The sequence below is a fragment of the Nerophis ophidion genome, unplaced genomic scaffold (assembly GCF_033978795.1).
Source record: "Nerophis ophidion isolate RoL-2023_Sa unplaced genomic scaffold, RoL_Noph_v1.0 HiC_scaffold_94, whole genome shotgun sequence".
Lineage (NCBI taxonomy): Eukaryota > Metazoa > Chordata > Actinopteri > Syngnathiformes > Syngnathidae > Nerophis > Nerophis ophidion.
The window spans coordinates 260,441-332,529 of record NW_026907016.1 but is presented as its reverse complement, the minus strand read 5'-3'; the positions used below and the strand labels follow the sequence as shown (position 1 = coordinate 332,529).

General features: G+C 40.3%; 4 protein-coding genes and 1 non-coding gene across 8 annotated transcripts in view; 1 reads left to right on the top strand and 4 right to left on the bottom strand.

Moving 5' to 3' along the window:
* Nucleotides 1–13,198: 13,198 nt before the first annotated feature.
* Nucleotides 13,199–22,288, bottom strand: LOC133547393 (zinc finger protein 239-like). Its single transcript, XM_061893078.1, has 3 exons — nucleotides 21,876–22,288; nucleotides 20,559–20,825; nucleotides 13,199–15,094 (listed from the first exon to the last, which is right to left on the bottom strand). The coding sequence occupies exons 1-3, from the start codon at nucleotides 21,976–21,978 to the stop codon at nucleotides 13,671–13,673; spliced, it is 1,794 nt and encodes a 597-aa protein (XP_061749062.1). The 5' UTR covers nucleotides 21,979–22,288; the 3' UTR covers nucleotides 13,199–13,670.
* Nucleotides 22,289–27,306: 5,018 nt separating this feature from the next.
* LOC133547398 (zinc finger protein 177-like) lies at nucleotides 27,307–36,250 on the bottom strand. Of its 2 annotated transcripts, none has more exons than XM_061893084.1 (2): nucleotides 36,186–36,239; nucleotides 27,307–30,326 (listed from the first exon to the last, which is right to left on the bottom strand). In XM_061893084.1, the coding sequence occupies exons 1-2, from the start codon at nucleotides 36,202–36,204 to the stop codon at nucleotides 29,518–29,520; spliced, it is 828 nt and encodes a 275-aa protein (XP_061749068.1). In that variant the 5' UTR covers nucleotides 36,205–36,239; the 3' UTR covers nucleotides 27,307–29,517. The 2 variants fall into 2 exon arrangements, with proteins under 2 accessions (XP_061749068.1, XP_061749066.1); XM_061893082.1 differs by having other exon boundaries at nucleotides 27,308–30,326; nucleotides 35,745–36,250.
* A 3,585-nt stretch (nucleotides 36,251–39,835) lies between these two features.
* trnak-uuu (transfer RNA lysine (anticodon UUU)) lies at nucleotides 39,836–39,908 on the bottom strand. Its single transcript has one exon. It is a non-coding gene; the product is annotated as a tRNA-Lys (tRNA).
* A 6,747-nt stretch (nucleotides 39,909–46,655) lies between these two features.
* LOC133547391 (gastrula zinc finger protein XlCGF57.1-like) lies at nucleotides 46,656–61,853 on the bottom strand. Of its 3 annotated transcripts, none has more exons than XM_061893074.1 (3): nucleotides 61,337–61,853; nucleotides 52,497–52,715; nucleotides 46,656–48,690 (listed from the first exon to the last, which is right to left on the bottom strand). In XM_061893074.1, the coding sequence occupies exons 1-3, from the start codon at nucleotides 61,509–61,511 to the stop codon at nucleotides 47,123–47,125; spliced, it is 1,962 nt and encodes a 653-aa protein (XP_061749058.1). In that variant the 5' UTR covers nucleotides 61,512–61,853; the 3' UTR covers nucleotides 46,656–47,122. The 3 variants fall into 3 exon arrangements, with proteins under 3 accessions (XP_061749058.1, XP_061749060.1, XP_061749059.1); XM_061893076.1 differs by lacking the exon at nucleotides 61,337–61,853 and adding an exon at nucleotides 54,253–54,400; XM_061893075.1 differs by lacking the exon at nucleotides 52,497–52,715.
* Nucleotides 61,854–68,511: 6,658 nt separating this feature from the next.
* LOC133547392 (gastrula zinc finger protein XlCGF57.1-like) overlaps nucleotides 68,512–72,089 on the top strand; it is a 15,767-nt gene continuing 12,189 nt past the window's right edge. The window contains exons 1-2 of the mRNA XM_061893077.1: nucleotides 68,512–68,925; nucleotides 70,305–70,571. Coding sequence (XP_061749061.1) covers nucleotides 68,823–68,925; nucleotides 70,305–70,571 — 370 coding nt within the window. The 5' untranslated portion in view covers nucleotides 68,512–68,822. The remainder of the gene's footprint in view (nucleotides 68,926–70,304; nucleotides 70,572–72,089) is intronic.

Genomic DNA, 72,089 nt, shown 5'->3' with positions numbered 1-72,089 from the left:
GTTTGTTTACTTTGGACTGTAAGTGTGTTGGATGCACCCTCACGTCACACTGAGCCCCGCTTTACTACTCTCACTTTCAACTCATACATGTTTGTTTACTTTGGACTGTAAGTGTGTTGGATGCACCCTCACGTCACACTGAGCCCCGCTTTACTACTCTCACTTTCAACTCATACATGTTTGTTTACTTTGGACTGTAAGTGTGTTGGATGCACCCTCACGTCACACTGAGCCCCGCTTTACTACTCTCACTTTCAACTCATACATGTTTGTTTACTTTGGACTGTAAGTGTGTTGGATGCACCCTCACGTCACACTGAGCCCCGCTTTACTACTCTCACTTTCAACTCATACATGTTTGTTTACTTTGGACTGTAAGTGTGTTGGATGCACCCTCACGTCACACTGAGCCCCGCTTTACTACTCTCACTTTCAACTCATACATGTTTGTTTACTTTGGACTGTAAGTGTGTTGGATGCACCCTCACGTCACACTGAGCCCCGCTTTACTACTCTCACTTTCAACTCATACATGTTTGTTTACTTTGGACTGTAAGTGTGTTGGATGCACCCTCACGTCACACTGAGCCCCGCTTTACTACTCTCACTTTCAACTCATACATGTTTGTTTACTTTGGACTGTAAGTGTGTTGGATGCACCCTCACGTCACACTGAGCCCCGCTTTACTACTCTCACTTTCAACTCATACATGTTTGTTTACTTTGGACTGTAAGTGTGTTGGATGCACCCTCACGTCACACTGAGCCCCGCTTTACTACTCTCACTTTCAACTCATACATGTTTGTTTACTTTGGACTGTAAGTGTGTTGGATGCACCCTCACGTCACACTGAGCCCAGCTTTACTACTCTCACTTTCAACTCATACATGTTTGTTTACTTTGGACTGTAAGTGTGTTGGATGCACCCTCACGTCACACTGAGCCCCGCTTTACTACTCTCACTTTCAACTCATACATGTTTGTTTACTTTGGACTGTAAGTGTGTTGGATGCACCCTCACGTCACACTGAGCCCCGCTTTACTACTCTCACTTTCAACTCATACATGTTTGTTTACTTTGGACTGTAAGTGTGTTGGATGCACCCTCACGTCACACTGAGCCCCGCTTTACTACTCTCACTTTCAACTCATACATGTTTGTTTACTTTGGACTGTAAGTGTGTTGGATGCACCCTCACGTCACACTGAGCCCCGCTTTACTACTCTCACTTTCAACTCATACATGTTTGTTTACTTTGGACTGTAAGTGTGTTGGATGCACCCTCACGTCACACTGAGCCCCGCTTTACTACTCTCACTTTCAACTCATACATGTTTGTTTACTTTGGACTGTAAGTGTGTTGGATGCACCCTCACGTCACACTGAGCCCCGCTTTACTACTCTCACTTTCAACTCATACATGTTTGTTTACTTTGGACTGTAAGTGTGTTGGATGCACCCTCACGTCACACTGAGCCCCGCTTTACTACTCTCACTTTCAACTCATACATGTTTGTTTACTTTGGACTGTAAGTGTGTTGATGCACCCTCACGTCACACTGAGCCCCGCTTTACTACTCTCACTTTCAACTCATACATGTTTGTTTACTTTGGACTGTAAGTGTGTTGGATGCACCCTCACGTCACACTGAGCCCCGCTTTACTACTCTCACTTTCAACTCATACATGTTTGTTTACTTTGGACTGTAAGTGTGTTGGATGCACCCTCACGTCACACTGAGCCCCGCTTTACTACTCTCACTTTCAACTCATACATGTTTGTTTACTTTGGACTGTAAGTGTGTTGGATGCACCCTCACGTCACACTGAGCCCCGCTTTACTACTCTCACTTTCAACTCATACATGTTTGTTTACTTTGGACTGTAAGTGTGTTGGATGCACCCTCACGTCACACTGAGCCCCGCTTTACTACTCTCACTTTCAACTCATACATGTTTGTTTACTTTGGACTGTAAGTGTGTTGGATGCACCCTCACGTCACACTGAGCCCGCTTTACTACTCTCACTTTCAACTCATACATGTTTGTTTACTTTGGACTGTAAGTGTGTTGGATGCACCCTCACGTCACACTGAGCCCCGCTTTACTACTCTCACTTTCAACTCATACATGTTTGTTTACTTTGGACTGTAAGTGTGTTGGATGCACCCTCACGTCACACTGAGCCCCGCTTTACTACTCTCACTTTCAACTCATACATGTTTGTTTACTTTGGACTGTAAGTGTGTTGGATGCACCCTCACGTCACACTGAGCCCAGCTTTACTACTCTCACTTTCAACTCATACATGTTTGTTTACTTTGGACTGTAAGTGTGTTGGATGCACCCTCACGTCACACTGAGCCCCGCTTTACTACTCTCACTTTCAACTCATACATGTTTGTTTACTTTGGACTGTAAGTGTGTTGGATGCACCCTCACGTCACACTGAGCCCCGCTTTACTACTCTCACTTTCAACTCATACATGTTTGTTTACTTTGGACTGTAAGTGTGTTGGATGCACCCTCACGTCACACTGAGCCCCGCTTTACTACTCTCACTTTCAACTCATACATGTTTGTTTACTTTGGACTGTAAGTGTGTTGGATGCACCCTCACGTCACACTGAGCCCCGCTTTACTACTCTCACTTTCAACTCATACATGTTTGTTTACTTTGGACTGTAAGTGTGTTGGATGCACCCTCACGTCACACTGAGCCCAGCTTTACTACTCTCACTTTCAACTCATACATGTTTGTTTACTTTGGACTGTAAGTGTGTTGGATGCACCCTCACGTCACACTGAGCCCCGCTTTACTACTCTCACTTTCAACTCATACATGTTTGTTTACTTTGGACTGTAAGTGTGTTGGATGCACCCTCACGTCACACTGAGCCCCGCTTTACTACTCTCACTTTCAACTCATACATGTTTGTTTACTTTGGACTGTAAGTGTGTTGGATGCACCCTCACGTCACACTGAGCCCCGCTTTACTACTCTCACTTTCAACTCATACATGTTTGTTTACTTTGGACTGTAAGTGTGTTGGATGCACCCTCACGTCACACTGAGCCCGCTTTACTACTCTCACTTTCAACTCATACATGTTTGTTTACTTTGGACTGTAAGTGTGTTGGATGCACCCTCACGTCACACTGAGCCCCGCTTTACTACTCTCACTTTCAACTCATACATGTTTGTTTACTTTGGACTGTAAGTGTGTTGGATGCACCCTCACGTCACACTGAGCCCCGCTTTACTACTCTCACTTTCAACTCATACATGTTTGTTTACTTTGGACTGTAAGTGTGTTGGATGCACCCTCACGTCACACTGAGCCCCGCTTTACTACTCTCACTTTCAACTCATACATGTTTGTTTACTTTGGACTGTAAGTGTGTTGGATGCACCCTCACGTCACACTGAGCCCAGCTTTACTACTCTCACTTTCAACTCATACATGTTTGTTTACTTTGGACTGTAAGTGTGTTGGATGCACCCTCACGTCACACTGAGCCCAGCTTTACTACTCTCACTTTCAACTCATACATGTTTGTTTACTTTGGACTGTAAGTGTGTTGGATGCACCCTCACGTCACACTGAGCCCCGCTTTACTACTCTCACTTTCAACTCATACATGTTTGTTTACTTTGGACTGTAAGTGTGTTGGATGCACCCTCACGTCACACTGAGCCCCGCTTTACTACTCTCACTTTCAACTCATACATGTTTGTTTACTTTGGACTGTAAGTGTGTTGGATGCACCCTCACGTCACACTGAGCCCCGCTTTACTACTCTCACTTTCAACTCATACATGTTTGTTTACTTTGGACTGTAAGTGTGTTGGATGCACCCTCACGTCACACTGAGCCCCGCTTTACTACTCTCACTTTCAACTCATACATGTTTGTTTACTTTGGACTGTAAGTGTGTTGGATGCACCCTCACGTCACACTGAGCCCCGCTTTACTACTCTCACTTTCAACTCATACATGTTTGTTTACTTTGGACTGTAAGTGTGTTGGATGCACCCTCACGTCACACTGAGCCCGCTTTACTACTCTCACTTTCAACTCATACATGTTTGTTTACTTTGGACTGTAAGTGTGTTGGATGCACCCTCACGTCACACTGAGCCCCGCTTTACTACTCTCACTTTCAACTCATACATGTTTGTTTACTTTGGACTGTAAGTGTGTTGGATGCACCCTCACGTCACACTGAGCCCCGCTTTACTACTCTCACTTTCAACTCATACATGTTTGTTTACTTTGGACTGTAAGTGTGTTGGATGCACCCTCACGTCACACTGAGCCCCGCTTTACTACTCTCACTTTCAACTCATACATGTTTGTTTACTTTGGACTGTAAGTGTGTTGGATGCACCCTCACGTCACACTGAGCCCCGCTTTACTACTCTCACTTTCAACTCATACATGTTTGTTTACTTTGGACTGTAAGTGTGTTGGATGCACCCTCACGTCACACTGAGCCCCGCTTTACTACTCTCACTTTCAACTCATACATGTTTGTTTACTTTGGACTGTAAGTGTGTTGGATGCACCCTCACGTCACACTGAGCCCCGCTTTACTACTCTCACTTTCAACTCATACATGTTTGTTTACTTTGGACTGTAAGTGTGTTGGATGCACCCTCACGTCACACTGAGCCCCGCTTTACTACTCTCACTTTCAACTCATACATGTTTGTTTACTTTGGACTGTAAGTGTGTTGGATGCACCCTCACGTCACACTGAGCCCCGCTTTACTACTCTCACTTTCAACTCATACATGTTTGTTTACTTTGGACTGTAAGTGTGTTGGATGCACCCTCACGTCACACTGAGCCCCGCTTTACTACTCTCACTTTCAACTCATACATGTTTGTTTACTTTGGACTGTAAGTGTGTTGGATGCACCCTCACGTCACACTGAGCCCCGCTTTACTACTCTCACTTTCAACTCATACATGTTTGTTTACTTTGGACTGTAAGTGTGTTGGATGCACCCTCACGTCACACTGAGCCCCGCTTTACTACTCTCACTTTCAACTCATACATGTTTGTTTACTTTGGACTGTAAGTGTGTTGGATGCACCCTCACGTCACACTGAGCCCCGCTTTACTACTCTCACTTTCAACTCATACATGTTTGTTTACTTTGGACTGTAAGTGTGTTGGATGCACCCTCACGTCACACTGAGCCCCGCTTTACTACTCTCACTTTCAACTCATACATGTTTGTTTACTTTGGACTGTAAGTGTGTTGGATGCACCCTCACGTCACACTGAGCCCCGCTTTACTACTCTCACTTTCAACTCATACATGTTTGTTTACTTTGGACTGTAAGTGTGTTGGATGCACCCTCACGTCACACTGAGCCCCGCTTTACTACTCTCACTTTCAACTCATACATGTTTGTTTACTTTGGACTGTAAGTGTGTTGGATGCACCCTCACGTCACACTGAGCCCCGCTTTACTACTCTCACTTTCAACTCATACATGTTTGTTTACTTTGGACTGTAAGTGTGTTGGATGCACCCTCACGTCACACTGAGCCCCGCTTTACTACTCTCACTTTCAACTCATACATGTTTGTTTACTTTGGACTGTAAGTGTGTTGGATGCACCCTCACGTCACACTGAGCCCCGCTTTACTACTCTCACTTTCAACTCATACATGTTTGTTTACTTTGGACTGTAAGTGTGTTGGATGCACCCTCACGTCACACTGAGCCCCGCTTTACTACTCTCACTTTCAACTCATACATGTTTGTTTACTTTGGACTGTAAGTGTGTTGGATGCACCCTCACGTCACACTGAGCCCCGCTTTACTACTCTCACTTTCAACTCATACATGTTTGTTTACTTTGGACTGTAAGTGTGTTGGATGCACCCTCACGTCACACTGAGCCCCGCTTTACTACTCTCACTTTCAACTCATACATGTTTGTTTACTTTGGACTGTAAGTGTGTTGGATGCACCCTCACGTCACACTGAGCCCCGCTTTACTACTCTCACTTTCAACTCATACATGTTTGTTTACTTTGGACTGTAAGTGTGTTGGATGCACCCTCACGTCACACTGAGCCCCGCTTTACTACTCTCACTTTCAACTCATACATGTTTGTTTACTTTGGACTGTAAGTGTGTTGGATGCACCCTCACGTCACACTGAGCCCCGCTTTACTACTCTCACTTTCAACTCATACATGTTTGTTTACTTTGGACTGTAAGTGTGTTGGATGCACCCTCACGTCACACTGAGCCCCGCTTTACTACTCTCACTTTCAACTCATACATGTTTGTTTACTTTGGACTGTAAGTGTGTTGGATGCACCCTCACGTCACACTGAGCCCCGCTTTACTACTCTCACTTTCAACTCATACATGTTTGTTTACTTTGGACTGTAAGTGTGTTGGATGCACCCTCACGTCACACTGAGCCCCGCTTTACTACTCTCACTTTCAACTCATACATGTTTGTTTACTTTGGACTGTAAGTGTGTTGGATGCACCCTCACGTCACACTGAGCCCCGCTTTACTACTCTCACTTTCAACTCATACATGTTTGTTTACTTTGGACTGTAAGTGTGTTGGATGCACCCTCACGTCACACTGAGCCCCGCTTTACTACTCTCACTTTCAACTCATACATGTTTGTTTACTTTGGACTGTAAGTGTGTTGGATGCACCCTCACGTCACACTGAGCCCCGCTTTACTACTCTCACTTTCAACTCATACATGTTTGTTTACTTTGGACTGTAAGTGTGTTGGATGCACCCTCACGTCACACTGAGCCCCGCTTTACTACTCTCACTTTCAACTCATACATGTTTGTTTACTTTGGACTGTAAGTGTGTTGGATGCACCCTCACGTCACACTGAGCCCCGCTTTACTACTCTCACTTTCAACTCATACATGTTTGTTTACTTTGGACTGTAAGTGTGTTGGATGCACCCTCACGTCACACTGAGCCCCGCTTTACTACTCTCACTTTCAACTCATACATGTTTGTTTACTTTGGACTGTAAGTGTGTTGGATGCACCCTCACGTCACACTGAGCCCAGCTTTACTACTCTCACTTTCAACTCATACATGTTTGTTTACTTTGGACTGTAAGTGTGTTGGATGCACCCTCACGTCACACTGAGCCCAGCTTTACTACTCTCACTTTCAACTCATACATGTTTGTTTACTTTGGACTGTAAGTGTGTTGGATGCACCCTCACGTCACACTGAGCCCCGCTTTACTACTCTCACTTTCAACTCATACATGTTTGTTTACTTTGGACTGTAAGTGTGTTGGATGCACCCTCACGTCACACTGAGCCCCGCTTTACTACTCTCACTTTCAACTCATACATGTTTGTTTACTTTGGACTGTAAGTGTGTTGGATGCACCCTCACGTCACACTGAGCCCCGCTTTACTACTCTCACTTTCAACTCATACATGTTTGTTTACTTTGGACTGTAAGTGTGTTGGATGCACCCTCACGTCACACTGAGCCCAGCTTTACTACTCTCACTTTCAACTCATACATGTTTGTTTACTTTGGACTGTAAGTGTGTTGGATGCACCCTCACGTCACACTGAGCCCCGCTTTACTACTCTCACTTTCAACTCATACATGTTTGTTTACTTTGGACTGTAAGTGTGTTGGATGCACCCTCACGTCACACTGAGCCCCGCTTTACTACTCTCACTTTCAACTCATACATGTTTGTTTACTTTGGACTGTAAGTGTGTTGGATGCACCCTCACGTCACACTGAGCCCAGCTTTACTACTCTCACTTTCAACTCATACATGTTTGTTTACTTTGGACTGTAAGTGTGTTGGATGCACCCTCACGTCACACTGAGCCCCGCTTTACTACTCTCACTTTCAACTCATACATGTTTGTTTACTTTGGACTGTAAGTGTGTTGGATGCACCCTCACGTCACACTGAGCCCCGCTTTACTACTCTCACTTTCAACTCATACATGTTTGTTTACTTTGGACTGTAAGTGTGTTGGATGCACCCTCACGTCACACTGAGCCCCGCTTTACTACTCTCACTTTCAACTCATACATGTTTGTTTACTTTGGACTGTAAGTGTGTTGGATGCACCCTCACGTCACACTGAGCCCCGCTTTACTACTCTCACTTTCAACTCATACATGTTTGTTTACTTTGGACTGTAAGTGTGTTGGATGCACCCTCACGTCACACTGAGCCCCGCTTTACTACTCTCACTTTCAACTCATACATGTTTGTTTACTTTGGACTGTAAGTGTGTTGGATGCACCCTCACGTCACACTGAGCCCAGCTTTACTACTCTCACTTTCAACTCATACATGTTTGTTTACTTTGGACTGTAAGTGTGTTGGATGCACCCTCACGTCACACTGAGCCCCGCTTTACTACTCTCACTTTCAACTCATACATGTTTGTTTACTTTGGACTGTAAGTGTGTTGGATGCACCCTCACGTCACACTGAGCCCCGCTTTACTACTCTCACTTTCAACTCATACATGTTTGTTTACTTTGGACTGTAAGTGTGTTGGATGCACCCTCACGTCACACTGAGCCCCGCTTTACTACTCTCACTTTCAACTCATACATGTTTGTTTACTTTGGACTGTAAGTGTGTTGGATGCACCCTCACGTCACACTGAGCCCCGCTTTACTACTCTCACTTTCAACTCATACATGTTTGTTTACTTTGGACTGTAAGTGTGTTGGATGCACCCTCACGTCACACTGAGCCCCGCTTTACTACTCTCACTTTCAACTCATACATGTTTGTTTACTTTGGACTGTAAGTGTGTTGGATGCACCCTCACGTCACACTGAGCCCCGCTTTACTACTCTCACTTTCAACTCATACATGTTTGTTTACTTTGGACTGTAAGTGTGTTGGATGCACCCTCACGTCACACTGAGCCCCGCTTTACTACTCTCACTTTCAACTCATACATGTTTGTTTACTTTGGACTGTAAGTGTGTTGGATGCACCCTCACGTCACACTGAGCCCCGCTTTACTACTCTCACTTTCAACTCATACATGTTTGTTTACTTTGGACTGTAAGTGTGTTGGATGCACCCTCACGTCACACTGAGCCCCGCTTTACTACTCTCACTTTCAACTCATACATGTTTGTTTACTTTGGACTGTAAGTGTGTTGGATGCACCCTCACGTCACACTGAGCCCCGCTTTACTACTCTCACTTTCAACTCATACATGTTTGTTTACTTTGGACTGTAAGTGTGTTGGATGCACCCTCACGTCACACTGAGCCCCGCTTTACTACTCTCACTTTCAACTCATACATGTTTGTTTACTTTGGACTGTAAGTGTGTTGGATGCACCCTCACGTCACACTGAGCCCCGCTTTACTACTCTCACTTTCAACTCATACATGTTTGTTTACTTTGGACTGTAAGTGTGTTGGATGCACCCTCACGTCACACTGAGCCCCGCTTTACTACTCTCACTTTCAACTCATACATGTTTGTTTACTTTGGACTGTAAGTGTGTTGGATGCACCCTCACGTCACACTGAGCCCCGCTTTACTACTCTCACTTTCAACTCATACATGTTTGTTTACTTTGGACTGTAAGTGTGTTGGATGCACCCTCACGTCACACTGAGCCCCGCTTTACTACTCTCACTTTCAACTCATACATGTTTGTTTACTTTGGACTGTAAGTGTGTTGGATGCACCCTCACGTCACACTGAGCCCCGCTTTACTACTCTCACTTTCAACTCATACATGTTTGTTTACTTTGGACTGTAAGTGTGTTGGATGCACCCTCACGTCACACTGAGCCCCGCTTTACTACTCTCACTTTCAACTCATACATGTTTGTTTACTTTGGACTGTAAGTGTGTTGGATGCACCCTCACGTCACACTGAGCCCCGCTTTACTACTCTCACTTTCAACTCATACATGTTTGTTTACTTTGGACTGTAAGTGTGTTGGATGCACCCTCACGTCACACTGAGCCCCGCTTTACTACTCTCACTTTCAACTCATACATGTTTGTTTACTTTGGACTGTAAGTGTGTTGGATGCACCCTCACGTCACACTGAGCCCCGCTTTACTACTCTCACTTTCAACTCATACATGTTTGTTTACTTTGGACTGTAAGTGTGTTGGATGCACCCTCACGTCACACTGAGCCCCGCTTTACTACTCTCACTTTCAACTCATACATGTTTGTTTACTTTGGACTGTAAGTGTGTTGGATGCACCCTCACGTCACACTGAGCCCCGCTTTACTACTCTCACTTTCAACTCATACATGTTTGTTTACTTTGGACTGTAAGTGTGTTGGATGCACCCTCACGTCACACTGAGCCCCGCTTTACTACTCTCACTTTCAACTCATACATGTTTGTTTACTTTGGACTGTAAGTGTGTTGGATGCACCCTCACGTCACACTGAGCCCCGCTTTACTACTCTCACTTTCAACTCATACATGTTTGTTTACTTTGGACTGTAAGTGTGTTGGATGCACCCTCACGTCACACTGAGCCCCGCTTTACTACTCTCACTTTCAACTCATACATGTTTGTTTACTTTTGGACTGTAAGTGTGTTGGATGCACCCTCACGTCACACTGAGCCCCGCTTTACTACTCTCACTTTCAACTCATACATGTTTGTTTACTTTGGACTGTAAGTGTGTTGGATGCACCCTCACGTCACACTGAGCCCCGCTTTACTACTCTCACTTTCAACTCATACATGTTTGTTTACTTTGGACTGTAAGTGTGTTGGATGCACCCTCACGTCACACTGAGCCCCGCTTTACTACTCTCACTTTCAACTCATAGATGTTTGTTTACTTTGGACTGTAAGTGTGTTGGATGCACCCTCACGTCACACTGAGCCCCGCTTTACTACTCTCACTTTCAACTCATACATGTTTGTTTACTTTGGACTGTAAGTGTGTTGGATGCACCCTCACGTCACACTGAGCCCCGCTTTACTACTCTCACTTTCAACTCATACATGTTTGTTTACTTTGGACTGTAAGTGTGTTGGATGCACCCTCACGTCACACTGAGCCCCGCTTTACTACTCTCACTTTCAACTCATACATGTTTGTTTACTTTGGACTGTAAGTGTGTTGGATGCGCCCTCACGTCACACTGAGCCCCGCTTTACTACTCTCACTTTCAACTCATACATGTTTGTTTACTTTGGACTGTAAGTGTGTTGGATGCACCCTCACGTCACACTGAGCCCAGCTTTACTACTCTCACTTTCAACTCATACATGTTTGTTTACTTTGGACTGTAAGTGTGTTGGATGCACCCTCACGTCACACTGAGCCCAGCTTTACTACTCTCACTTTCAACTCATACATGTTTGTTTACTTTGGACTGTAAGTGTGTTGGATGCACCCTCACGTCACACTGAGCCCCGCTTTACTACTCTCACTTTCAACTCATACATGTTTGTTTACTTTGGACTGTAAGTGTGTTGGATGCACTCTCACGTCACACTGAGCCCCGCTTTACTACTCTCACTTTCAACTCATACATGTTTGTTTACTTTTGACCGGCTTTGAGATTGATAGCAAGGTTTGCAGTATCACCAACAGTGACCCACGTGCCCTCAAGGCACTTCAGTGCTAGCAGTGGCGTAAACGTCCAAAGAGTTGGAGAGGCTGAGAAAAAGAGCACCTTGCTCATTGCAGAAAGGTCCTGTCAAGCAGCTTGTCACATTTAAAAATCTGATGTTGAGGTTATTTGCTCAGTTTACGGCCAGACTACACTGAGCATGCCGGATCTGGTCAGCTCTGAGAATGTAAGCCCGGTCAGGCCTGGTTAGTATTTGGATGGGAGAGTGAGCGGGAATACCATGTGCTTTACGCCTTTGGCAATGCACCCTTTTGCTTTTCTTACAACGCTTACAGGAACTTGCCATACTTGTCAATACAGCTACATATTGCTCGTCCAAACAAAACCTTGCTCTTCTGACAGAAAAACATGATACAACCTGCCTATCATGTGATTCTACCATGTTGGCAAAATACAAACACACAATATATTGACATATATAACACATAAAACATGGAATTAGAAGTGAACAGTACCCATCCCTACCAGCAAGTGTTGTTGTACTGGAAACTAATTTACAAACACAACTTCATCACACACAATACTCCACTATGGAATTGTTATATTAAAATGAGAAACAAATCCATCTTTGTACAGCAATGGTTTGAAAAAGGCATTTGGTCGCTGATGCACTTATTGAATGATAAAACTATTTTATTACTTGAATGTTTCATTAAGTACGACCTGCAAACAGACACAATATTTTAAACAATTATAAAGGCTTTTGTTCAAAATATTGTAATTCCTGTAAATCTTTTTTTTTTACTTCTTTACTATTTCTTCTTTACTGTATTTTCTCTGGAACAAAAAAAAAAAATAGAAAATACCCATAATTTGAAAGTTTCCATTCTTCTAAACGCCAAAGGGTTAATTTAAGAAAAAAAGCCCCGGATTGATAACTTTAAATAATTTTTAAGATGTTGTTTTGCAATTGAAGACAACACTTGTTCATTCTGTGATAGGGAAACAAAATAAACACTATATTTTATGAATGAAATGAATGAATGAAAACCCTGTGAGACGATGTACAATATCGGCTTTCCCTGACATTCCAAACTTTGATTGATATTAATATTGTTTTGGGGATGTTGAAAAAGAAAAAAAAAAAATGTCGAAAACACAATAAGGGATCTTTCTGTGTGGAGTTTGCATGTTCTCCCCGTGACTGCGTGGGTTCCCTCCGGGTACTCCGGCTTCCTCCCACCTCCAAAGACATGCACCTGGGGATAGGCCCCTCCCACCTCCAAAGACATGCACCTGGGGATAGGCCCCTCCCACCTCCAAAGACATGCACCTGGGGATAGGTTGATTGGCAACACTAAATGGTCCCTAGTGTGTGAATGTGAGTGTGAATGTTGTCTGTCTATCTGTGTTGGCCCTGCGATGAGGTGGCGACTTATCCAGGTTGTACACTGCCTTCCGCCTGATTGTAGCTGAGATAGGCACCAGCGCCCCCCGTGACCCCAAAGCGAAAAGTGGTAGAAAATGGATGGATGGATGTTTTTAATTCACAAATGTATGTTTGAAAAACAAAACCATCCTTCCACAAACAATTCAGACATTTTCTCTCACTTTTTATTGCATAAAGGTCTGGGGACATACATTTAAAATAATCACAACACAATTATCATAATACAAAAGAGAGTAATAAAGATAATAATAAAATGGATTACAGATTCCCAACAAATGATTCATAAAATCACACATTTTAAAATTGTATAAAAGACAACTGTTTAAATGATGTATAAAGTAAATAATAATATGCTTCCTGAAGTGGTCCAGAAGATGTTTCAGATGTGAACCAGTACATATGTATATCATATAAAGGTGATAATCTATGGGATTATTAACAATTACAAGTACAAATAAGTAATAATTTTATATTTCAAACTATGTAATCTATAAATGTAAAGATCATATTAAACAGATTGTTAGACAAACAACAATGTCACACATGTTATATGTGCTGATGTTGTTAGAAAGTCAAAATGAAAGTCTGGACAGTTTATTTCAAATCCTGCAGTTTCATTTGCTGCTGCTGTTCTCACCAGCACACTTGTGTTTCTTACACTGGTACTTAGAAGACAATCTTTCACCACACACACTGCAACTCAACACTTTCTCTCCTGGGTGTTTTCTCATGTGTGCTACAAGGTTTGGTCGTCGACAAAAGATTCTGTTGCAGATTGAACAGGAATGTAATTTTTTACCAGTGTGTGTTTTCATGTGTCTTTTCACATCTGTACTTCTTGTAAAACCTTTACCACAGATCGAACAGGAAAAAGCTTTTTCACCAGTGTGTGTTCTCATGTGTCTTTTCACATCCTGACTTTGTGCAAAACCTTTACCACAGGTTGAACAGAAAAAAGGCTTTTCACCAGTGTGTGTTCTCATGTGTACTTTCAATTTCTGACTTTCTGTAAAACCTTTACCACAGGTTGAACATGAAAAAGGTTTTTCACCAGTGTGTGTTCTCATGTGTACTTTCAAATGTTGACTTTCTGTAAAACCTTTACCACATATTGAACAGGTAAAAAGGTTTTCTCCAGTGTGTGTTTTCATGTGTCTTTTCAAATTCTGACTTTGTGCATAACCTTTACTACAGATTGAACAAGAGAAAGGTTTTTCTCCAGTGTGTGTTCTCATGTGTCTTTTCAGACGACAATGGTATTTAAAAGTTTTGTGACAGTGAGAACATGTGAAGTGAGTGTTGTCAGTGTGACATGTCTTATCATCTTTAGAGTCTTCATCATCAGTGTCAGGAGAGTGTGACGTTGTGTCCTCACTATCTGATAGTGGAGCTAAGAGCTTGTCTGCTTGTGATCCTCCACAGTGGTCTCCATCAGCTTCTGTTGTCATGTGTTGTGTTGAGCTGCTGCTTGGAGGCTCCCCCCCTCCCCTCTCCTCACTTTCACCTTTCACCTCATCATCTTCACTCTTCACAGGGACACCAATCACTGGGAACTCCTCCAACCATTTAGGCTGACTGATGCCCTCTTCCTCCTCTTCCTCTTTAATGTGCGGCGGCTCTTGGTCCTCCTCTTCCTCTTTAATGTGCGGCACCTCTTGGTCCTCCTCTTCCTCTTTAATGTGCGGCGCCTCTTGGTCCTCCTCTTCCTCTTTAAAGTAGGGGGTCAGTGGGTCCTCCTCTTCCTTTTTAATGTGAGCGGTCAGCAGGTTCTCTTGCTCCTTAAAGTGAGGGGTCAGTAGGTCCACCTCTTCATTTTTGATGTGTAAGATCAGTGGGTCCTCCGCTTGCCCTTTAATGTGAAGGGTCAGTTTAACATTATGGGTCTGTGGCGTCTCGCCTTCCTCTTTAATGTGGGGGGGATGTGGCTCCTCTCCTCCCTCTTTGCTGTGCTGGGAATGTGGTACCTCTTCTTTCTCGCGTATGTTGGGGGACTGTGGTTCCTTCTCCTGCTCATGGGGTAGAGGTTCTTCTTCAACGTCTGCGGGACAGGAGAAAACAAACATTCTTTAGAAAAGTCCAGCTTTGCTCAAATCAAACCAAATCAACTTTACTTATAAAGCACATTTAATATTTACCACAAAATGCTGTACAATAGGCAGGTTAAAAGATAACACAAGGGAAACTAGCAAACACACCACAACACAAACAAAGCACGATAGATAATAAATAAATAAATAAAACATAGAAACAGGTTCACAGCAGGTGCATAATGGGCTGCCATAGCAAAATGGAGATCACAGAATGTTAAAGGCCATGGAATAAAAGTGTGTTTTTAAGAGTGATTTAAAAACAGGAAGAGAGGAGGCCTGTCTAACACTCAAAGTTAAGTTGTTCCAGAGCTTGCGAGTAGCAGCGGCGAAAGCTCTGTCACCGCTTAGCTTCAGCCTTGTGTCAGGGACCGTCAACAGCAGCTGACGTTACTGGACCCCCCCCCCACCCCCCATGATCTAAGGGATCAGGAGGGGGTGGGGGGGCGTGTTCAGCAAGGCCGAAGGAGGTCGGAGATGTATGTTGGAGCGATGTTGTTTAGACATTTGAAAACAAATAGTAGTTCTACTAATTGATTCGGTAGAGCCCAGGGAGCCAGTGAAGGGACGCTAGTATGGGGGTGATGTGCTCACGCCTGTGGGTCTGTGTTAGTAGACGAGCAGCAGAGTTCTGCACGAGCTGCAGGCAGGCGAGGGAGGCCTGGCTAATGCCTACATACAGGGCGTTGCAGTCGTCAAGACGAGTCGAGATAAATCCCTACGTACAGTAGTTGTAAGTGCCGAGGGGAGGGAGAGCGACTTGGACTAAACAACATAAAATCACAGGGCCAACACTGATAAACAGACAACATTCACACTCACATTCACACACTAGGGCCAATTTAGTGTCGCCAATCAACCTATCCCCAGGTGCATTTCTTTGGAAGTAGGAGGAAGCCGGAGTACCCGGAGGGAACCCACGCATTCACGGGGAGGACATGCAAACTCCACACAAAAAGATCCCGAGCCCGGGATTGAACCCTGACTACTCAGGGCCTTCATATTGTGAGGCAGACGCACTAACCCCTCTTCCATCCTCTAAACTCTGCTGGTACTATTCCAGAAGAGAGGCTACTATTGATAATGTTAAGGACGCTTGATCCAATAGTAGCAAGTACCTCCTTAAACACGCGAGGTGGGAGGGCATCTGCAGGAGAACCAGAGGGCTTCATATGACTAACCGTGTCCTTTAGAAAGGAAAAGGACACCGGCTCAAACTGATGGAAAACAGAAGAAAAGTGCAGAGGAATAGAAAGGTCCTAGGAAAGCTGAAATAAACTGGCTCTAGTTGATACAATTTAGTCAGTGAAAAAGTGGACAGAATTTTCACAGAATTCTGAAGAAGCATCAAAACCAACAGATTTGGGAGCATCAATGACAATGCTAATGGTCTTGAACAGAACTCTGGGGTTGTTACAGTTAGAAGCTATAATCTCAGATAACATGCTCTCTTTAAAAATGGCAAAGGACACATGCAGCCTGTCTTTTTTCCATTGTTCTCTCTGCTCTCCTACATTCGCGCCTGGCCGCACGAGTGATGTCATTCAACCAGGGCTCAGGTGTGGGTTTGGCGCGGCGGAACTTGAAAGGAGGGATAGTATCCAGTGTTTGTAAACAAATAGAGTTGAACCCAGAAACCAACTCTTCAGTATTCAGACACACAGAGGCTGCAGAATTATCATCACAAAGATTCTAAAAAATGGAAGAGAAAACAGAGCAGGAGACCAAGAATTAAACATGCGAGAGCGTTGAGGCGGAGCGCACAATGTAACGGACACTGAGTGGGAATATCAAACAGGATCGGCATATGATCAGAGAACACAGCGTCGCAAACCATACGAGAGCACTAAATGGAGTTTATGCCTGCGTTCATGTGTGGAACCACACACAGACTGTACAAAGTTAAATGAGTCAGGAAGCTCCTGGAAAGCGACTCGTCTGGGCTTAGGTGTGAATATTAAAATCACCAGCAATAAGGACAAGATTATATTTAGGCAGGATTTCAGCCCAAATTTCAGAAAAGTCAGTTATAAAGTCTTTGTGGTACTTGGGTGGTCGATGGACGACAGCACACAGGACGACATCAGAAAGACCCAGTTCAAACATGCACAGTTCCAAGCTTGAAAAGGAGGATTGCAGGCGTATCAGACGACATTTAAATTCATTTTTAAAAACCACTGCTAATCCTCCTCCTTTTCGACCAGACGACCGCGGAGAATAAACGTAGGAACACTCTGGAAGCAGAAGTTCATTAAGAGGGGCGGACTCACCGGCTCTCAGCCATGTTTCCGTCACACAGAATTGGTCAAGTCTGCGGGAAGTTCAATCGTTTTGTTTGTCAAAGATTTTGCGTTCACAAGACTGAACCTGGCAGGGGCCACCACGTCCAAGGCCGCAGCTATTCCAGGTGGGGCCCGACAGACAGCCCGCAGGTGGCGGGAATCCACCCCGCGCCTCCGGGGGCGGGGACAGCAGGAGCAACGGCGGCAAGTCTCATCCTCCAAACCAACGATATAGGAACAAGCCAGGAACTGATGGGATCCAGCGAGCATGGGTGCAGGAGGAGACCGGATACCGCACCATTCCTCCTTCGGGAAGCCATGGGAAGCCGGGCCAGGAGTGCCCTAAATTTCACCAGCTGGCCGCCACGTTTACCACGGCGCCGGAGACACTGCCGCTGGGGGAGAGGAACCAGGGGGCGGGAAAGGAAGGCAGGAATCCATGCAGGTGAAAAAGCTGACTGGGACGGTGAGAAGAGTCAGCTGTGATCTGACCCACACGCCTCCTGGTCCTGGAGGGATGGGAGCTTGCAGCCAATCACCTTCTCAGCAGCACATACGATGCGCTGCAGTCGATGCTTGTCCTGGACTGTGGCGCCGGGGAACCACACAGTGATGGAGGAGGTGAGGATGGACTCGATGATGGATGAATAAAACTGCACCAGCATCTTGGTCGGCACCTTAAGTTACCTCAGCTGCCGCAGGAAGTACATCCTTTGCTGGGCCTTCTTCGTCATACACAAGCAGTGAGCTGACAGAGACGAAAATAGACGCAAACAACACAAAAACGAACAGAGCTGACAGCGAGACACAGCAGGCCAAAGCACATACTAGCGCCATCTTTGAAATACCTAAAACTCATTATTATATCAACGATCAGAGACAGAAACTCTTCATTTAACATAATGTCCTTGTTTGATGCTTCAAAACAGCTCAATTAATACATAAAAAGGAAAAGTTAAATAACAGACGGACAGGGCTTTGCTGTTTGTAACACACACACACACACAGCAAAATGCGCTAACGTTAAAAGCTAATTAGCCTTCACCTCAAGCCAGGACTGCGAGCGAGCTGAGCTGCTGTTTGTTTCTAGAACGTCAAAGGGCTCATAGTGATGTTACTAGTACAAACCCTGTTTCCATATGAGTTGGGAAATTGTGTTAGATGTAAATATAAACGGAATACAACTATTTGCAAATCCTTTTCAACCCATATTCAATTGAATGCACTACAAAGACAATATATTTGATGTTCAAAGTCATAAACTTTATTTTTTTTACAAATAATAATTAACTTAGAATATCATGGCTGCAACACGTGCCAAAGTAGTTGGGAAAGGGTATGTTCACCACTGTGTTACATCACCTTTTCTTTTAACAACACTCAATAAACATTTGGGAACTGAGGAAACTAATTTTTGAAGCTTTGAAAGTGGATAATTTTTTACCATTCTTGTTTTATGGAGAGCTTCAGTCGTTCAACAGTCCGGGGTCTCCACTGTCGTATTTTACGGTTCATAATGCGCCACACATTTTCCATGGGAGACAGGTCTGGACACTCTTTTTTTACGAAGCCACACTGTTGTAACACTTGTCTTGCTGAAATAAGCAGGAGCGTCCTTGATAACGTTGCTTGGATGACAACATATGGTGCTCCAAAACCTGTATGGACCTTTCAGCATTAATGGTGCCTTCACAGATGTGTAAGTTACCTGTGCCTTGGGCACTAATACACCCCCATACCATCACAGATGCTGCCTTTTGAACTTTGCGCCTACAACAATCCGAATGGTTATTTTCCTCTTTGCTCTGGAGGACACCACGTCCTCTGTTTCCAAATATAATTTGAAATGTAGTTACTGACAGTGGTTTTATGAAGTATTCCTGAGCCCATGTGGTGATATCCTTTACACACTGATGTCGCTTTTTGATGCAGTAACGCCTGAGGGGTCAAAAGTCCGTAATATCATCGCTTACGTGCAGTGATTTCTCCAGATTCTCTAAACGTTTTGATGATTTTACGGACCGTAGATGGCAAAATCCCTAAATTCCTTGCAGTAGGTCGTTGAGAAATGTTGTTCCAAAACTGTTCGACAATATGCATACAAATTGGTGACCCTCAGCCCATTGTTGTTTGTGAATTACTTAGCATTTCATGGAAGCTGCTTTTATACCCAACCATGGCACTGAACTGTTCCCAATTAGCCTGCACACCTGTGGGATGTTCCACATAAGTGTTTGATGAGCATTCCTCAACTTTATCAGTATTTATTGCCACCGTTCCCAACTTCTTTGCTTCTTTGTCACATGTTGCTGGCATCAAATTCTAAAGTTAATGATTTGCGAAAAAAAAAAAAAAAGGTTTATCAGTTTGAACATCAAATATGTTGTGTTTGTAGCATATTCAACTGAATATGGCTTGAAAATGATTTGTAAATCATTGTATTTCATTTATATTTACATCTAACACAATTTCCCAACTCATATGGAAACGGGGTTTGTAGTTGACTGGGAGGTGTTTACTATAATTTGGGGAGAGTCCGCTGGCTGATGCTTACCTGCTAAACACCTACCTGCTCATGACGACGGTGGAGCACTAACTCCTTGCACTGTGAATATGCACTGCTGATTGGCTGTTACTGCTCTGTCTGTAACCAATCAGATGGTTGTGTGGGTGGGACAATGCTGGGTGCTGTGTAGAGTACCGATGGAAACAGGCAGAACGAAGCGGCACAGCTTGTTAAGACTTTAGACTAATATGTTCGTGTGGAAACTCGTTCGTTACACCTCCGAACCGAACCGAAACCCCCATACCGAAACGGTTCAATACAAATACACGTATACACAAATACATCCCCAATCTTCACCACTAAACCTTTGAAATATGCTGACATATGTGCTGCTAAGGTAAATAAACAGTAGCCATATTGAATGTTTGCCTTCATTTGACCACGTGAGGTAAGGAGGACGGCCTCTAGGTCACATGGTTACACCCCAGCAATTACACTGTTGATGATTGATTTTTAAATGGTGGTGTTAAAAAGCAAGTTTATCTCCATCTTTAGTGATAAATGTGGCCCCCGGAAGAATATGTGTCACAAACATTGTATTAGATGATATGTGGATGTTGTGCTTACTTGGACTGTGATGAAGCTGTGAGGACTCAGGTGGTTTGTCTTCATGCTCTTCAGTCTTCACAGAGACAACAGTCAGTGGAAACTTGCTGACATCAGCCTCCTCCTGCCCTACAGGACACTCTCCCCCCTCTTCCTCTTTGAAATAGGGGGGCTGTGGATACTCCTTGTCCCCTTTAAAATGTGAGGGCTGTGGATACTCTAAAGTGAAACTGTCCCCCTGCAGATGAGGGAGACATTCTTCTTGGTGTCCAATCAGCTGACGGATGTCTACAGGACACAAACAAATCACATTTTAACTCCTACTTGCTATGAAATAATGTGCTGTGGCTATTGAAAATGTTATTAATCAAGTGTTCCACTGGGAACGTTTTCGATTAATCGAGTAACTGGATAAAACATAGTGTTGCTTGGTTAAAAACTAATTTAAGCAACTATAAGACACTTCACTTAATAATGAACGGTCAATTAGTCTGAGATGGTATGAGATCAAGATGTCATCTTTAGATCAGGCTTGGTTTTTCCACAATCACTGCCACGTTAAAAAGTTAAAGTACCAATGATTGTCACACACACACAAGGTGTGGGGAGATTATTCTCTGCATTTGGCCCATTACCCTTGATCAATCCTTGGGAGGTGAAGTGAGCAGTGAGCAGCAGCGGTGGCCGCGCCCAGGAATCTGTTTTATGGGGATTTAACCCCCAATTCCAAACCCAATTCCAACCCTTGATGCTGAGTGCCAAGCAGGAAAGTAATGGGTCCAATTTTTATAGTCTTTGGTATGACTCAGGTGGGGTTTGAAATCACAACCTACCCATCTCAGGGCAGACACTCTAACCACTAGAACACTGAGTAGGTGGATGTAGTAGGTGTTGTAGTAGGTTAATGGCTGCACCAATATGAAGGAACTAATAGCTTTGACACACATATATAACTTGTCAAACCTGCCAGCTAGCAGGCTAGGTTAACAGCGTCAGTAACCATGGTAACTGACTCTGACTTTGTCTTACCTCTCTTATTTTTGGAGGTAAAACTCTTAAGCTTTACATACTCAGGACTTTGCACTTAACCTGCTCTCTGGAATATTCCCCCGGTGACTGTGTGAGTTTTGTGTGAACATGTTGATACACATTGTTACAAACATCAACCTCTCATAAATATTGTGTGTCTGAAACTGTCTCGTTTTTATGAACAATGTAAAACAATCAGTGCATCATCCTCACATGACAATTAATCTTCCTGTAGACAATCTATTTAAGAATAGTGTGAATAATGAAATATAAAGTTAGTAAAGATGTGAGAGTAAGAAGTAAACAAACCTGTTCTGTGTAACACAACTTGATGTTTTTCATGTTGTCGCTCTTTCTCCTCTTTTGTTGGACTAAGTTCCTCCTCGTACTCTGCTGTGGTTCTTTGGCACATTTTCACACAATCACAACACTTTACACTCACACTTGATCTCTACTTAGTGATGTGTTTTGATCACTTCCGCCTCTCTTTGTTAGCAGCTAACAAGCTAAGCTAACTAGCAGGCTAAGCTAGCTCGAGAAGCATCAAAGTGCGCTCAGACTAATATAACCGGATGCAAACAGTTATTAACGATGTTTACTCTATTTACTAGAGTCTAATAAAGGACATATATGTGTACATGGAGGCATAGATTAAGAACATTGAACTGTGACGACTGCAATAACGTCTTCACCGTCAGACGCCATCTTGCTTTGTCCTCGCCGTGTTTGGTTCGCGCGCAGTGTTGTCAGATCTCGCGAGAGAAACAAGTAACCAGCTCTTTTCCAAATCTCGCGAGAGGAATAAGTACAACCAGCTTTCCACCCCCGGTTTACTTCTTGTGAAAATAAAAGTAAACTTGTCCATTTCAAATCAACCAAAAAAAAAAAAAAAAAACATAAAACCTATTTCCATAAAAATATTTAAATATTTGAAAATGTTTTGAAACAACAGTAGCATAAGGAAAGAAAAACAAGAAACAAAATAAATATTACACTCATGGTATTATTTTTGTCTTTGATGGTAATCGTTTTTATAATGTATTTTAGAATGTGGGAGGTTTTCATGTCCTTTTAAAATTTCCTTTGTCGTTATTTATATTATATCTAGCTATATATCTATATATCGATATATATATAGGTATATATATATATATCGATATATATATAGGTATATATATATATATATATATATATATATATATATATATATATATATATATATATATATATATATATATATATATATATATATATATATATATATATATATATATATATATATATATATATATATATATTAGGGCTGGGCAACAATTTAAAATTGTAATCAAAGTTAATCGCACTATTTCTCCGATTAATCGCGATTAACTGCATTGTATACGCAAAGCCCAATAATGAATTCAAAAGTAGTGTGTAGTGCACCTTTATTGGAATATTCTCTCACATGAACAAAAGCGCCAAAACATTTGTTGTGCAAACACAATTTAAATCAGTCCTTGTTAAACAGTAGCAGTTAAATAGCATATTTTATGAAAATCAACTCAAAAAATTTAAATACAAACATTTAAGCTTATTGCCACTGCCAGGGTATTAAAGTTATCCTGTTTGTTATGGAAAATAAATATAATCTACATACAAATCTCTGAGCCACAATCATAACATCTGAACAGGCAATTTCTGAGGTAACAGCAGAAACATTTTTTTTTATCAGAGTCTTATGTTTAAAAAAACTATATTACAGGTAGTGGGCTGTTTTAGGGAATGTTTGATCAAATTATCCGTAGTAGCAATATTAATAATGTTGTGTTTATTCTGCGTAGTGCACTTAAAATAATTATGACCATATCTAGGACTTGATATGATGGGAATTTTCCGATTGTTTGCTTGGTGCTTTGATAAACTGAACGCATCATATACATGGTACTATTTGTGATGTTATGAGCCAGGGAAAAAAAGAACTACCTTACCCAGCATGCAACAGGAGTGACGAGCATGCGCGGTAGCCCGGTATAGGTTGTGTGTCGCCATGACAGCATCTTGTATGTTGTGATATGCACGCTCTGAAAGCAAACGTTAAGAACTCAGCCAACACTCCTCGTCTGCATTATTGATAAATAGACAGACAACACAAATACTCCGCTGCTTCACAGGCCGCTGGATGTAGCCGGCAAAGTATTCCCATGCTAGCTAGCCGGTCTAGCAAGCACGCCTCATTCAGTCCAAAACGGCCCGATCTATCCACATTCAGAATTGTCTGGCGGTCGTAAGTGATCCCGGAGTGACCACGCTGTAAGCCAGCCATGAAATTTGCAGAATCGTCTGGTATTTTTGCCAAATGTTCCATCTTTACCAAGAGCCCATCGACGCCGAAGTACATCCGGGAGTTGCCATCTTGTTAAGAAAAGGCGTTAACAAAATAAAAGCATGTAAACAACATACGCAAATGTGAGATAAAATAATTGTCGGCGTTAATAGATTGATGAGTTAACGCATAATTAACCCATTAATTTGCCCACCCCTAATATATATATATATATATATATATATATATATATATATATATATATATATATATATATATATATATATATATATGTATATATATATATATATATACATATATATATATATAGTTTTTTTATATAAATAGTTGGCAGCAGAGGCTCCATGTATTACCTGAAGAAACATTTGACTTCTGACCTTTCCACATTATTTCTCTCATCTTTACTGCTGAAGTTCAGCTCACTGAGGATGTAAGCTCTGTTTTTTGTATTTTAATTATCTTTAATTATTCATAAACAGGCTAAAAACAAACCATTATTATGACTACTTCCTCATTTGTTTCACTCTCTACTAATTAAAACTATTCAGGATGTTAATTCAAACAATATTACACATCCCCAAACGTACCATTTTATTATTGTATTAATATCATACAATATTACATTGAATATTCACATGTTAATGAAAATGTTTATTTCCACTCAGGGATTAATAAAGTATTTCTGATTCTGATTCTGATAATTACATCACTCTCATAAAGCCTTCAAAGCTGAATATGTTTTTACCATAGCTCAGCTTCACAATGTTGGAATATTGACTGCGGATATTGATATTCTTCTATTGTTTACAATATTACACTTTACTCTCTTTCTTTGCTCAAATGAACAGGATGAAAGTGTCTTTAATTGTCACTACTATCTATATATAATTATGTATATAATAATCTTCCATTCTTCACCTTCATTACCGCTTGATTTAACTCTCATCTTATTTTATCCAGAGAGAACTTGACCATAAAAAGATGGCTTAACATCAATAAACTGTCACTAAACTTCAATAATCCAATCAATCCACTTTATTTATATAGCACATTTAAACAACAATAACGTTTCCAAAGTGCTGCACAGCCATGTTAAAAACAATATTATGCTCCACCAATGACTGAATAAAACAAAAATAAATACAAATAAAACCAATAAAAACAATACAAAAACAAATATGATTAAAAACTATTTTAAAGGGTAAAATCAATTAAAACTGTAAAATAATAATCAAAGTGTATAAAAAACACAGAGGACAACAGAGGACAGAGGACCACACAACTCACGTAGTGTTAAAAGCCAAAGAATAAAAGTGGGTGTTAAGACGAGACTTAAAACACTCCACTGTGGAAGCAGTTTGAACATGGAGGGGCAGAGTGTTCCAGAGCTTAGGGCCGACCACAGAGAAGGCCCTGTCTCCCCTGGTCTTAAGTCTGGTTTTGGGCACCACGAGCTGAAGCTGGCTCTCGGACCTCAGAGCGCGCGCAGGAATGTAAATTTGGATGAAGTCCGAGATATATTGAGGTGCCAGTCCATGTAAAGATTTAAAAACAAACAGCAATGTTTTAAAATCAATTCTAAAATGAACAGGGAGCCAGTGCAAACTCTGAAGAATTGGGGTTATATGCTGGCGTTTCCTGGCCCCTGTTAAAAGTCCTGCTGCCGCCTTCTGGACTAACTGCAACCGGGAGAGATTTTTTTGGCTAATGCCAGCATAAAGTGCATTGCAGTAGTCCAGGCCACTTGAAATAAAAGCATGCACGACTTCTTCAAAAAGGTTAAAAAATAAAAACGGTTTAACCTTTACTAAAAGACGAAGGTGATAAAAACACGATTTTAAAACGCACTTGACTTGTTTGTCTAGTTTAAAATCGCTGGTGACTTTGGGACACACATCATTTTGCAATGGTCCCAAGTCAGTGAGGGCCGGACCAAAAACTAAAATTTCCGTTTTTCCCTCATTCATTATTAAAAAATTCTGGGCTAACCAAGCCTTGACGTCACATAGACAGTTAAGAAGGGGTATCAGGGGGCCGTGGCCTTTTGAAATCGGCATATAAATTTGGCAGTCTTCTGCATAAAAGTGATAAAACACTCCATGTTTCTTAAAAATATCTCCAAGAGGGAGGAAATAAAGAGCGAACAGGATGGGGCCTAAAATAGATCCTTGGGGGACACCACAGTAAAGCGGGGCAGAAGAGGAGGTGGCGTCCCCCAGCCTGACAGAGAAGGACCTCTCAGACAGGTAAGATCTGAACCACTGTGACGCAGTCCCCCTGACACCCACACAGTCTCTCAGGCGGTCTAAAAGAATTGTGTGGTCAACTGTGTCAAAGGCAGCTGTAAGATCTAAAAGCACTAAAATGGCAGAGCTGCCAGAATCAGACATTAAAAGCAAGTCATTAAAAACCTTTAATAGTGCAGATTCAGTACTGTGCAAAGCTTTGTATCCAGACTGAAATGGATCTAAAGTGCTATTTTCATCTAAAAAAGGCTGCAGTTGTGCCAGAACACATTTCTACAAAATCTTTGACACAAAAGGTAATTTGGAAATGGGCCGATAATTTGACAAACTTGTCGAATCAAGACCTGGTTTTTTAATCAAAGGCTCAACAACAGCTCTTTTACAAAAGGAGGGGACACAGCCAGAAATCAAGCTGCTGTTGATGATGTTCCTAACAGACACATCAATAGTGTCCCAGATTTCTTTAAAAAAGCGAGGGGGGACTGGGTCTGTGGAACATGACGAGGGTTTTAGCTTGCCGACTATTCCTGTAAGTTCAGGCATGGACACAGGCTCAAAGTGACAGAACACAGTCGAGCACTGAGTGGCCACATTAAAACTTAATGGAAAACGAGAAAGATTTGCCAGAATAGAAGCAACCTCATCATTAAAAAAGGAGAGAAATTTTTCACAAGTTTCACTTGTCATCTCCAGTGAAGTGGCTGGATTCGGTTTAAGAACATTACTGATGTTATTAAAAAGAACAAATGGCTTACTGATGCTACTTAAAATTAAGTCTGACAAATATTTTGTTTTCTCAGCTTTAACCACACTTTGATAATTTCAACAGTTTTCTTTTAAAATTTGATAGGAGACTTCCAATTGATCCCCTTTCCACTTGTTTCCACTTAAAACTAAATATACCATATTTGGAGATTGTAAAAATGTAAAACACAAATTATGATGGATAATATTGAAATGAAAGGAATAAAGGTCATCACATTTTTAGGAGTTAATATAGATGATGAAGTAAGCTGGACACTACATGTAAGTCATATAAAGAAAACATAAAAAAATGGAGTGCAATACGAAATAGAATAAAATACATACTTATGAATATTAACTATAATTATTGTACCCAACTTTAGTTGAAGCATACATTGTTCATTGCATAAAAGTCTGGGGACATACATATAAAACAATCACAAAACAATATTCATATTACACAAGAAAGTAAAAAGGACAATTAATAGAATGGATTATAGAGACCCAACAAATGATTCATAAAGTCACACATTTTAAAAGTAAATGATCTTGTATAAAAAAACAATTGTTCAAATGATAGATAGATAGATAGATAGATAGATAGATAGATAGATAGATAGATAGATAGATAGATAGATAGATAGATAGATAGATGGATAGATAGATAGATAGTACTTTATTGATTCCTTCAGGAGAGTTCCTTCAGGAAAATTAAAAATTCCAGCAGCAGTGTACAGAGTTGAGATCAATTTAAAAAAAAAAAAAGAAAGTAAAAAGTAAATAATGGGGGTTTAAAAGGAAACAAAATAGAGAAATATTACAAAAAGAATAAAAACAATGGGAACAACAATATAACAGTAAAATAAGAATATAACAAGACAAAGTAGGCAGTAGTGACCATGTTATGAAAATGTATTGCACTGTTATTGTTTTGCATCCCCTGTCATCCTAATACCCCCCGCCCCCCGCCCCAGAGAGGAGTTGTACAGTCTAATGGCGTGTGGGACAAAGGAGTTTTTGAGTCTATTAGTCCTGCACTTGGGATGAAGCAGTCTAGAACTGAACAGGCTCCTCTGGCTGCTGATAACACTATGCAGAGGGTGACTGGCATCATCCAGGATGCTCACTAGTTTGTCCACAGTCCTCTTCTCTGCCACCCTCACCAGTGAGTCCACTTTCATTCCGATCGTAGAACCGGCCCGCCTGATCAGTTTCTCAAGTCTGGAGCTGTCCTTCTTAGATGTACTGCCCCCCCCAGCACACTACCATGTAGAACAGAACACTGGCAACAGCAGACTGGTAGTACATCCACAGGAGTTTTCTACAAATGTTGAAGGAGTGCAGTCTCCTGAGGAAGTACAGCCTGCTCTGTCCTTTCTTGTACTGGTGGTCCGTGTTAACAGTCCAGTCCAGCTTATTGTCCACCCAAACCCCGAGGTACTTGAATGAGTCCACGGTCTGTACCTCAACTCCCTCGATCACAATAGGTTGTGACCGTGGACTCGACCTCCCAAAGTCAATGACCAGCTCCTTGGTCTTTGACGGATTGAGCTGCAAGACGTTCGTGTGGCACCAGACAACAAAGTCCCTCACCAGGTTCCGAAACTCCTCCTCTCTGCCGTCCCTGATGCACCCGACGATGGCTGTGTCATCCGCGTACTTCTAGATGTGACACAGCTCTGAGTTGTAGCAGAAGTCAGCGGTGTACAGGGTGAAGAGAAGAGGGGCCAGCACCGTTCCCTGCACCAATGATGTATAAAGTAAATGATAATATGCTTCCAGAAGTGGTCCAGAAGATGTTTCAGATGTGAACCAGTAAATATGAACTAAGAGGGATTTATGTGTACTCAAAAGCAAAGGTATGAACACATGTAAAACAAATATGTACATCATATATAAGAGTTCATCTATGGAATCATCTACAATTAGAAAATAAAATATGCAACTCTTCATTATTACAAAAAACATATGAAACACTATTATGAATAAGTATAAAAGTAAATTATGGATATCTACACTTAAAATGTTTACTGTAAGTAACATATTTTATATACTATTTATTCTCACCTTTTCAGTCAAAAATCTGTTCATTTCAAAGTACACAAATGTGTATATTAACTCATGTACTTGACTGTAATAAAAGCACTAATCTGAAGTGTCTAATCTATAAATGTAGAAGCATATTAAACAGATTGTTAGACAAACAACAATGTCACACATGTTATATGTGCTGATGTTGTTAGAAAGTCAAAATGAAAGTCTTGACAGTTTATTTCAAATCCTGCAGTTTCATTTGCTGCTGCTGTTCTCACCAGCACACTTGTGTTTCTTACACTGCTACTTAGAAGACAATCTTTCACCACACACACTGCAACTCAACACTTTCTCTCCTGGGTGTCTTCTCATGTGTGCTACAAGGGTTGATCGTCAACAAAAGCTTCTGTTGCAGATTGAACAGGAATGTGATTTTTCACCAGTGTGTGTTCTCGTGTGTACTTTCGCATATGTACTTCTTGTAAAACCTTTACCACAGGTCGAACAGGAAAAAGGTTTTTCTCCAGTGTGTGTTCTCTTGTGTCTTTTCAAATTATTACTTTGTGCAAAACCTTTACCACAGATTGAACAAGAAACGTTTTTTTCACCAGTGTGTTCTCATGTGTACTTTCAAATTTTGACGTTGTGTAAAACCTTTACCACATATTGAACAAGAAAAAGGTTTTTCTCCAGTGTGTGTTCTCATGTGTCTTTTCAAATCGTGACTTTGTGCAAAACCTTTACTACAGAGTGAACAAGAAAAAGGTTTTTCTCCAGTGTGTGTTCTCATGTGTACTTTCAGACTACAATGGTATTTAAAGGTTTTGTGACAGTGAGAAGATGTGAAGTGAGTGTTGTCAGTGTGACATGTCTTATCATCTTTAGAGTCTTCATCATCAGTGTCAGGAGAGTGTGACGTTGTGTCCTCACTATCTGATAGTGGAGCTAAGAGCTTGTCTGCTTGTGATCCTCCACAGTGGTCTCCATCAGCTTCTGTTGTCATGTGTTGTGTTGAGCTGCTGCTTGGAGGCTCCCCCCCTCCCCTCTCCTCACTTTCACCTTTCACCTCATCATCTTCACTCTTCACAGGGACACCAGTCACTGGGAACTCCTCCAACCATTTAGGCTGACTGATGCCCTTTTCCTCCTCTTCCTCTTTAATCTGCGGCGGCTCTTGGTCCTCCTCTTCCTCTTTGAAGTAAGGGGTCAGTGGGTACTCCTCTTCCTGTTTAATGTGAGGGGTCAGTGGGTCCTCCTCTTTATTTTTGATGTGTAAGTTCAGTGGGTCCTCCGCTTGCCCTTTAATGTGAAGGGTCAGTTTAACACTATGGGTCTGTGGCGTCTCAACTTCCTCTTTAATGTGGGGGGACTGTGGTTCCTCTTCCTGCTCACGAAAAATATGTTCTTCGACGTCTACGGGACGGGAGAAAACAAACATTCTTGATAAAAGTCCAGCTTTGCTCAGTCACATGAGACATTGTCCTGCACCAACATATGATCTCACAATCTCATCAGTTTCCCCTCACAGCAGTCAGGGTACTTCCAGCTGACACATGAAGAAGACATTCAGGGGAATGCCTTTCCAGGCCAACAACCAATCCTCCTTATTCATATAAAAACATCTTAAAAGTCATTCCTGCAATCCTTAATGGTAGACGCCATACGTAAAAGTTTGCTGTTCTCTCTCTAAATAAGTCATACACACACAGGAAATAATGTACCACATGCCAGCCTCCACGCAGTAGTACTAGTGATGAGCTCCCCCTGCTGGTGGACAATAATTACTGTCATTTTCACATTCATCTTTAGAGACATGTCTGCTCTAAAAATAGCATGAGCATAGTCAACATCCATCCATCCATTTTCTACTGTACTGTTCGAGGTCAAGCATGTTGGCCAAAAAAGATGACATCTGTTTTGCTTTCATTTAGATAATGTCACCACAGTTAAACTGGGAAGAAGTAATCAGATTACTGACTACTCCTTCAAAAGATAACTTGTTTACCTTATTAATAATAGTAATATTGAATTAATTTAAAGTGTTTCTAGACACTCAAATTGCGTTACAGTGAGAACTGAGAAGACATCATTCATGCAGTCCACCCACTCAATGTGGTAAGCTACATTTAATTATTATAATAATATTAAGTAGATGAAGAAATTCCTGAAAGAATTGTGTTTGAATGCTCCAATGCTGAAGCTGAACTGAAAAGTTGACAGAATGTAGTATGAATGTAAGAATAGTTTAAATGTTGAAGAGTTTGAATCTCGGGAAAACTGGGATTTTTTTAAGTTCTTAAACCAACATGCTTTTTTTGTGCTGACTCAGAGGAATGTTTTGACAGTGGACCGGTTGAAATGGGTTGAACAATGTGAAAGGAGTCATTGCACTAAAGAAGGTTGGAAATAAGGTTAGAAAAAACTGGGAATTCCTGGAAATTTGTCGAATGTGGAAAACTAGTTGTTTGTATTTCCAGGATGAATTGAATGTGTTGAAGGTAGAATGGTTTGAAACATGTGGGAATTGTGGAAATTTGAAAAATGGATAGTTATTTTTAAATGGGGAAAAATGTCCCTAAAAACTGGGAATTCCAGACAATTTCTTTGAATAAGTGTTGAAAGGGAGCACACAATTCCTGAACACACTGAATATTTTGAAGTTGGAACGGTTTGAATCAGATGAAAAATGTGGGAGTTGTGGAACTTTCATTTTATTCCTTTCAATAGGAATTTCATATAAATTTTGGAGAATTTCGGGGAAAGCAGGAATTTTTTCAAAAATGCTAAAAAATGTGAATGTTCTGAATGAGTTGAAATGGTTGGTGTTAGAATTTTTCAGATCGGTTGAGAAATGTTGAAGTCGTAACATTTTTGATTGAGAAATGGTTTTATGGAATTCCTTGAATTTCGGGAAAACCGGGATTTTTCCAATTTAAAAAACACATTTGTTTTCTGTCCTGATTAAGAGAAATGATTTGGCGGTGGAACGGTTGAAGTGGGTTGAAAAATTTTATATTTTCAATTTCCAGAATTAGTGGAATATGTTGCAGGTGGAATTGTTTGAATTGGTTGAAAAATGTGGAAATGGTGGCACTTTGAAAAATGGCTAATTCATTTTGAATGGGGAAAAATGTCACGCAAAACGTGGAATTCTGGCAATTTTTGGAATTTGTCAAGGAAACCCTGTGATTACCGAATAGGCTGAACAGTTTGAAGTTGGAACGGTGTGAATCGGATGAAAAATGTTTAGTTGGGGAACTTTGAAAAATGTACCATTATTTTCAATGACAATTTCATGAAAATTTTGGAAATTTGGGAAAAGCAGAATTCTTTTAGAAAATGCTAAAATATGTTAATGTTCTGAATGAGTTGGAATTTTTCAAATCGGTCAGTAGTAACTTTTTTTTGTTGAGAAATAGTATGGTAGAATTCCTGGAATTTTGGGAAAACCAGGAATTTTTCCAGAGAAAAAAACAACTTTGTTTTTTGTCCTCTTTAAGAGGAATGATTTGCTGGTGGAACGGTTGAAGTGGGTCGAAAAATGTGGTCGACACAAAAAAGGGTGAAGAAAGGGATTGAAAAAAATGAGAATTTTGGGTATTCTTCAAAATTTTTTGAACTTGGAAAAATGATAGTTTGAATGTCCAGGTTTAGTGAAACATGTAGAAGATGGAATGATTTGAATCACTTGAAAAAAGTGGAAATGGTGGAAGTTTGAAAAACAGCCAAATTATTTTGAATGGGAAAAATGACTAAGCACTTACTTATTCATGTTTCAAGCTATGTTTAGCCTTGTTCTACAGTCCTTCAGTGATAATAATACATGTAGGAAATGTAATGTATTTGCTGCAATGGAGGATGGTTGAAGGTGTGATGGAAGAAGACACAGTTTGCTGTCGTGACAACTAATTCCTCTGCTCGGCCAACTGAACATCAAAAATACAAATCAGCGGTTAAAAATCTGGACGTTTGGGGTCTTTGTGAGTGGAAAAAATGTAATTTCACAATTTCGCGACACAAAAAGACCTGGCAATAATGTCCCATACTAAATCGGGGTTTTAAGATTTGATGGGCATGAAGGCCTAGTAGTACAAAGTTTAGTTTCTACACAGTTTGGTGAATATATGTATGTAAGTAAAAATGCCTGCGATGAGGTGGCGACTTGTCCAGGGTGTACACCACCTCTGTTGTGATCCGATTCCTGGATCACATCTTTTGTCTATATTTGAGTCTTTTGTGTTTCTTGTTTATGGTTTGATTCTTCCGATTCTTAGTTAGTGCACTTCCTAGTTTGTATTGGTCACCATAGCGACTTCATTTGTTCCAACTGCACTGGCGCCCGGCGCACACCTGTCTTTGATGACCATTTCTGTATTTATACCTGCCTTTGTTGGGTCTGAGTTCTTCACTTGCTTTATGCAACACTCACGTTTGGTTAAGTTTGTCCTGTTCTGGCTTGCTACGTTCCTCCTTAGCTTCTGTGCGCTCGACACACGCTTCTGTGGACTTTTTACTCAGTGTTAGCGTTTAGCCTAGCTCCCGGTGAGTTGCACGCGCTTTCTTTTGCCTTTGTATCAGTGTTCTTTTATTATTTTATATATTAAATCCAGCTCCTACCTGCTAACTTGCTTGTCTGGTCCCGTGCATCTTGAGTTGACATCCCCACGCATCACAATGTGTTCCGAACGTGACAACCTCCTGCCTGATTGCAGCTGAGATAGGCTCCAGCGACCCCCGGATGGAAAATAGATGGATGGATGGAAGAACAATTCATCTGTTGACTGTTGTCTTATGTCACTTTTGTTAAACTAAAATATTACTTGTTAAACCTTTGTACAAATTTAAAACGATCGCAATGCTAATTTTTGTTAGCCTATCAATGTGGTCGTCCATTGTAGGTTAGCATTAAGCTAGTGGCGCAAAAGCCAACTTTTTTCCTTTATGGTTGTATTGTTTTTTGTTTTTTTTTAGGTTTATACCAAACCGTATTGTTGATTGAACAAGATTGTTACATGTATGTGCAAGTCTTTTGCAGGCTCCTCAAACACACGGCGGAGAGAGCGTGGCGTCACTCCGGTGGGTGTACGGATGTGTCCAAGGTACGTAGACACAGAAAACTCCCCCACAATGGTAATAAACTTCCTCGTCCTCTACACGTCACAACGACTATTACTGTGAAACATGCAACCGTCCCGTCCTTGAGGCGCCCATTTGAAATAGCGACTAAACTACGAAGTTAAAGTTGGAAAATCCATAATCCACAACACATCTCATCTGCTTGTGTTGTTGTGAACGACATCATCCATGTAGGATTAATGTACAAACAGCACAGCAGTCGCAACTTGAGTCTCTCCCTCCTTTTTTTTTTTAACCAGCCTCAAATGGCCTCCACACTTCAAGCTGAGAACAGCAGCACACTTCCCCCTTCACAATAATAGGTCTGACTGCGCTAACAAAGGTTTCAAAAAAGCACCTCACACAAGCATGATGAACTTATCCATGCATTGACCCAAAGTACGGGTCAAATTTGTCCAACGATGTATTTCACCAATAAATGTGAGAGATTCTGCATTTAATTAATAAACATTGTATACATTTTTATTTGACAAAAAAAGCACACACTTAAATGGTAGTAAAAAAAAAAGTGTAAAAGGTAAAAAATGGAACTAAAAACAATTAAAACATAAAACAAAATTTTACTGTCTTTTTTTATTGCCATTGTTACTTAAATTTATGTGAACTATTTTTTTTACTTGTGGTTGATTAGTTACTAACTCATATCCGTTTTTTAAACTATATTTAACGTTGAGTTTTGGTAATGAAAACAAATACTGGTGTTTTCAAATGAATGAATAATTGTGTAATTGTGATTACAATATCAATCAAAATAATGGCGATTATTATTTTTCCCACAATGGTCCAGCCCTAACTGTACCCTTTTTAAACAAAGGGTGCACAATACAATCTATTCTCCATATTTCATTAACTCAAATTTATCTTTCATGCATCTCAAGAATATAAATATCATTCCATGATGTGCTTTTTCCATCCATCATCCATTTTCTACCTCTTGTCCCTTTTGGGATCACGGGGGGCGGAAGGTGGGCTACACCCTGGAAAATTCCATAAAAACTTGAAACAATGTTTTAAATGTTATCCTAATTAAAAAATATACCCTCCAGTTTGTGGCTATTATAATGAATATTTCTAGAGGATATGCATTTTTACAGCATGTTTTAAAGGGATAGCATTTAAGAAAAAGACTTCTGGGTATATTATATTGATCAACTCATTCTTATTTAGGGGGCTTAGTGAGCGGAATAGAGGTGATCCCATTGACTCCATTGTTAGAATTAGGATAGTTAAGATTTTGCTAACGTTTGTTTCCAACTTAGAATGCATACAAAATAAAAACATATTATTGTCTTACATAAGGATTGTGAAAGACAGGCAAAATAAATAAAAAAAATCAGATCCCCATTGATAATTTTTCTACATCCTGTGAACGGGCTGATGCTGTGGTGAACGTGAGAAAATAAATACATGTCAGGAAAATGCAAATGTCAGCAAAAATGGCTGGAAAAAGTTTTAAAACCTGGTTAAAGATTGTTGGCGGTAAACCCAGAGAGGCATGTGCATGTTGTAAAACGATGTTAGAATTAGCTTTATTATTTGAGTTAAGGGGGCCCCGTCATGGGGGCCGCCCCCGGCCCAGCTCTGACTTGTTCCACCACTGTTCATCCTGATTATATTATAAAATGTAAATGTCATTTTCTTGTAATTATTCAAATATAGTGTTAGTAAAGATGTGAGAGTAATAAGTAAACAAACCTGTTCTGTGTAACACAACTTGATGTTTCTTGAAAACAGCGTCCAGTAGTTGATTGTTCTCCTCTTTAGTTCTAGAAAGTTCCGCCTGGTATTCTGCTATCGTTCTTTCTAACACTACAAATATTTCTTCAACGGCAGCAGTTAGTCGCTGATCCACCAACGCTCTCAACATTTGTAATGTAGACATTTTCACACAATCACAACACTTTACTCTCACACTTGATCTCTACTTAGCGATGTGTTGATAACTTCTGTGTCTTCTGTTAGCAGCTAACAAGCTAAGCTAACTAGCGAGCTAAGCTAACTAACAAGCAAAGATAGCACGAGAAGCAGCACAGTGCTTCTAGCGCATCCAGACCACTTTATCCTTAAATAAAGAATCAAATATGTATTTTATACGACGTAAATATTTCAAACTGGAGAAAAAATAATAGGACTGACTTATTAGCGTCTTTCTCATTCGATGTGCTCTTTCTGATGTCTTCCGTTTACCCCGGAAGCTGGGAATGACGTCACAGCCGGGTGGACGAAGAGGTAGCTCTATATAAGATATTGCCTGCTGTCACTGTTACCATGCTTTTCTTTTACGTAATATTTATTTGAATATCAACGTGATATAAAAGAGTGTTTTGTTTCTAAAAGTAAATTCAAAGTATATCAAACAAAGCTTTATTTTGGGGTTCAGTGGCGCCCCCCTGCGACATTCATTGCAATGACAAGAGTGAAAGTGCTAGAAATTGTAGCGATATTACTGCCTGATTTATTTAAATGTACCCTTCCACGTGTTTTTATTGTTGTTCCCTTTTATATTGTGATAAAGTCCTTTATTTTCTAAACTTGAAAATGTCATACATTCTGAATTCATTACACATCAACTAAAATATTGCAAGCCTTTTATTATCTCAATATTGCTGATTATGGCATACAGCTTAAGAAAACTCAAAAGTCGTATCTCAAAAAATTTTAATATTTCCTCAGACCAAGTAAAAAAGCTGTATGCCATAATCAGCAATATTAAAATAAAAGGCTTGCTATATTTCAGTTGATGTGCAATGAATCCAGAATGTATAACATTTTCATGTTTTTAGTTGCATTACAGAAAATAAAGGACTTTATCACAATATTCTAATTCTCTGAGACAGTCCTGTATTTTTATATAAAAAAACATGAATAAAACATTCAGATGTCACAGAACGTGATGTCGCATGAGCTCTGTCATTAAAACAAATCGTAAGTCCAGGAAGTGATGTAGTCTTTGCGCATGCGTGGATTTATCGTGTCATGAATTAATTTTAATTTTTAAAAAGTGTGAAACATTAGTTCTAATGCACAAAAGTCTCTTTTTTACGTTAAATCCAAATTCTCACTTTGTGTTCATGATTTCAATTTATTAATTCATTCTTGGAAGATTGTAAAAAATAGAAAAAGCCCTTAAATGACTATATTTATTGGAATTATTTAAGTGGTTTTAAATAAGCAGGTGTAAGTTTATTTATTTATATATTTTTTTATTTTAATCTTTTTCAAATGGTCTCATATTTACTTTTATTTGAACGGGTTTTGTTTATTGGAGGATTGGATTTAATGTGATGTTTGAAAATATTGAAAAAACATTGACTCCAATTGTATTGAAAGTACCTGAAATGAGATATTCTTATTCAAACAGGGATAGTAGGTCCATTCTATGTGCCATACTTGATAATTTCGCGATATTGCCATATTTTTGCTGAAAGGATTTAGTAGAGAACATCCACAATAAAGTTCGCAACTTTCGGTGCTAACAGAAAAGCCTTGCCACTACCGGAAGTCGCATACGATGACATCACATGTTGATGGCTCCTCACATCCTCACATTGTTTTTATTGGGAGCCTCCAACAAAAAATGCTATTCGGACCGAGAAAAAGACAATTTCCCCATTAATTTGAGCGGGGATGAAAGATTTGTATTTGAGGATATTGATAGCGACGGACTAGAAAAAAAAAAACAAGTTAAAAAAAAAAAAGGCGATTGCATTGGGACGGATTCAGATGTTTTTAGACACATTTACTAGGATAATTCTAGGAAATCCCTTATCTTTCTATTGTGTTGCTAGTGTTTTAGTGAGTTTAACAGTGCTGAATAGTCAGAGGGGTGTGTCTCCACGGGTGTCTTGACACCAGTCTCTCAGAGGAGTCGACGGCAGCTTTATGGACGGCACAAGCTCAGCTGATCTCCAATAAGATGCGACTTTTTACCACAATTTTCTCACCGAAACCTGCTGGTTGACATTCGGTCGGGATCCATGTTCGCTTGAAAGCGCTCTGATCCATAGTAAAGTTTCACCTCCGGGAATTTTAAACAAGGAATCACCGTGTGTTTGTGTGGCTAAAGGCTAAAGCTTCCCAACTCCATCTTTCTACTTTGACTTCTCCAATAGTAATTGAACAAATTGCAAAAGATTCAGCAACACAAATCTCCAAAATATTGTGTAATTATGCGATTAAAGCAGACAACTTCTAGCTGTGTGTGTGTGTGTGTGTGTGCAGCGCTCATATTTCCTAACAGCCCGTGACGTCACGCGTACACGTCATCATTACGCGAGGTTTTCATGAAAAAACTCCCGGGAAATGTCGAATTGCTCATTAGTAAACTAAAAAGGCCGTATTGGCATGTGTTGCAATGTTAATATTTCATCATTGATATATAAACTATCAGACTGTGTGGTGGCTAGTAGTGGCTTTCAGTAGGCCTTTAATGTGTCTATACATTGTTTATGTATGTTTAATTGTTCAATAAAAAATAACATACATACTCAGAAGCAAAACTTCAAAAAATAGTAACAAAAATGAGCAGAAGCATTTCAATCATAAGAAGAAGTGTCTATTTTTGAACTAACACAACTATGAAGCAAATGATACAATCCCTTGTATTGTCTCATCTTGACTCCTGCCCAGCAATCTGCTCTAATGCATCTAAACGAGATCTAAATCAAATCCAGCTTACCCAAAACAGAGCTGCCAGACTAGCTCTCCATTGCTCATTTAGGACCGGCATTGAGATCATGCATCATGAATTGTGTTGGATGACAGTTGCTGAAAGACTAGCCTGTAGTTTGATTCTATTTTTAAAAAACAACATTTATAAATACCATAAACCTTAAGCTTGCTGCCAGGAATCTTAGCATCAGTTGTCACACAACTTTCCGTCATTTTTAATTTGGACAACCGTTGTTACGGCTATTCTGTTGTTCCAAAAAGTTACAAAAAAATAAAAATAAAGATTGCAGAGTTGCCTTGAGGAGGAGGTTTATGACGCACTAAATTCTTCAATAAGATACTTCCAGATTCAAAATGTTGATCATTTATTTTCTCAAACGAAACAATTTCTCCGTGGTTGACTTTCTATATAATGGAAATAACTTATTTAGTGTAAACAAACTATATCACTCCTCACTCCTTCAGCATGACGGACAGACCAAGGCAGCGCCCAGCTGTGCTGTCTTCTTAATTATAGGAGGAGGAAGTGGCTCACCAGGAGGAGTGTGAGCAGCTGAACACGATAATAATTCATCTAAACATCCAATAATCAACATCATCATTGGCATTGGATTCCATTGTCAAAACACTTAATAAATAAATATAAATAGGCTCCAAGAACTGTTATTTTGTTTAACGGTGTATCTTTCCTCATGCCAATGTTTGGTATTTAACTGACGCTTTCATCGGGCTGTTTCAAACACAAATTTGTTGTCTTAAGGGTTTGTCTTGGACTGTATAACTTGAAAGTGAGAGTAATAAAGCTGAGCTCAGTGTGATGTGAGGGTGCATCTAACACACCTACAGCAAAATATTAACTACAACTTTTTCCATACAGTTACACTGTCTAACAATTTGACTTTAAAGTATTGCGTTTAATCCTTCAAATGATCACATTAACGCTCTCCCACCTGAACTAAAGTGGATGTGAGGGAGGTTTTTGGTTTCAGTTTTTCAAATGAAATAGAGAAAAAGCAATCACTGTTAAAAACTGTTCAAATTTAATACAGGTACAAGGACTGCTACCACGGGGCAAAGGGATGTATTTTAAGAAGTGTAAAGAGGTTAACATCAGCCACTTGAACAGGGACTTGAACCCTGGACCCTCAAATTAAAAGTCTGATGCTCTGCCAACTGAGCTACCCAGGACCTTGTCAATGCTGATTTGTCCAACATCTGAGATAACATCCATATTGGCAATCTCGGGTCAATCAATCAATCAATCAATGTTTACTTATATAGCCCTAAATCACTAGTGTCTCAAAGGGCTGCACAAACCACCACGACGTCCTCGGTAGGCCCACATAAGGGCAAGGAAAACTCACACCCAGTGGGACATCGGTGACAATAATGACCCAGTGGGACGTCGGTGACAATAATGACTATGAGAACCTTAGAGAGGAGGAAAGCAATGGATGTCGAGCGGGTCTAACATGATACTGTGAAAGTTCAATCCACAATGGATCCAACACAGTCGCGAGAGTCCAGTCCAAAGCGGATCCAACACAGCAGCGAGAGTCCCGTTCACAGCGGAGCCAGCAGGAAACCATCCCAAGCGGAGGGGGATCAGCAGCGCAGAGATGTCCCCATCCGATACACAGGCAAGCAGTACATGGCCACCGGATCGGACCGGACCCCCTCCACAAGGGAGAGTGGGACATAGAAGAAAAAGAAAAGAAGCGGCAGATCAACTGGTCTAAAAAGGGAGTCTATTTAAAGGCTAGAGTATACAAATGAGTTTTAAGGTGAGACTTAAATGCTTCTACTGAGGTGGCATCTCGAACTGTTACCGGGAGGGTATTCCAGAGTACTGGAGCCCGAACGGAAAACGCTCTATAGCCCGCAGACTTTTTTTGGGGTTTGGGAATCACTAACAAGCCGGAGTCCTTTGAACGCAGATTTCTTGCCGGGACATATGGTACAATACAATCGGCAAGATAGGATGGAGCTAAACCGTGTAGTATTTTATACGTAAGTAGTAAAACCTTAAAGTCACATCTTAAGTGCACAGGAAGCCAGTGCAGGTGAGCCAGTATAGGTATATATGTATGTATATATGTATATAAAGGTATATACAGTATAGGTATATATGTATGTATATATGTATATAAAGGTATATACAGTACAGGCGGAATGTGATCAAACTTTCTTGTTCTTGTCAAAAGTCTAGCAGCCACATTTTGTACCAACTGTAATCTTTTAATGCTAGACATGGGGAGACCCGAAAATAATACGTTACAGTAATCGAGACGAGACGTAACAAACGCATGGATAATGATCTCAGCGTCTTTAGTGGACAGAATGGAGCGAATTTTAGCGATATTACGGAGATGAAAGAAGGCCGTTTTAGTAACGCTTTTAATGTGTGCCTCAAAGGAGAGAGTTGGGTCGAAGATAATACCCAGATTCTTTACCGTGTCGCCTTGTTTAATTGTTTGGTTGTCAAATGTTAGAGTTGTATTATTAAATAGAGTTCGGTGTCTAGCAGGACCGATAATCAGCATTTCCGTTTTTTTGGCGTTGAGTTGCAAAAAGTTAGCGGACATCCAATGTTTAATTTCATTAAGACACGCCTCCAGCTGACTACAATCCGGCGTGTTGGTCAGCTTTAGGGGCATGTAGAGTTGGGTGTCATCAGCATAACAGTGACAGCTAACACCGTATTTGCGTATGATGTCACCTAGCGGCAGCATGTAGATGCTGAAGAGTGCAGGGCCAAGGACCGAACCCTGGGGAACTCCACACGTTACCTTAACGTAGTCCGAGGTCACATTGTTATGGGAGACACACTGCATCCTATCAGTAAGATAAGAGTTAAACCAAGACAGGGCTAAGTCTGACATACCGATTCGTGTTTTGATACGTTCTAATAAAATATTATGATCGACGGTATCGAAAGCAGCGCTAAGATCGAGGAGCAGCAACATAGATGACGCATCAGAATCCATCGTTAGCAATAGATCATTAGTCATTTTTGCGAGGGCTGTCTCCGTGGAGTGATTTGCCCTGAAACCGGATTGAAAGGTTTCACATAGATTGTTAGACGCTAAGTGTTCATTTAACTGCTCCGCAAAAATTTTTTCAAGGATTTTTGAAATAAAGGGAAGGTGAGACACCGGTCGGTAGTTTACCATGAGGTCAGGATCGAGGTTAGGTCTTTTAAGAAGAGGATGAATAACCGCTTTTTTGAATGCTAGGGGAACAGTGCCCGAGGAGAGTGATAAGTTTATAATATTTAGCACTGATGGACCTAATAATACAAAGAGCTCCTTGATCAGTTTCCCAGGAAGAGGGTCAAGTAAGCATGTTGTCTGTTTTATTCCATTTATACGTTGTAACAATTCCTCTAATGTTATTTCCTCAAAACGAGAGAACGAGAGAAACTATTTTGGAGGGCAGTATCCGCCGTATATACCATTGTGTCAGTGTTAATAGAACCCCGTTGTAGCTGGGACGCATTGTCTTTAATCTCCTTTCTAATGACTTCAATTTTCTTACTAAAGAATTGCATAAAGTCATCAGCTGAGTGGGTGGAGCTACTGGAAGGAGTCCCTTGTTGGGTTAGCGATGCTACCGTACTAAACAAAAATTTAGGATCATTTTTATTACGGTGGATGAGATTTGAGTAATATTTAGCTTTAGCTAAGGTAAGCATGCGTTTATAAGTTATTAAACCATCACTCCATGCTTGATGGTGCACCTCAAGTTTAGTCGTGCGCCATTTGCGTTCCAGCTTTCTACATAATAATTTCTGAGCTCTAGTTTCTTCTGTAAACCACGGGGTGCGCTTTTTTGGAGCCTTTTTTAACTTTAGCGGTGCTATGTTATCAATGGTTTCGCGCAGGGTGTCGTTAAAGTTGTTAGTGAGGTTATCAATAGAGCCCACATACTTTGGGAATGGTGCCATTACCGAGGGCAGTAGGTCAGCAAGAGTTGTCGTGGCTGTATTAATGTTGCGGCTGCTATAGCAGTTATTATTATTATTAGTTTGACGAACATGCGTCTGAACCTCGAATTTTATAAGGTAATGATCGGACAATACTTTAGTATACGGGAGTATCGTAACTTTGGAGACGGTGATACCCCTGACAAGCACTAGGTCTATCGTATTACCGTTTCGATGCGTGGGTTCATTTATTATTTGTGTGAGACCACAGCTATCAATTACAGTCTGGAGCGCTACGCACGGTGGGTCCGATGGGGTATTCATATGGATATTAAAGTCCCTCATTATGATTATATTATCGGCGTGAAGGTGAAGGTGAAGGTGAATCAGTCAGCATGTTCAGTGACAAGGTGGCAATTATCCATCCATCCATTTTCTACCGCTTATTCCCTTTTGGGGTCGCGGGGGGCGTTGGCGCCTATCTCAGCTACAATCGGGCGGAAGGCGGGGTACACCCTGGACAAGTCACCACCTCATCGCATGGCCAACACAGATAGACAGACAACATTCACAATCTAGGGCCAATTTAGTGTTGCCAATCAACCTATCCTCAGGTGCATGTCTTTGGAGGTGGGAGGAAGCCGGAGTATCCGGAGGGAACCCACGCATTCACGGGGAGAACATGCAAACTCCACACAGAAAGATCCCGAGCCTGGGATTGAACCCAGGACTGCAGGACCTTCGTATTGTGAGGCAGACGCACTAACCCCTCTTCCACCGTGTAGCCCTTGCCAGAAGCATTTTACTTCAATTTTTAGTGGAGGTTAGCTGCAACAGGTAGAGCTGGTGAAGGCCCAGGCTGCAACAAATAGAAGGTCACTAGATTTTAAAGTCCAACATAAGCAGTCAGTAAAGCCCTGTTTTGGTAGTAAGCCTAATGTAAACTGTGTGTTCCTTTGGCCTAAGATGTTTACAATATACAACTTGTACTACAGTAAAATCAGGCTTCACATAGGGCTAGTGGTGCAATGGATAACGCGTCTGACTACGGATCAGAGGATTCGAGTTTACAGATGAGAAGATTCTAGTTTCAACTTCTGTCTATCTTGTTGTTATTTGTCAATTGAACTGAAACAAAAGTCAGTACCATTTCTTAGGGACTGTTTTTTTGCTTTTAAAATAAATATCTACTAACTGGAACATGCATAAGTTGTCTTTTTTATTGTGAATAGATAACTGGAAGATGTATCTGTTGGTATACTCGGGACATTCAATCAGAATAAAGTGGATGAGGAAAAAGGTGAAACAAAACAAATCTTGCCTGAGCACGGCTTCCTCTTGTTAGAGTAAAACATGTTGGGGCTTGGTCACTAGCATTCAAAGTAGTTGTGACTATTCTGTCTATGAACATGAACAGGGAAGCAAACACATTATCAGTCTGGATGGTTTGTTACAGCTGTGATGGTATAGTGGTTAGTACTCTGTGTTGTGGCTGCAGCAACCCTGGTGTGACTCCGGGTCATGGCACCATACCCTTTCATCAAGCTGTACTTTTTTGATGATGATTTTTGAAAAAAGAGGTATGTTGTTCCCTCTGGTAAGTGGTTGAACAAGATGTGAAACCAACCAGGTACTCTGGTGAAATTAAAAATATCTATTTGATGTCATTACAGTATTGTCCTTGATGCATCATTTAATATGACTGATGTGTGCTTTGTGCTGTTACTTTATCACTTGGTAAAATTGCATTATAAGCTCAGTCAATCAATCAATACTTTCTTTCTTTAGTTTATTTCGAATATGAACGTACTTACGGGCTTCACGGTGGAAGAGGGGTTAGTGCGTCTGCCTCACAATACGAAGGTCCTGAGTAGTCGGGGGTTCAATCCCGGGCTCGGGATATTTCTGTGTGGAGTTTGCATGTTCTCCCCGTGACTGTGGGGGTGTCCTCCGGGTACTCCGACTTCCTCCCACCTCCAAAGACATGCACCTGGGGATAGGCCCCTCCCACCTCCTATGACATGCACCTGGGGATAGGCCCCTCCCACTTCCAAAGACATGCACCTGGGGATAGGTTGATTGGCAACACTAAATGGTCCCTAGTGTGTGAAGTTGTCTGTCTATCTGTGTTGGCCCTGCCATGGGAAGGCGACTTGTCCAGGGTGTACACCGCCTTCTGCCCGATTGTAGCTGAGATAGGCACCAGCGCCCCCCCAAAGGGAATAAGCAGCAGAAAAATGGATGGATGGAACATACAACATAATACATCAGACAATTTCATATCATTTAACATTACATCATGTCCGAAAAGGAGTAGGAAGAAGCAAAGCTATTAAAATGAGTTGACTGAAGCTTTCTTAGCCATGTCTCTTTCTGTCATTAAACTCCCAAGTCCATTATCAATCCATGGGGCAGACTTAGTCTTGACTGAAAACTTTTTCAAATGGGCATGCTTGTCCACAACACTCATGTAAATTAACATAAATAAATCCAGTGCAGCCTCAGGGTCTCCCTCACTGCACACCTCCTTCCAATTTAAACAGCATATTTCATCAATAATACACTCATCAAATCTCTTATAAGACCTTGTAAAAATAATTTTTGCTTTAGGTTTAAGAACCCTTGTCTTTCTAGTGACTGCTATTGTATTGTGGTCAGTAAAACTTCCAGGAACCAAGACTGCTTTGCAGCATTGGTCACGGACATTTGTATAAATATGATCAATGCATGTAGCTAAAATAATACCATCACTACCTACACCTATTCTCGTGGGAGGGGCAACAATATGGGACAGATTGCTGTCATGGCGTGGTCGCATCTTTATGCGAGGACTGTTCTCCCAGGAATGCAGGACTGACGGCTCCGGACGAAGGCGTGAAGGTTGGATTAGATTTATTTAATATAAATCTCCCAACTACCAAAATACAGACAGTCCGCAGCATACAGCAAACAACAAAAAGGCAAGCGTGCCTAACAAACGTACATCTTAGACTTAGCATAGGCTATGGCATGGAACAAAAACTTACTTGGAAAAGGTGTGACGCAAACAATGAAACCAGGCCGACAAACTGGCAGAGACAGGCTTAAATAAAAGTTTCTTGATTAGAGCAGGTGCGTACCGGACACACGAGGCAGGTGAACCTAATAGGTAGCCATTGTTAACTAAAACAAACAAGGGTGCACAAATACAGGAACTAATGGAGTCCAAAACTTACAGAACATAACTAAACAACACATGATCTAGACCACAGATCATGACAATTGCAAGCATTTAAAATGGATAGTCAATTATTTGTGTTTGTACGCCCCTGTCCCAGCTAGTCAACATTCATATCACCCAGTAAATAGATTTCTCTATTCCCTGTCAAACATCTCACATAACTCCTTCAGATACAAAAGCATCAGCACTAGGAGGCCTATAGACACAGCATTTCAAATGTGCAAATTGTTAAAATACCAAGCTTCGGCAAAACAACAGTTGTTAACTCACAAACATCAAAAGCGATTAACTAAGTGGATACAATTGTGGCGAAAATAGCAAACTTTAAAGTTCAAGGCGAGCTGGAGGTTAGCGGAAGGGACTGGCTAGCTAGCCACCTGGCTAAAGACACACCAAGCTCGCTGACGGTCGGTGATATGTCTTTTAGACAAACAAATACGCCTTGATCACTTTAAAATCGTCCATAAAGTGTCCATAAAAGTATCCAGCATTGGCACCCTGATTACAATCTGATATATTTGTGACTCAAAATCGGATAAAACGCCAATTTCTGCCCTCGCCAACGGAAAAGCTCTATGAATTTATGCCAAGTAAATCTCTGTAGGATGATGTACAGAATTGGCTTTTGCCTGACATTCCAAACTTTGAATGATATTGATATTGTTTTGGAGGATGTTAAAAAAATAACAACAAAAAAAAACATTAAAATGTTTTAAAACACAATAATTGAAATTTGTGTTTTATCCACAAATGTATGTTAGTAAAAACAAAACCATCCTTCCACAAACAATTCAGCCATTTCATCTATTTTTTAATATTGCATAAAGGTCTGGGGACATACATATAAAACAATCACAACACAATCATCATATTACAAAAGACAGTAATAAAGATAATTAATACAATGGATTATAGAGACCCAACAAATGATTAATAAAACTTAACATTTCAAAATTGTATAAAAGACAACTGTTCAAATTATGTAAAAAGTAAATAATAATATGCTTCCTGAAGTGGTCCAGAAGATGTTTCAGATGTGAAGCAGTACATATGTATATAATAAATAGGGGCTAATCTATGGGATTATTACCATTAGAAATACAAATATGTAATATTTCCATATTCCAAACTATCTCATCTATAAATGTAGAAGCATATTAAAAAAGATTGTTACACAAACAATAACATGTTATATGTGATGATGTTGTTAGAAAGTCAAAATGAAAGTCTGGACAGTTTATTTCAAATCCTGCAGTTTCATTTGCTGCTGCTGTTCTCACCAGCACACTTGTGTTTCTTACACTGGTACTTAGAAGACAATCTTTCACCACACACACTGCAACTCAACACTTTCTCTCCTGGGTGTCTTCTCATGTGTGCTACAAGGCTTGATCGTTCACCAAAGCTTCTGTTGCAGATTGAACAGGAATGTGATTTTTCACCAGTGTGTGTTCTCATGTGTACTTTCACATCTTGACTTTGTGTAAAACCTTTACCACAGGTTGAACAGGAAAAAGCCTTTTCACCAGTGTGTGTTCTCATGTGTCTTTTCAAACTTTGACTTTGTGTAAAACTTTTACCACAGGTTGAACAAGAAAAAGGTTTTTCACCAGTGTGTGTTCTCATGTGTCTTTTCAAATCCTGACTTTGTGCAAAACCTTTACCACATATTGAACAAGAAAAAGTTTTTTTACCACTGTGTGTTCTCATGTGTGCTACAAGGGTTGGTTGGTCACCAAAGCTTCTGTTGCAGATTGAACAGGAATGTGATTTATCACAAGTGTGTGTTCTCTTGTGTGCTTTCAAATTCTGACTTTGTGTAAAACCTTTACCACAGGTTGAACAGGAAAAAGCTTTTTCACCAGTGTGTGTTCTCATGTGTACTTTCAAATCCTGACTTTGTGCAAAACCTTTACCACAGATTGAACAGGAAAAAGGTTTTTCTCCAGTGTGTGTTCTCCAGTGTTTTTTCAAATCCTGACTTTGTGCAAAACTTTTACCACAGATTGAACAAGAAAATGTTTTTTCTCCAGTGTGTGTTCTCATGTGGACTTTCAAATTGTGACTTTGTGTAAAACCTTTACTACAGAGTGAACAAGAAAAAGGTTTTTCTCCAGTGTGTGTTCTCATGTGTCTTTTCAGACGACAATGGTATTGAAAGGTTTTGTGACAGTGAGAACATGTGAAGTGAGTGTTGTCAGTGTGACATGTCTTATCATCTTTAGAGTCTTCATCATCAGTGTCAGGAGAGTGTGACGTTGTGTCCTCACTATCTGATAGTGGAGCTAAGAGCTTGTCTGCTTGTGATCCTCCACAGTGGTCTCCATCAGCTTCTGTTGTCATGTGTTGTGTTGAGCTGCTGCTTGGAGGCTCCCCCCCTCCCCTCTCCTCACTTTCACCTTTCACCTCATCATCTTCACTCTTCACAGGGACACCAGTCACTGGGAACTCCTCCAACCATTTAGGCTGACTGATGCCCTCTTCCTCCTCTTCCTCTTTAATGTGCGGCGGCTCTTGGTCCTCTTCTTCCTCTTTAAAGTAAGGGTTCAGTGGGTTCTCTTGCTCCTTAAAGGGAGGGGTCAGTGGATCATCCTCTTCCTTTTTGATGTGTAAGATCAGTGGGTCCTCCGCTTGCCCTTTAATGTGAAGGGTCAGTTTAACATTATGGGTCTGTGGCGTCTCGTCTTCCTCTTTAATGTGGGGGGGATGTGGCTCCTCTCCTCCCTCTTTGATGTGTTGGGAATGTGGTACCTCTTCTTCCTTGTGTATGTGGGGGTACTGTGGTTCCACCTCCTGCTCATGAGGTAGATGTTCTTCATTGAGGTCTGCGGGACAGGACAAAACAAACATTCTTCAGAAAAGTCCAGCTTTGCTCAGTCACATGAGACATTGTCCTGCACCAACATATGATCTCACAATCTCATCATTTTCCCCTCACAGCAGTCAGGGTACTTCCAGCTGACACATGAAGAAGACCTTCAGGGGAATGCCTTCCCAGGCCAACGTCCAATCCACCTTATTCATATAAAAACATCCTAAAAGTCATTCCTGCAATCCTTAATGGTAGACGCCATACGTGAAAGTGTGCTGTTCTCCCTCTGAATAAGTCATACACACACAGGAAATAATGTACCACATGCCAGCCTCCACGCAGTAGTACTAGTAAAGAGCTCCCCCTGCTGGTGGACAATAATTACTGCCATTTTCACATTTATCTTTAGAGACACGTCTGCTCTAAAAATAGCATGAGCATAGTCAACATCCATCCATCCATTGTCTACTGCTTGTCCCATTCGGGGTCACGCATGTTGGCCAAAAAAGATGACATCTGTTTTGCTTTCATTTAGATAATGTCGCCACAGTTAAACTGGGAAGAAGTAATCAGATTACTGACTACTCCTTCAAAAGATAACTTGTTTACCTTATTAATAATAGTAATATTGAATTAATTTAGTGTGTTTCTAGACACTCAAATTGCGTTAGAGTGAGAACTGAGAAGACATCATTCATGCAGTCCACACATTCAATGTGGTAAGCTACATTTAATTATTATAATAATATTAACTAGATGAAGCAATTCCTGAAAGAATTCTGTGTGAATTCTCCAATGCTGAAGTTGAACTGAAAGGTTGACAGAATGTAGTATGAATGTAAGAATAGTTTGAATGTTGAAGACTTTGAACTTCGGGAAAACCGGGATTTTTTTTAAGTTCTTAAACCAACATGCTTTTTTGTCCTGACTCAGAGGAATGTTTTGACAGTGGAACGGTTGAAATGGGTTGAACAATGTGAAAGGAGTCATCGCACTAAAGAAGGTTGGAAATAAGGTTAGAAAAAAACGGGAATTCCTGTAAATTTGTTGAATGTGGAAAACTGGTTGTTTGAATTTCCAGGATGAATTGAATGTGTTGAAGGTAGAATGGTTTGAAAGATGTGGGAATTGTGGAAATTTGAAACATGGATAATTCGTTTTGAATGGGGAAAATGTCCCTAAAAACCGGGAATTCCAGAAAATCCAGGAATTTCTTTTAATAAGTGTTGAAAGGGAGCACACAATTCCTGAACACACTGAATATTTTGAAGTTGGAACGGTTTGAATCAGATGAAAAATGTGGGAGTTCTGGAACTTTTATTTTATTCCTTTCAATGGGAATTTCATGGAAATTTTGGAGAATTTCGGGGAAAGCAGGAATTTTTTGGGACATGCTAAAAAATGTGAATGTTCTGAATGAGTTGAAATGGTTGGTGTTGGAATTTTTCAAATCGGTTTAGAAATGTTGAAGTCGTAACATTTTTAATTGAGAAATGGTTTTATGGAATTTCTTTAATTTCGGGAACACTGGAAATTTTTCCAATTCAAAAACAGCTTTGTTTTCTGTCCTGATTAAAAGGATTGATTTGACGGTGGAACGGTTAAGGTGGGTTGAAAAATGTTGTAATTTCAATTTCCAGAATTAGTGGAATATGTTGAATTGTTTGAATCGGTTGAAAAATGTGTAAATGGTGTCATTTTGAAAAAAAGCTCATTCATTTTAGAGAGGACCTCCCATTGGCTCCATTGCAAGTGGACTTTTATTTACATTTATGAGTAAGAATTAGGGCTGGGCGATATATGGAATATACTCCATATATCGAGACAACCGTAATATGTCAAGTATGTAAGGCTGGGCGATACGACTAAAAAATGTATCACGATATAACTGTTTCATATCAGTCGATATTGATAATTATTGATATAAAAAAAACCCAACTGTTTTAAATAAAGACCAGGAGAAAAAAGGCTGAAATTAAATACTTTTATTTTAAATTTAACCTTTAACCTTTCAAACGATGTCAGCATTATAAATGAAAATACTGGTCGATGTGCAAAATATTGACATTAAACAAATGCTTAATCTAACAAAATGTGCAAAGTATTGTAATTAAGAAATTAGTAGTGTACAACTCAGGCTTTGAAGCCATATTGGTAACGATATATGCAAATAAATAACAGTCAAATTAAGCAAGCAGAAACAAACATGTCTAACAGAATATTATAAACATCGGAATAAACTTGCGTCTGAACATCTGTGACAAAACAAACCTTTTACCCTCTTCAGTCATTTATGGAATAATCAAACCAACTTCAGCATATAAAAAAAATAACTCAAGCAACTACTCAACCATCGCTTCACTTTTTATTTACAATTTCCTCTCGTGCTGCCGTACTCATATTCCCATTTCGTTTCACTCCTCGTGGTCAGCTAGACGTTGTTGCTTTTTTTAATTTCCTGTTAGCATTTCCCAGAATGCCTTGCGGTTCAGGCTCAGCCGTGATAGGTCGAGAAGCCAAAGCCCTTCCTCTGCCTACACCTCCCAAAGTGCCGTGCGGTTCCAGCTGGGCCTTACTTCCTATTTTTTTTCTAACAGAACTCAATGAAATTATCGAACGTTCTATCAACCCCATTTTCTATTGATAGTGATCACATGTCTATCGCGATATATATTGTTATTGTTTTATCGCCCAGCCCTACAAGTATGTGGCAAAAGTGTTGCTACAAAAAGTAGCAGCACCGCTAATGTGTAGCATCATTTGAAAAGTCACCCGCTAAAGAATGAGGAGTCCTTGAAACTCTGCATGTCAACATCTCAGTTTGGTGCCACACCCACAAAATGCCCAAGCAACCATTTCCACATCAACCCCATATTAAAAAATTGGTCAACAACAGAAGGAGATAACGTCCCTAGGAACCTACCACATAGCGAAGGACATACACTATTTGATTTCCTATTATGCAGCACATTTTTATTTGACACTTATTGAAATAGCTTGTGTGACATCATGCACAAAAGTGCACTTTATTTGTTTTAAACTATTGTAGTGGCCTTCTGTACACAAAGTGCACTGTAATTTAGTGTTGTTTTGATGTCATCTTAGTGACATCATGCAGAAAAGTGCACTTTATTTGTTTTAAACTATTGTAGTGGCCTTCAGTACACAAAGAGCACTGTAATTTAGTGTTGTTTTGATGTCATCTTAGTGACATCATGCACAAAAGTGCACTCATAGCTTGTTTTGAAATGTCTCTGACAATCTTGCACTTTCTGTTTGGAAATGACATGAATGTTTGTGCCACTGTTTAATAACTGTTTAATAAATACACTTTTGCTAATTTGACTTAGTTGTGGTTTCCCTCTCTGCATGAAAGTTTAAAAGTAGCATATATGAATGCAGTATGAAGAAGAATGTTTGAATGTAGACACATAGAATCATCATACTGCTGTGATTATATGCATCAAGTGTTCATTCAAGGCTAAGGCAAAATATCCACATATATATGCTGTATCGTGATGTGGACTAAAAATATTGAGATATTATTAAAAGGCCATATCGCCCAGCCCAGTTAGAATGTGATTTATTTTGTGTAAATATATCAACCGTTGTGTCTTTCATAATGATTGTGAAAAATAGAAAAAAAAACCCAAAAAGTGCAGTTCACCTCTAAATTCCAGTGATTATATTCAAGACTTGAAATGTATGAGCATGAAGTGATGAAGCCTACTTGGATGAGAGGACAAAGGTCTTGTAAGACAAAGTGAAGAGTCCAGTTGTGATGGATTGAATGCCCTGAGAATAAAATGTTGTGCTTACTTGGACTGTGATGAAGCTGTGAGGACTCAGGTGGTTTGTCTTCATGCTCTTCAGTCTTCACAGAGACAACAGTCAGTGGAAACTTGCTGACATCAGCCTCCTCCTGCCCTACAGGACACTCTCCCTCCTGACTGATCCACACTTCCTCCTCTTCCTCTTTCATGTGGGGGGGCTGTGGATCCTCCTCTTCCTTTTTTATGTGAGGGGGCTGCTGGACATCTGTTGGGTAAATAAGTAAATAAGATAAAGAGAGAATAGAAATAGTTTTGAACTGACACTGTTAACACAATGACATTATTTGTGTTCTTTCCTGTGTTGTGTTAAAAGTGTGTAGCAAAACAACCAATAAAAACACAGGAAATACCTCCTTTTTTCCTAAAATTAATTCAAAAGTGGTACAGTGAGTACAAAAACAGACTTGGAAATTTAATGAGGGGCAATTTGAAAAGTTTTTATAAGTACGAGGCAGCATTGATTGAAGCACTCTTAACTTCACTGATGTAAAGTGGGTAAATATTGTTTTGTGTATACGGTCTATGACACCTAAACTTTATCTGTAAACTTAACCATATTATTTTAATGCCATAGTTATTACTATAACTAAAATATCCTGGAAATTCAAAAAATCTAATTCCAAAATCACTGCAATAACATTCATGGTATGTTTTTGTGATCATGCAAAATATTTTTTGGTGGTCATTTTGTTGGCTGGGCCAAAAGGAACTTTCACAAAAACATGTTTTACTATGTGCTGTTTTATGGAGTATCTTCATCAACAATTCCTCTTTAGGAATAGGAGACCATCTACGACAAGCTGAAGGAAAGTCAGTCACCTTAATAATTCAAGTTTTGACTACTTTAGTTATTGAAAATAATTGTTTATGTTCACTTATTGATACTTGTAAGTCAGATTTAGGAAGTGAAATTATAACTTTAATTAGATTTGTTTACAGTATAAAATGTATTTAGTGACTGTGTGGGTTTTATGTAAACATGTTGATACAGGTTTACTTCTTGGGGACTGGAACACAGATATGTCCTGAAAGGATGCACCCATTTTTAAAACCTTCACTAAGCTGTGCCACCAACATTGTCTCACTTAGCTCATTAAGCAAACTACCAGGGTGAGTGAGTCCTGTTAAACCTTCATAGACCTCCTTGTTACTTCTGACCAGTCTCAGATCACTACGAGTGGAACTACTGTATTAGGCTTAAGTGATCATTCCATCATTTTCTGTACCCATGAAGAACAGAACCGAGGCTAACGGCCACAAAACAAGAGAAGCTAGAATCCTCAAGACCTAGACTAGCAAGTCTTTCAATGACAAACTGCCGAAATAAGACTTGCCTCGGTACTTGCAAGTACACAGGTCTTTGGGTCAATTCCTATCCTCAGAAAAGTAGATAACTTCACACTCAAAGTGGGTGACAATATAATAACAAACAAAAATGAGATTACCTATCTTGGTTGCATCGTAGAGACTAATCTCTCCAGTGAAAAAATGACTACTAAGGTGGTCAAAGAATCAACCAATGAATTCTGTTCTTACTAGTGTTGTCCCGATACCAATATTATAGTACCGGGACCTATACCAAAATGTATTTCGATACTTTTCAATACTTCTCTAAATAAATGGGACCACAAAAAAGTACATTATTGGCTTTATTTTAACAAAAAATCTTAGGGTACATTAAACATATGATTCTTATTCAAAGTTTTTCCTAAATAAAATAGTAAACATACTAGACAACTCACCCCAATAGTGATGAAGTGCTTCGAGAGGATAGTCATGTCACACATCAAGAAGACCATCCCAGACACACTGGACCCTCTACAGCAGGGGTCACCAACCTTTTTGAAACCAAGAGCTACTTCTTGGGTACTGATCAATGCGAAGGGCTTCCAGTTTGATACATTCTTAAATAAATTGCCAGAAATAGCCAATTTGCTCAAATTACCTTAAATAAATAAATCTATATATATAAAAAATGGGTATTTCCATCCATCCATTTTCTACCGCTTATTCCCTTTTGGGGTTGCGGGGGGCGCTGGCGCTTATCTCAGCTACAATCGGGCGGAAGGCGGGGTGCACCCTGGACAAGTCGCCACCTCATCGCAGGGCCAACACAATTTCTGTCTGTCATTTTGTCGTAAATGTTTTTTCTTTTTACGGATTTTTTTTTTTGTAGAGAATAAATGATGAAAAAAAAACTTAATTGAACAGTTTAAAAGAGGAGAAAACACGAAAAAAATTAAAATAAAATTTTTAAAAATAGTTTATCTTTAAAATTCAAAATTCAACCGAAAAAAATGAAGAGAAAAACTAGCTAATTTGAATCTTTTTGAAAAAATTAAAAAAAATAATTTATGGAACATCATTAGTAATTTTTCCTGATTAATATTAATTTTTGAATTTTGATGACATGTTTTCAATAGGTTAAAATCCAATCTGCACTTTGTTAGAATATATAATAAATTGGACCAAGCGATATTTCTAACAAAGACAAATCATTATTTCTTCTAAATCTTCCATAACAAAAATTTTAAAAGTAATTCAAAATACTTTGAAATAAGATTTAAATTTGATTCTACAGATTTTGTAGATTTGCCAGAATAATTTCTTAGAATTTTAATCATAATAAGTTTGAAGAAATATTTCACTAATATACTTTGTCGAAAAAACAGAAGCTAAAATGAAGAATTATATTAAAATGTATTTATTATTCCTTACAATAAAAATAAAAAAATACTTGAACATTGATTTAAATTTACAGGAAAGAAACCGCCTTCCGCCCGATTGTAGCTGAGATAGGCGCCAGCGCCCCCCGCGACCCCGAAAGGGAATAAGCGGTAGAAAAATGGATGGATGGATGGAAGAGGAAGGTATTGAAAAGGTAAAAAGGTGAATGTGTTTAAAAATCCTAAAATCAATTTTAAGGTTGTATATTTTCTCAAAAAATTGTCTTTCTGAGAGTTATAAGAAGCAAAGTAAAAAAAATAAATGAATGTATTTAAACAAGTGAATACCAAGTCTTTAAAATATTTTCTTGGATTTTCAAATTCTGTTTGAGTTTTGTCTCTCTTAGAATTAAAAAGGTCAAGCAAAGCGAGACCAGCTTGCTAGTAAATAAATACAATTTAAAGAATAGAGGCAGCTCACTGGTAAGTGCTGCTATTTGAGCTATTTTTCGAAAAGGCCAGCGGGCGATTCATCTGGTCCTAACAGGCGACCTGGTGCCCGCGTTGGTGACCCCTGCTCTACAGTTTGCCTACCGGCAGAACCGGTCCACTGAGGTTGCAGTCAACCCCGTCATCCACACCACCCTCACCCACGTAGAGGGCAAGGACACCTATGCCAGGCTATTATTCATCGACTACAGCTCTGCTTTTAACACGGTCATCCCACAAAAACTCACTGCTAAACTCATCACTGTTGGTCTGACACCAACTCTCTGTGACTGGGTCCTGAACTTTCTCACAAACCGGCCCCAGTCAGTCAGAATCAGCAACCAGACATCAGGAACAAAGGTTCTAAGCATTGGGACCCCCCAAGGCTGCGTGCTGAGCCCCCTATTGTACACCCTCTTCACACACGACTGTGTGGCCTCCCAGAACAACACCACTATCATCAAGTTAGCAGATGATACTACGGTCGTCGGACTGATCACCGGGGGATCTGAGGCAGTGTACAGAAGGGAGGTAGCGGAACTGGTGGCCTGGTGTCAGGATAATAATCTCTTCTTGAACACAGACAAGACCAAGGAGATGATTATTGACCCATGGAGAAGGAGTGCACAGTACACACCTCTGTACATAGGGGGGACAAAGGTGGACAGGGTGAAAACCTGTAAATTCCCCGGGACCCACATCAGCGAGGACCTCACCTGGGGACACAACACCCAACAAACAATAAAGAAAGCCCAGCAGCGACTGTACTTCCTAAGAAGGCTGAGAAAATTTGGCATGCCACCAAAAATTCTCAGCAACTTCTATAGAAGTACGGTTGAGAGTGTCCTTACCAGCTCAATCACGGTCTGGTATGGAAACTGCACTGCTAAGGACAGGAAGGCACTCCAGCGAGTGATTAAAACTGCTCAGTACATATCAGGAGCAGCCTTCCCCTCACTACAGGACATGTAGTCTACCAGGGCCACCAGGAGAGCACACATCATCATCAAGGACAGTACACAGTCTCTTCAGCCTCCTACCATCAGGCAGACCATACAGGAGCCTGAAATCCAGGACTACCAGACTGACTAACAGTTTCTTCCCACAGGCCATCAGGCTTGTGAATGCTAACTTTTGAATGCTAGCTCCCTCCAACTCCCCGTTTTTACTTTTGTCTTTTTGAACAAAAGACAGCTACCTTGACCACCCCCTAACTGTGAACCATCACTGTAGACACGTTTCACCGTTGATCACTAAAGACACTTTAACTGCTGCTGTGACCCAAGGTCACCTCCATATTTATACTGTTGACTGTCAATCAGAATGTGCAATAATGTTATGTTACTTACTGTGCCTTGTATATACATTTTTATTTTTTATTTTTAGCTAAGTACCGTGTGACTTGTTGAAGGGTGGACTAGCAAAGTAAGATTTTCATTGTACGGCAAACTGTCTGTTTAACTGTGCATATGACAATAAACAATCTTGAATAAAAAAGTGATTTGATGTAATATTTTGATATTTACACATCGCATATTTACACACACGCATTTTACTAGAATACCCTTATGAGCATTACATATATCAATATCAAGTACCTACTGTACTGTTTACTTGTTGAAATACCCTTTTTAGAGCAAATATCTACCCAAATGGCCACTTTGTTGCTGCCAAAAATGTATTTTAAGTAATATTTTGATATTGACACATCTCATCTCTGCATATTTTACTAGAATACTCTTATGGACATTACATATATATATAAAGTACCTACTGTACTGTATACTTGTAGAAATACCTTTTACAAAGCTAAAATATACCAAAACAACCACTCTGCTGCTGCCAAAATTTGATTTCAAGTAATATTTTGATACTGACAAATCTCATCTCTGCATAGTTTACTAAAATACCCTTATGAGCATTACATGTATCAAAATCAAGTACCTACTGTACCGTTTACTTGTTGAAATACCATTTTTAGAGCAAATATCTACCCAAATGGCCACTTTACTGCTGCCAAAAATGTATTTTAAGTAATATTTTGATACTGACACATCTCATCTCTGCATATTTTACTAAATACTCTTATGGGCATGACATATATATAAATCAATTACCTACTGTATACTTGTAGAAATACCCTTTACAAAGCTAAAATATACCAAAACAACCACTTTACTGCTGCCAAAAATTGATTTCAAGTAATATTTTGATATTTACACATCTCATCTCGGCATATTGTACTGGAATACCCTTATGGGCATTACACATGTATAAACCTAGTACCTACTGTACTGTTTACTTGTTGAAATACCCCATTTAGAGCTAAAAACTACCCAATTTGCTACTTTACTGCGACCAATAATCGATTCCAGATAATATCAACAATAATAACAAAATTGTCAGAATAATTGTATATAAGTTATAAAACAACTTTGTTTTCCATTGAATTCAGGTCCCCTGCGAGAACACCAAAACTGTCTTTCATCTTATCAAACAAAAGGCTTGTAAAACTCCAGTATCTGCGATGGGATGCAACATGGAGGTGTCGGTTTCTTTGATCTATTGACAGCCACAGGAGACCTTTTCTTGACCCGAGAGCTACAAAGCGGAGAGGGAGCAGACCTGACGCAGCACAAGGCACCTTTTCTTTTAACGGTTTATGATCGAGTGCGACAGCCATTTACGACCCCCCTCCCTTTAGAAACATCTGAAGCTATGTAATCAGAAAAGCCCCAAAGGAAAGAGGACGCGTGGAACTCCCTCGTCAGAGCGTGGTGGGAAACTGTACGAAGTTGCAGCCAAGACGTTTCTCCTCATGAGCTAAATTGAATCCTGTCTGTGTTTGATTTCTTTGCTCCTTGTCTTGTTTAATAGATGTCATCGGCAAAAATGTCAAAGCATATCTCTGAAACACAATATTATACCTTCTGAAAACGATAGCAAGAATATACCTACAAATTTCAGAAAACGTCACGAGCAAACACTTTGTTTAAAAAGTTTTTACTGCCTTTTTAGCCCTTTCCTCATCGCAGCCACCCCCTCGTCTTCTCCCCCCCAGCCATGGTTGCAACCCCCTACTCCTCCACCAGACATTAGTCATCTTTGTGGACCAGGTCAGAGGTCAACTGAGGAAGCTGCATCCTAGAAACTATCTGGTGCGCACCAGAATCTATCTAGTGTGCACTATGTAATATTTAAGTACAGTCTTTTATTTTCCAATCAATTCATTTTGTAACATGAATTGATTAACGTGGACCCCGACTTAAACAAGTTGAAAAACTTATTCGGGTGTTCAATTGTACGGAATATGTACCGAACTGTGCAATCTACTAATAAAAGTATCAATCAATCATTCAATCAATTCCTACATGCAAACACAGTGTTACTGTTCAAACTGTGTGTAATGCAACAGTATTTAAAATTATTAAATATACTCGTTAAATAATGTGTCCTCCTTGTTTTTAATGAATAATTAAGGCCTACTATGCTACTGTATTTTAATGCTGTTCATGATGGTGGTACTTGGAAATCCAAGTATTTTCTGAGGTGGTACTTGGTTAAAAAAGTTTGACAACTACTGACGTAATGACATTGTAAACTAAATTGGCAGACACCTTTTTGTTTTACCTAAACGGCGTCTGCTCATACATCGCGCTTCCAACGAGATCCCGTCACCCCCCGAGTAAAAAGGTTCCACAACTGTTCACGTTTTACCATCTCATCTTATTTTTCATCATGTGAATGTTTGAAGTGGAACTAAATATGATCTCTGAGAGGGGTACACATTATTACCAAAGCAGGGCCCCCGTCCACATATACCAGCGTTTCTCAAAGTGTGGGGCGGGCCCCACCTGTGGGGAATAGAGACATGACAGGTGGGGCGCGAGGAACGGGAGGGAATTTCACGTAAAAACATTTTTTCATTATTATATTCTTGCGGCGGCAATGACCAAGAAGAGCGCGGAGTTGGAATATAATTACATCACTTTATGTACATATTTATATCATATTTACATAATATGTAACTACAAGCTCCATTCACAGACAGAGTCCCACTGCTTTTATGAGCGGTCAAGCGAGTCAAAAGCCGAAAATGTTTTTTTATTTTTTATTTGTGGCGGCCGTAATTCTTTCGTGGCGAGCCGCCACAAATAAATGAATGTGTGGGAAACCCTGACATGAATGTTACTTTATGTTCAATACATTTGAAAATGTTAAGCTTGGCATTAGTGAATTATATTTATATAGCGCTTTTCTCTAGTGACACACATAGTGAAACCCAATATCTAAGTTACATTTAAACCAGTGTGGGTGGCACTGGGAGCAGGTGGGTAAAGTGTCTTGCCCAAGGACACAAGGGCAGTGACTAGGATGGCGGAAGCGGGAATCGAACCTGCAACCCTCAAGTTGCTGGCACGGCTGCTCTACCATCCGAGCTATGCCGCCCCATTAGCGTTCTGTTGTGGCGATGGGGGCAGGTGGGGCTTGAAAACTCCCCCTTGTCCAAAGTGGGGGATGACAAAAAAAGTTTGAGAACCACTGACGTATACAATACTACTACATATCTGATGAAAAACAACATTATTTTTGTTTTTTTAATTATAAGTGTGCCAAATCACCTCTATTTGGACATTATCTAATGCAGGGGTGTCCAAAGTGCGGCCCGGGGGCCATTTGCGGCCCGCAGCTAATCGTTTACCCACCCGCCACACATTCTGCAAAAATTGCAAAATTGATAGTATTGCAAAAATTCAAAAACACATTTAAAAAAAGTGGAATGAGGTGAAATATAGTGAGAAAACGTGGCAATGTTGACACAAAGCTGCCATGCAGGCAGTTTTTTTTTTTCCTTGTGTCTTTATTTGTTTTTTTTTTCCATGTTTTATGTAGAAAAATATTGCATATGTTGTGTGGTTGCCATATAAAAAGATCAAAATTTGGACAAAAGAACATAAAATAAACAAAATAATAGTTCAAACTTAAAATCGACAGATATATCCGAAGTTTATCTTTAAATTTAAGTGTTAAAAGTAAAAAAAAAAAAATCTAATAAAAATGAATCACTTTATGAGTGGGGAACCTTTCGGATCTCAAATATATTTAGTAGGATTTTATTTAACTTTTCACTGTGATTACTCAAAAATATTAAATAATTAAAATCAATGATGTCCTGCATTATTGATCTTTGAGGGCTTGAATTGCTAAATAAAGGAACTCTCCTGAAGGAATCAATAAAGTACTAACTATCTATCTAAATACTGCATATTTCAGTTTTACGATGAAAAAACAAGTTGTCTTTGACTGAAAAGGCACAAAACCTTATTTGTTTTACTTTATATCAACCTCAAGTTGATATAGAGATTTACTGTAAGCATTAAATAAAAAAATAATAATAATAATTTGACCTTTTTTTTTAACATTTTAGTGACTGAGACCCTCTATGCTCCCCAGAAGCCCTAAGGATTAAAAAAAAAATCCATATATTTTGTTATGGTTTGAAAATGAAAAATATCAAAATGGCCCCTGCATGCTTACATTTTTCCGTGTTCGGCCCTCTGTGGAAAAAGTTTGGACACCCCTGATCTAATGGAAATGACTGCTGCAAACACGTCATGTTCATGATGAAATATAAAGTTAGTAAAGATGTGAGAGTAAGAAGTAAACAAACCTGTTCTGTGTAACACAACTTGAGGTTTCTTGAAAACAGCTTCCAATAGTTGACGTAGTCTCTCGTTCTCTTCTTTTGTCCGAGAAAGTTCCTCTTTGTACTCTGCTATCGTTCTTTCACACATTTTCACACAACAAAGTTCTTCCTCATACTTTGCTATCGTTCTTTCGCACATTTTCACACAATCACAACACTTTACTCTCACACTTGATCTTAACTAAGCGATGTGTTGATCAAATCCGCGTCTCTTTGTTAGCGGCTAACATGCTAAGCTAACTAGCATGCTAAGCTAATTGGCGCGCTCAAACAACTATCAAGCTAAGCGGGCCTAATAATCTCCAAATGTGGCTGAGACGAGTGGAGTTTATCCTGACACGGAGGATGAATAAAGTGTAGTTAGTAGCAATGTGAGGAGATGTGCCGAGGCTTAGAAGCGTGTGTGGAGAAAAGGAGGACTTTGCCGCAAAGCGCATGTCTTCCAAGCATGCGTCCGTAGGGGCGGGGCCAAAGAGTCATAGTTGTGATGTTTTGGGCTAGGGAGTATAAGAACTACACTACCCAGCATGCAACAGTAGTGACGAGCATGCGCGGTAGCCCCGTGAAGTGGTGTCGTATGTCGCCATGCAGACAGCTAGAATGTGGTTATGAGCACGCTGTGTGAGTCAACGTTGAACACGCCTCGTCTGCATTTATTACAATTAGACAGACAATACAATAAATGCATTAAAAACAGTACTAGTTAATTATTCTCATACATACATGATTTAAAGTAAAATACGGTTTATATATTTGAAATATCATTTTTGATTGATTGATTGATTGATACTTGTATTAGTAGATTGCACAGTACAGTACATATTCCGTACAATTGACCACTAAATGGTAACACCCCAATAAGTTTTCAACTTGTTTAAGTCAGGGTCCATGTTAATCAATTCATGGTACAAATATATACTATCAGCATAATACAGTCATCACACAGGTTAATCATCATAGTATATACAATTAATTATTTACATTATTTACAATCCGGGGGGTGGGATGAGGAGCTTTGGTTGATATCAGTACTTCAGTCATCAACAATTGCATCAACAGAGAAATGTGGACATTGAAACAGTGTAGGTCTTATTTAGTAGGATATGTACATCCAGCAGAGAACATAGTGAGTTCAGATAGCATAAGAACAAGTATGTACATTAGAACAGTGGTCCCCAACCACCGGGCCGCGGAATAATTTTTTATAAAAAAAAAATAATAATAATAATGTTTTTTTGTATTTTTTTTAAAAATCAACATAAAAACACAATATACACTTACAACTAGTGCACCAACCACAAAAAACTCCCTTTTTCATGACAAAAACGTCCCTTTTTCATGACAAAGAAGAAAAAAAAAAAAAAAGAAAAAAAAAAGGTTTGTCCCGGTGGGATTTCTCCATCAGTTGCTTGTCACTCCTGACAGCTCTTTCCGCAAGTCCATTCGACTTGGGAAACTCTGTTTTACTGGTGGTGTGGATGAAGTCCCGCTCCTCAGCATATTTCCTGAATTGCTCACACTTGTACTGTCTTACATTATCAGATAGCAGTGTGTGTGGTGTACCGTGCAATGAAAAATTTTATTTTCATTTTGGAAATTACAACTGTCGCTGTGATGTTTTGTAGAAGGTCAATTTCAAACCATCCAGAATAGGAATCCACTATCACCTGGTAGTGTTGTCCACGCCATTCAAAAATGTTTGTAGCAACTGTGACCACGGAAGGTCTGGAACTGGATGGAGATGAAGTGGTTCTTTTTGCTGATGTGGTTTTGTGCTGCTGCACACTGTGCAAAAAAGTAGTTCTTTAGTGATGTCTCGTGACATTGATGGCCAAAAGATGATACCTCTTGCTCTGCGTTTGGTTGCTTCAATGCCTGGGTGACCTTTGTGTACAATATTAATGTACTCTTTTGGTAGTGACGTTGGAATGACTGCTTTCTGCCCTTTCATGACAATTCCATCTTCCACAGTGAGTTCGTCTCTGTAGGGGAAGAAAACTTCAATGGCAGGCTGCAGCTGAGTCTTTCTGGCAAGCCATCCACGCTGGATGACTACACTGAGTCTGCATTACTTCAACCTCCTCCATGTGCTTCTTGAGCTCTTCCAGGCGGGCTGTAGAAATGTAGCTCACAGACATGATGTCGAAAGAACCACTATCAGATGGGCTCTCACTGTCTGTTGCATTAGGGGCTCTTGAAAGAGTGTCAGCCAAGTACATGTGCTTTCCTTTTTTGTAGATTAGGCTTATGTCATAGCTTTGCAAGCGTAGCAGCATCCGCTGAAGACGGGCCGGGGCATTGTGAATTGGTTTCTTCAAGATAGTCCCCAACGGTTGGTGGTCAGTTTCTACTGTGGTGGCCTTGCCATACACATAGTCTCTGAACTTGGTGCATGCAAACACAACAGCTAGTAGCTCCTTCTCAATTTGAGCGTATTGAGTTTCTGTTTCTGTAAGGGCGCGGGATGCAAAGGCTACTGGCCTTCCATTCTACATGAGGCAGCTCCTAGTCCAAAGCATGACGCCTCACAGGTCAGCGTGACTGGCTCTTTGACATCTTAGTAGGCCAATACTGGTGGAAAGGAGAGACATGCTTTCAGGCGGTCGAAAGCATCTTGGTGTTGCTGGAACCAGCACCATGCGGTCTCTTTGTGAGTCAGCTTCCTCAGTGGCGTTGCGATGTCACTGAGGTTTGGAATGTGCTTGCCAAAATAGTTAACCATTCCCAGGAAACGGTGAAGTGAAGTGACATCTGTGGGGACTGGCATGTCTGTGATAGCAGCAGTTTTGGAGGGGTCAACGTTCACACTTTTACTTTTGAAGATATGACAAACGTAGCATACTTGGTCAAGTCGAAATTTGCATTTCTGCGGGTTGAGTTTGAGGTTTATTTCCTTCACACGTTCAAACACCTTTTTTAGGTTGGCGTCATGCTCCGCCACATCACAGCTTCCGATGATGATGTCATCGACAATGACTGAGCATGGATATCCAGCAAAGAGCTGATCCATTGTGCGCTGGAATACTTCGCTTGCTGAGTTAATGCCGAAAGGCATGCGAAGGAATCAGTAACGTCCAAAAGGAGTACTGAATGTTGTCTTCATTGAGGACTTCTTGTCCAGGCGGATCTGCCAGAATGAATTTTTTGCATCTAGCACTGAAAACATTTGTGCTGCTACCTCCTCCACACTTCTCATGGGGTGGTGGGGCCGTTTTAGTGCTTCATTTAAAGGCCTACTGAAAGCCACTACTAGCCACCATGCAGTCTGATAGTTTATATATCAATGATGAAATATTAACATTGCAACACATGCCAATACGGCCTTTTTGGTTTACTAAATTGCAATTTTAAATTTCCCGGGAGTTTCGTCTTCGAAACGTTGTGTAATGATGACGTGTACGCAAGACGTCACAGGTTTTTAGGAAGTATGAGCGCTGCACACACACACAGCTAAAAGTCGTCTGCTTTAACCGCATAATTATACAGTTTTTTTGGACATCTGTGTTGCTGAATCTTTAGCAATTTGTTCAATTAATATTGGAGAAGTCACAGTAGAAAGATGGAGTTGGGAAGCTTTAGCTTTTAGCCACACAAACACACGGTGATTCCTTGTTTAAAATTCCTGGAGGTGAAACTTTCCTATGGATCAGAGCGCGGTCAAGAGAACATGGATCCCGACCACACGTCAACCAGCAGGTTTCGGTGAGAAAATTGTGGTTAAAAAGATAGTTCTTACCGGAGAAAAGCTGAGCTTGTGCCATCCATAGATGCCGTCGACTCCCCTGAGACACTGCGCGTCAAGACAGTCGTGGAGACACCCTTCCGACTATCAGGTACTATTAAACTCACTAAAACACTGGCAACACAATAGAAAGATAAGGGATTTCCTAGAATTAGCCTAGTAAATATGTCAAAAAACTTCGGAATCCGTCCCAATGTAATCACGTTTTTTTTAAAAAACTTTTTTTAAATTATTTTTTTCTAGTCCGTCGCTATCAATATCCCCAAACACGAATCTTTCATCCTCGCTCAAATTAATGGGAAAATTGTTGTTTTCTCGGTCCGAATAGCACTTTTTGTTGGAGGCTCCCATTAAAAACAATGTGAATATGTGAGGAGCCATCAAACATGTGACGTCATCGTCTGCGACTTCTGGCATTTCTCTTAGCACCAAAAGTTGCAAAATTTATCGTGGATGATCACTACTAAATCCTTTCAGCAAACATATGGCAATGTAGCGAAATGATCAAGTATGACACATAGATTGGACCTGCTGTCCCCGTTTAAATAAGAAAATCTCATTTCAGTAGGCCTTTAAATCTTTGGGGTTGATGCACAATCTGATTTCTGATTTGACTTTTGTGTGCCCAGCGACCATGGATGACACCCAAGCTGTTGGTTCGGCGACTGAAGTAATAACGTCTATGCTTTCCATGCGTTTAAGTTCAGCTTTCACACAGTCTTGCATCGCTACTGGGATGCGGTGGGCCGGCCTAACAACTGGCGGCACATTGGGGTCCACTGTCATTGTGTAAACAACTGGTAGTTCTCCGAGCTCTTCACTGAAAATATCTTGGTATTGTGTGAGGATCCTTGGGCTGAACTCTCCAGTGTTCTCTGTGGTGACATGGTGCACATCGGGACTCAACTCGACTAGCCCCGTACGCAGGCATGCACGGAAGCCCAACAGTGATGTCACATTCTATCCACTGTGAAAAATGGCAGTAAGTGGCGCTGTCCCTTTAAAAAGCATGTCAGCGTAGCTTCACCTTGTGTTTCCATTTTGGCTCCTTCGTAAGCCACCAAATTTGTGCTTCTGTGTTGTTTGGCGAGTTTCACGCCGCTGTTTACTCTATTGAAAGTCTTCAGTGACATTACATTGCATTTAGCACCTGTATCCACTTTCATTTTGGTTGGCATGTCGTTTATGCACAATGTGACAAATCCTTCATCTTGGTCTCTTTGTTGTGGATTTACAGAGTCAATGCAATTTTCTATTTCCAAGCCATCCACGTAGAATGTGTCATTTTCACTTTGGCTGTGTTGATCCACTGTCACATCATGCACAGACTGTCTATAGCACTTGTTTGTGGTAAACTTGGACTGACTCTGTGGCTTTGACTTGCAGCATTTTTTGTACAGATTTTGTTTCTTGCAGCTGTTTTCATGTTGTAATTCTCGAACACACCACCAGGATGTGCACATCGAGGAGTCAGTTACTACCACCCTCTCATGCAGTGCGTATGTACAATTACTGTCCTGCTGAAGTCTTAATTAAAGCCAACTTATTCATGCAGCTCGGCACAGTTCTTCCTACGGGTAACCACAAACAACAACAAAACAGTCATTTCACCAAATGATCTACATTGTCCATTTTACATTTTCAAAACAAAGACATACAACTTATTTTCGTAAAAATATTCAAATATTTAACAATGTATTGAAACAACAGTAGCATAAGGAAAGAAAAAAAGAAACAAAATAAATATTACACTTATGATATTATTTTTGTTTTTGATGATCATTTGTTTTATAATGTATTTTAGAATGTAGGAGGTTTTCATGTCCTCTTTAAATTTCAATTGGCATGACATATATTATATCTATACATCTATATCTGGCAGCACGGTGGGAGAGGGGTTAGTGCGTCTGTGTCACAATACGAAAGTCCTGAGTAGTCAGGGTTCAATCCCGGGCTCGGGATTTTTCTGTGTGGAGTTTGCATGTTCTCCCCGTGAATGCGTGGGTTCCCTACGGGTACTCCGGCTTCCTCCCACCTCCAAAGACATGCACCTGGGGATAGGTTGATTGGCAACACTAAATGGTCCCTAGTGTGTGAATGTGAGTGTGAATGTTGTCTGTCTATCTGTGTTGGCCCTGCGATGAGGTGGCGACTTGTCCAGGGTGTACCCCGCCTTCCGCCCGATTGTAGCTGAGATAGGCGCCAGTGCCCCCCGCGACCCCGAAAGGGAATAAGCGGTAGAAAATGGATGGATGGATGGATGGAGTTTGCATGTCCTCCCCGTGAATGTGTGGGTTCCCTCCAGGTACTCCGGCTTCCGCCCACTTCAGAAGACATGCACCTGGGGATAGGCCCCTCCCACCTCCAAAGACATGCACCTGGCGACAGGTTGATTGGCAACACTAAATGGTCCCTAGTGTGTGTGTGAGTGTGAGTGTGAATGTTGTCTGTCTATCTGTGTTGGTCCTGCGATAAGGTGGGGACTTGTCCAGGGTGTACGCCGCCTTCCGCCCAATTGTAGCTGAGATAGGCACCAGCACCCCCCCTCCCAGCCCCACCCCCCGCAACCCCAAAAGGGAATAAGCGGTAGAAAATGGAAAGAGAGATAGATCTATCTATCTATCTATCTATCAATCGATAGATGGATATAATATATATAATGCCACCCTCGGGCAGACGCCATAGGGTGCTAAAAGCTGGTACAAATTCACTAAAAATCAGCTTTTACCCAAGAGCCATAGTAGCACAATATGTCCTTCATGTCCTCATGTGTCATGTTTTTAATTTCTTTAAATTTTTTCGGACTGTAATAAGCAATAATGTTATATGCATGCATGTATGCATCTGTGTGGATATATATACATATATAGATACATCTCTTATTTCTATCTACCTTTTTTTTGTACTATTTATATTACCATATTGTACATGCACCTTAGGGGATCTGCTCCAATTTCGTTGTTCTTTGAACCTGTTCACTGCAATAATGACAATAAAACTCTATTCTATTCTATTCTATTCAAAGGAAATTTGAAAAGAACATGAACACCTCCCACATTCTAAATTACATTATAAAAACGATTAACATCAAAAACGAAAATAATATCATTAATGTAATATTAATTTTGTTTCTTTTTTGTCATTCCTTATGCTACTTTTGTTTGAATATATTTTTAAATATTGACATTTTTTTACGGAAATAAGTTTTATGTCTTTACTATGAAAATTTGAAATGGACAATTTTACTTTTATTTTCATAATAAGTAAATAGTATATAATAAAATATTTTTACCGGTGGCGGAAAGCTGGTTGTACTTATTCCTCTCGCGAGATTTGGAAAAGAGCTGCTTACTTGTTTCTCTCGCGAGATCTGACAACACTGCGCGCGAACCAAACACGGCGAGGATAAAGCAAGATGGCGTCTGACGGTGAAGACGTTTTTGCAGTCGTCACAGTTCAGTGTTCTTAATCTGTGCCTCCATGTACACATATATGTCCTTTATTACACTCTAGTAAATAGAGTAAACATCGTTAATAACTGTTTGCATCCGGTTATATTAGTCTGAGCGCACTTTGATGCTTCTCGAGCTAGCTTAGCCTGCTAGTTAGCTTAGCTTGTTAGCTGCTAACAAAGAGAGGCGGAAGTGATCAAAACACATCACTAAGTAGAGATCAAGTGTGAGTGTAAAGTGTTGTGATTGTGTGAAAATGTGCCAAAGAACCACAGCAGAGTACGAGGAGGAACTTTGTCCAACAAAAGAGGAGAAGGAGCGACAACATGAAAAACATCAAGTAGTGTTACACAGAACAGGTTTGTTTACTTCTTACTCTCACATCTTTACTAACTTTATATTTATTATTAACACTATTCCTAAATAGATTGTCTGTAGGAAGATTAATTGTTATGTGAGGATGATGCACTAATTGTTTTATCCATCCATCCATCCATTTTCTACCGCTTATTCCCTTTTGGGGTCGTGGGGGGCGCAGGCGCCTATCTCAGCTACAATCGGGCGGAAGGCGGTGTACACCCTGGACAAGTCGCCACCTCATCGCAGGGCCAACACAGATAGACAAACAACATTCACATTCACACACTAGGGACCATTTAGTGTTGCCAATCAACCTATCCCCAGGTGCATGTTTTTGGAAGTGGGAGGAAGCCGGAGTACCCGGAGGGAACCCACGCATTCACGGGGAGAACATGCAAACTCCACACAGAAAGATCCCAAGCCTGGATTTGAACCCAGGACTGCAGGAACTTGGTATTGTGAGGCAGACGCACTAACCCCTCTGCCACCGTGAATTGTTTTATGTTCTTCATAAAAACGAGACAGTGTCAGACACACAATATTTATGAGAGGTTGATGTTTGTAACAATGTGTATCAACAAGTTCACACAAAACTCACACAGTCACCAGGGGAATATTCCAGAGAGCAGGTTAAGTGCAAAGTCCTGAGTATGTAAAGCTCGAGAGTTTACCTCCAAAAATAAGAGAGGTAAGACAAAGTCAGAGTCAGTTACCATGGTGACTGACGCTGTAAACCTAGCCTGATAGCTGGCAGGTTTGACAAGTTATATATGTGTGTCAAAGCATACTGACCTGTTATTTCCTTCATGTCGGTGCACCCTCCCTGAGATCGGTAGGTTGTGAGTTCAAACCCCAACCCAGTCATACCAAATACTATAAAAATGGGACCCATTACTTCTCTGCCTTGCACTCAGCATCAAGGGTTGTAATTGGGGTTTAATCACCATAAAAGTTATTCCCGGGCATGGCCACCGCTGCTGCTCACTGCTCCCCTCACCTCCCAGGGTGTGATCAAGGGTGATGGGCTAAATGCAGGGAATAATCTCCCCACACCTAGTGTGTGTATGACAATCATTGGTACTTTGACTTTTTAACGTGGCAGTGATTGTCAAAAAAACAAAGCCTGATCTAAAGATGACATCTTGATCTCATACCATCTCAAACCAATTGACTGTTCATTATTAAGTGAAATGTTTTATAGTCGCTTAAATTTGTCTTTAACCAAGCAACACTGTTTTATTCAGTTACTCAACTAATCGGAAAATTTCCAGTAGAACACTTGATTAATAAAATTTTCAATAGCCACAGCCCTATATTTCATGTACAATTTAATATTCAGCATGTAGGAGTTAAAATGCGTTTTGTTTGTGTCCTGTAGACATCCATCAGCTGATTGAACACCAAGAAGAATGTCTCCCTCATCTGCAGGGGGACAGTTTCACTGTAAAGTATCCACAGCCCTCACATTTTAAAGGGAACAAGGAGTATCCACAGCCCTCTTATTTCAAAGAGGAAGAGGGGGGAGAGTGTCCTGTAGGGCAGGAGGAGGCTGATGTCAGCAAGTTTCCACTGACTGTTGTCTCTGTGAAGACTGAAGAGCATGAAGACAAACCACCTGAGTCCTCACAGCTTCATCACAGTCCAAGTAAGCACAACATCCACATATCATCTAATACAATGTTTGTGACACATGTTCATCCGGGGGACACATTTATCACTAAAGATGGAGATATATTTGCTTTTTAACACCACCATTTAAAAATGATTGCTCATCAATCATCAACAGTGTAATTGCTGGGGTGTAACCATGTGACCTAGAGGCCGTCCTCCTTACCTCACGTGGTCAAATGAAGGCAAACATTCAATATGGCTACTGTTTATTTACCTTTAGCAGCACATATGTCAGCATATTTCAAAGGTTTAGTGGTGAAGATAAGAGATGTACACCAAGTACCATTTTTTTAGTACTGGTTCCTAATTATGTTGTCCATGAGGACCGTGAAGATTCTGGACTAACGGCACAACTATTTGTATTTTTAATTCCAGCTGACTGACGTAACTATGATACATTTTCACACTGAGTTCAGCTGCCGCTGCTACACATTACAATCAGCTTTGAATGATGACAAATAAGGAAGCAACCAAAGTTTGATGTGTGTGTTATTGAGAAGAAGATGACATAACTGCATTTCACCTTGCACTGCACACATAGTTGACTTCTTTAAATTTTCCTGAAGGAACTCTCCTGAAGGAATCAATGAAGTACTATCTATCTATCTATTTAAGACTTCAAATAAACAGCTGCTGATAAAAGACTTCCCTGCTTTAAAATGTTACAGAACATCATGTTGGAGGTGTTCAAACTCTTGTGCTAATAGAAATGCTATTTAAAATGCCTTTTTTCCGGGTTTTTATTTCCACAAATGACATGTAGTACCGACAAGAGTACTGATAAATACTGGTATCGATAAGGAATATTTATTAGGGTATCATATCCATGAATCTATAAATTTACATCCCTACTGAAAATACAAGCCAGATATCTTAAAAAAATAAAATCATTTTTTATTTGGATTTAGTTACTACTCCGGTGTCCAGCAATGTCTCAACACCGTTGAGAGATGAATTAATGTAGTTTATTTTTACTAATTAGCTATGTTTTGTTGATGTTAAACATCAGAATCAGACACATTTTTATTAACCCCCGAGGGGAAATTAAAATGTTCAGCAGAATCCCATTCAAGGTCAGACAAACATTCTAGGGAGACAGAACAGGATCGCTGACGGGTCTGCCAACTTGCGGCGCCCCTTGCAAAAACGGTGAGATACATACAGGTAAAAAAGTGGGGGCAATGAGAGAGAAAAAAAAAAATCGGTCCAAGCCTGGGCCCCTGGAGAGGGGGTCCAGACTGAGGCCAAGGGAAGAAAACAACTCATTGCCATAGCACACATTCCTCTTTCATGTGTGTAAGAGGGAAACATCAAAGAGGACAAAGGACATTAAAAGAGCAGAGCTGATGCAACCAGCCACTTCTACATACATACATGAATAAAAAGTAAAAGAAACATATACACTGTGGTGGCTTTTGCGGTGTCCCACGCCATCGTCTGCTGGGGTGAAGGGAGCTTGGCCAGAGACGGGAGCAGACCCAACAAAGCAACC

What these genes read in the sequence shown, in the direction of transcription:
- LOC133547393 (XM_061893078.1), bottom strand. Translation starts at nt 21,978, where the DNA reads ATGTGCCAAAGAACCACAGCAGAGTACGAGGAGGAACTTAGTCCAACA. An exon ending in AGTTGTGTTACACAGAACAG is followed by an intron (nt 20,826 to 21,875) that starts GTTTGTTTACTT and finishes TGTGTCCTGTAG; the next exon opens with ACATCCGTCAGCTGATTGGA. An exon ending in ACAGCTTCATCACAGTCCAA is followed by an intron (nt 15,095 to 20,558) that starts GTAAGCACAACA and finishes CCTGTCCCGCAG; the next exon opens with ACGTTGAAGAAGAACCTCTA.
- LOC133547391 (XM_061893074.1), bottom strand. Translation starts at nt 61,511, where the DNA reads ATGTGCGAAAGAACGATAGCAAAGTATGAGGAAGAACTTTGTTGTGTG. An exon ending in AGTTGTGTTACACAGAACAG is followed by an intron (nt 52,716 to 61,336) that starts GTTTGTTTACTT and finishes TTTACCCAACAG; the next exon opens with ATGTCCAGCAGCCCCCTCAC. An exon ending in ACAGCTTCATCACAGTCCAA is followed by an intron (nt 48,691 to 52,496) that starts GTAAGCACAACA and finishes CCTGTCCCGCAG; the next exon opens with ACCTCAATGAAGAACATCTA.
- LOC133547398 (XM_061893082.1), bottom strand. Translation starts at nt 35,931, where the DNA reads ATGTCTACATTACAAATGTTGAGAGCGTTGGTGGATCAGCGACTAACT. An exon ending in AGTTGTGTTACACAGAACAG is followed by an intron (nt 30,327 to 35,744) that starts GTTTGTTTACTT and finishes CCCGTCCCGTAG; the next exon opens with ACGTCGAAGAACATATTTTT.